The 60,948-nt window shown below is 41.6% G+C and overlaps 1 protein-coding gene and 2 non-coding genes across 3 annotated transcripts; 1 reads left to right on the top strand and 2 right to left on the bottom strand.

Moving 5' to 3' along the window:
* Nucleotides 1-7,788: 7,788 nt before the first annotated feature.
* On the bottom strand, nt 7,789-43,217 carry SPART (spartin). The gene is made up of 9 exons (XM_056109899.1): nt 43,091-43,217; nt 30,639-31,450; nt 26,080-26,277; nt 23,602-23,766; nt 20,507-20,630; nt 17,667-17,861; nt 16,290-16,448; nt 16,120-16,210; nt 7,789-9,367 (listed from the first exon to the last, which is right to left on the bottom strand). Exons 2-9 carry the CDS (start codon nt 31,446-31,448, stop codon nt 9,097-9,099), a joined length of 2,013 nt encoding a protein of 670 aa, XP_055965874.1. The 5' UTR covers nt 31,449-31,450; nt 43,091-43,217; the 3' UTR covers nt 7,789-9,096.
* LOC130019430 (U6 spliceosomal RNA) lies at nt 10,909-11,015 on the bottom strand. The gene has a single exon (XR_008791760.1). It is a non-coding gene; the product is annotated as a U6 spliceosomal RNA (small nuclear RNA).
* LOC130019499 (U7 small nuclear RNA) lies at nt 17,031-17,092 on the top strand. Its single transcript, XR_008791824.1, has one exon. It is a non-coding gene; the product is annotated as a U7 small nuclear RNA (small nuclear RNA).
* Nucleotides 43,218-60,948: the final 17,731 nt, after the last annotated feature.

The following is a 60,948-nucleotide window of genomic DNA, read 5'->3' as shown; positions in this document are numbered from 1 at the left end:
TGGGCTGCACCGTCTGCAGCTGAGAGTAAGGGCGTCGAGATGCTGCTGGCCTTGGTTTTCTTCAACAGACCCATTCGCAAAGTGCACTCTATTAGCACTTTTTTGTTAGGGACATGCTAATATCAAAATGAACTCTTTTGGCTTCACCAAAATTCCGTTAGAAGGCAAAAGCCCCAACACCGAGTTTCCAGTACTGATTACTCCCAATTTAGGCTGTCCTTGAACAAGGCTCAAAACTACCCACCCACGATAACTTTTTCTTTGGGGGGAGATGGGGTTATACACCATACACCTGGCCGCGAGCAGGGATTTCCGCAAAGCAAGCTCCACACTTGTGGTGCTATCGCTCATGATTTGTGATAGTCAGACCTGCATTCTGCGCCTGACAGAATCCCTGCTTAGAACCATCCTGAGCCAGGCCGCCTCCACCTCTGACTAGAAAGAGCCTCTCCTCTGGGACATACTCCACACCCTAAACCAGTTTGAGAAGTGTGAGGATTGGGCCATGTTGCTCTGGCAGAAATGGGCACAGACCACCAGTCTAGTAAAGAACTACTGTGTTCTGTTTAGTGCTTCAATCTCACTGACGAAGCAGACTTGGTTGTGGTGGTGCACTGTTAACAGTATTCTTACAGAAGGAAACTTGAAGATTTTTTTTTAACTTATAAATCATACTGATGCATATTTCATTTGGCTACTGCCCACCAACATATTTTTAAAAAACTGATCATCTAAGGGTATAAAAACTTGCAGCAAAACTTTGGGAGACATGATGGCTATATAAATATTTCATAAAAAAATAAACCATACAAGGGGTTGCAACACAGATTCTGGGAAAGAAACGTTTTTAGTTAGAAAGTATGTTTTGAAGAGAGGGTGGAGAATTAGAAATTCAGAGCATGCATTGGAGAGGTTTTAAACATGGGAAGAGTTTGGAACTGAGCAGACTGGAGCATAGTCTGATAATGTGGTAGTGCCCCAATGTAGCATGGAGATTTTTTGACAAAAGAAAATCCAAAGCATTTTTAGGAATCAGTTTAATTGCAAGGGTTCTATGAGTTGTGAACAATGCATGAGAGATGTGAAAAATGTTAATGTTATCTGCTTTCAAAGAACCTAGATTAATTGAAAATTCATTTCATTTCATTTCATCATCCTGTTATTCATTGATTGCCTCGAGCAGGCCCCAGTAACGTCTCTTTCATCCTAACCCTGAGATTATATTCAAGGCTCTTTAGGAGAATGAGACCCATCATTGTTACTGGTATTTGGCATATTTGGTACGACACGGGGAGTTTGCCAGACTCTGCCCTGTGGGCAGGCTACTTTCGATAGCCTGCAAGTTTGTCCAAAGTAGGAATGAGATAATAAGATGTCATAAAAAGATGTCCTGATAAGATGTTGCGCGGCCGCAAATGCGGCCGCGCGGTTCCGGGAGCTGAATTTTATAGTCTCTGAGTCTTGGCCGTTGATGAGATTACATGGCGCCAGGGGGCCAGGTGGTGGGTGTGACCCCCGCCTACTGGAATTTGGAGGATCTGGGTGGAGGATGCTCGACTCCAATCCGAGTAGCTGGGAGATCTCGGCCCCGGAACCCGCGTGGATTTGTCCCTCTGCCAGTACCTTCATGTGTGTGGAGAGTGGTCTCAGCATGGTGGTGGCTGGTCCTGGAGGTCTTCGGCTGCCGGAGCCCTGGTCGGGGCGGGGAGGAGAGCTTAACCCACTCCCCTCCAACGGGCCCCAGCGAGGAACAGCCAGGTGTGGGGGCAGAAGACTGCACTGTTTTCGTCCGGGAGCTGGATTTTATAGTCTCTGAGTCTTGGCCGTTGATGGGATTACACGGCGCCAGGGGGCCAGGTGGTGGGTGTGACCAAGACTCAGAGACTATAAAATCCAGCTCCCGGACGAGAACAGTGCAGTCTTCTGCCCCCGCACCTGGGTGTTCCTCGTCGGGGCCCGTTGGAGGGGAGCAGGTTGAGCTCTCCTCCCCGCCCCAACCAGGGCTCCGGCAGCCGAAGACCTCCAGGACCAGCCACCACCATACTGAGATCACTCTCCGCACACATGAAGGTACTGGCAGAGGGACAAATCCACGCGGGTTCCGGGGCCGAGATCTCCCAGCCTACTCGGATTGGAGTCGAGCATCCTCCACCCAGATCCTCCAAATTCCAGTAGGCGGGGGTCACACCCACCACCTGGCCCCCTGGCGCCGTGTAATCCCATCAATTGAAAATAGTGTACTACAAAAGAGTTCTTGACAGTGTGTAAGTCATATGGTACAGCAAACCCTATCCTCTCATTTGTGTTAGTCTGAGATCAGTTGATGGCCTTTTCTGTGTCCATTCTCTGCTCTCATGCATCCTTTTTTTTTTCTTTTTGGGTCACATCCAGCAATGCTCAGGGGTCACTCCTGGCTCTGCACTCAGGAATTACTCCTGGCGGTGCTCAGGGGAACACATGGGATGCTGGGAATTGAACCAGGTCGGCTGTGTGCAAGCCCTACTCGCTGTACTATCGCTCCAGCTCCTTCCTTCTTTCTTATCCAGTTGGACTTCTTGGATTCGACAGACTGAGCTGGGTAGTAAACTGGGCATAAACTCCCTCCTCCCCTTCTCAGCCCAAAAAGTAGGCATAAAAATGGAGTTGAAAGAGGGAGGAGCATGGTGGAGAAAAGACCTTTACCTACCACTCACTTTATCTCAGGAACAGTATATCCAGAGTGATCAAAGTATTTCCTCATGTACAACAACTTTGTGCTTAGTGTATCTTTTAAGGACATAATTATTTGGGGTGTTTTTTTCATCTTATTTAAGTTTTTATAAAATTATCTTAGAGCCCAAGAGAAGGACCACATGGAGGGCGGGAACCACAGATCCCGGAGGAAAAAAAAAAAACAGGTTCCAAAAAGAGCCGAGATCACCGGGAAGTCCCAGATGGGGTAGGTACCGCATCCCGCCTCCCCCAGATGGAACCCCGGTGACCAGAAGCCTCTACAAGCACAGCTCGTGTATGCGGGAACTGGGACTTTTTCTCAAATCTGCCGGGACTACAGCTCCCAGGTAACCTCTGATTCCGGAAGTCACGCCCACAGCCCACCCCCCAGCGCCATCTTTGCAACATACAGCCCAAGAGAAGGACCACATGGAGGGCGGGAACCACAGATCCTGGAGGAAAAAAAAAACAGGTTCCAAAAAGAGCCGAGATCACCGGGAAGTCCCAGATGGGGTAGGTACCTCATCCCGCCTCCCCCAGATGGAACCCCGGTGACTAGAAGCCTCTACAAGCACAGCTTGAGTATGCAGGAACTGGGACTTTTTCTCAAAACCGCGCGGCCGCTTCAGCCGCGCGACATCTCTCTATATACAAAGTGATCAATGGGAAGTAAACCACCCAACCTTTCTCCCTGAAAATCAGAGTTAAGTTTGGAGCACGGCCACAGCCCCAGAAACACAAGGACTTAATGCAGAACCCAGCAGCTTGGAGCAGAAAAGTGAACGGACTATGCGTTAATCCAGGCCATCATGTCTGCCCAGAGGGGAAAGGGTGTTGTCCCATTCGCCCTCTCTTCTCTGGAAAGAAAGATGGCGGCCGCATGGGAGCCTTGTGGACAACAGGTATGAGCTGGGGGTGTGGGGGCGACTAAAACCTCATGGGAAGGGGGGCGTTCCGGTCCGTCCTTCACGCCCTACTGAGGCCACCAGTTGCCCCCCACGAGCGGCTCTCCAGCACGGCCACAACTCCAGAACACAGAAACCAATTTCTTAACTATCTGACTTTCAGTAGAAATACTTCCAGGGTCAATAGGTAAAATAGCAGAAATCCAAAACCAACATTTAATTCTTGAACCCAGCTGTAGAAAGCAAATCACTTCATAATACTTTTTCAGCATGTCTGATTTGGGGGGGGGTAAACTCTAAATAATAGTGGTGAATCTTTTATTGAAACAGTGAATCTAATCAAAGCAGATAGAGTGTTAACTAGAATTCATCTGCCTCACAGGGACTGGGAGGGGTGGGGGGTGGGGTTTTATTGAGGTTCTTCATGGTAAAAAATAAGTATTGGTAAAGGGAAATGTGTTTGATATTTGCATGACTGAGACCTAAACCTGAAAGCTTTGTAACCTTTCCCACAGTGATTCAATAAATAAATAAAAAAATTATCTTAATGGATTTTTAATAAGTGAATAGAAAAAATCAAGAAAAACACACTATTCAAGAAATTGATATTTTCTATTTGTTATAGCAATAATACAAAATAGAAAAAATGATTAGGAAGTGTTTAAAAACAGTATTGAGTCTGACAAGAATAGAACAGAGAGCAATGGCAGTAACAGTTGGAAATGATCACTTTGGACAAGAACTGAGTGTTGAAATCAGGAAAAGGGATATTGTAAACCGTATTGCTCAAAGAGGGGGTGGGGGAGAGAGAGACAGAGACAGAGACAGAGAAGTGCCTGCCATAGAGGTGGGGGGCGCATTGATGGTGGGCAGTGTATACTGGTGTTGGACATTGTATGACAAATCCAACCACGAAAAACTTTGTGTCTGCATATCTCACTGATTCAATTAAAAAATAAATAAAAATTGAAAATAAGACCTGGAAAGTAGATTATAAAGTAATTTCTTGGCTAATAAGTCCTAAGTCTGGATTTTCTTAGTTTACCATAAAATACCTATGAAGATAAAAGAGTTCACACTAATACAGAAATCTTGGATTGATGATACACTGACAAGTACCTTGGGAAATTTTCTACCATCAAATGGCACAATAATAAAAAAAAATCTATATATTGTGTTACACAGCCAGAATCAGAGAAAATCTCTAAAAATCTACCTGTATTTCCTTTCCTTTAGGAAAAAAGATCTGGCCTAGCCAATATCTGTGCGTAGATTCCTCTCTTTTTGAGTAGCATAGAGCCTTTCTTTTGTTTTGTTCTTTTTAGTCTTGGGAAAGTTAATTACATTCTCTTTATAAGTGTATTTCAACACATGCACGGAGCAAGACTGAAATAAGAAAAAAAAAAGTCCCGTGGATGTGATTCTATAAAGAAATGCTGCTTGCCACAAACTGCCCCAAGTTTGTACACATGCTTTGATCATTTCCACTAGCGTGACAGGATATGAAACATCTTCCCCTGTTGGGAAAGACTGCTCTACACCTCAGTCATCTCATCTGTAAAATGGGAGTTGTCACATACACGTCATAGAAAAGTTGTGTTTAAAATTTGTTAATATGATCAAAAGACTGTAGAATGTTACTAGTTCATCGAGTAAGCACTGTATAAAAATTAGCTGTTATTATTTCTATGGCCAATTTTTCCTTAGGGGGGTTCCTAGAAAATGATCCATTACATTATGGACAGGATCTGGAGTGTTCTCCAAGGGGCAATCCTACTCCCAGGGAAAGTTGTGTTTGTTGTTATAAAGAAAATAAATATATAGGGAGTTGTTAAGTGAACTTTCTTCTCTGAATAGGGGTAGTAGGTCAAGTTGCTAAGTGAACCTTTTTTCCCTGAAAAGAGGATGGTAGGCCGAATAAATGTGGGAACCTCTACTGGAGAGGCAGTAGCTACTACTATGGAGGAAAAAACCCTCTAGGAGCAGTAAATATTAAGAACTGTTGTTTTTCATATATTCTGTTGAGTCTCAAGAGGTAGTGAAGGCCCTCAAATCAGTTTTTTAAAATTTTTTTCCCTTAAAGACAATTTTTTAGTTGAACCACGAGTTACAAAATTGTTCATGATTGGGTTTCAGTTACAATGTCCCAATACCCATCCCTTCCAGTGTCTATTTCCCACCACCCATGTCCCCAGTTTCCCTCCAGCAGACACTGCCTCCCACCTCCCCGCACCAGCAGACCCTTACCTTCACTTTTTCAGGCTATCACTTTACCCCCTTTTACAACTCAGTTCTTGTCCAGAACAATCATTTCCAACTATCACTTAATAGTGGTCCTTTGTCTAGCCTAACTGCATGCACTCCCTCACCTCACCACACACACTTGTGGCAAACTTCCTACCGTGGAAGCTTACTTTTTCTTTTAATTTTACTGAGATTAACAATACTTAACAATACTATTAATGTTTCTCATGCACATAATTCCAACACGACAACTATCACAGGTATACCTCCTCTCTCTCCTAGGGATCCCAAAATCCCTCCCCACAACTCAATAGTGTGTATGTTCTCCTGTTACGTTGCCTTTGGATCCTTGTCGCAATCTTACTGTGCATCTTTAAGTCTCACAATTGAGAGATCATTCAGTATCAATCTTTTCACTCAGCATAATCCCTCTAGTTTTATCCTTGTTGCTAGAAATTGCATGATTTTGTTCTTCCTTAGCATAGCACTCCATTGTGATTATATACCACGACTTCTTGATCCATTTGTCTGTAGTGGGTCATTTTTGGATTCTTTCCACTTCTTGGCTACTGTACTAAGAGTGGCAATGAACAAAGGTGTGCACGTCTTTTCAATTTACTGTTTGTTGGGGGGGTAAATGCCAAAATGGTATCACTGGGTTACGTGAGAGTTCTATTCCTTTTTTTTTTTTTAGAAAACCTCCATATTTCTTTTATAAAGGTTGAACCAGACAACATGCCCAAGAACAGTGGATGAAGGTTCCTTTCTCACAACCCCACCAACACTTGCTGTTTACAGCAGACTTTTGAACATGCGCCATTCTCATGGGCATATCAGATGGGTGTTTTTGATTAGTGTTTTTCAAGCACTGCTTGAATATACTTCTCTAGACAACAAAAAAGGCTACTGTTGACAACTAATTCTGTCAGCTTCTAGGAGACAATGGGTAAATAGACATTTGACCAAATATTACTTTGGGTGTGTCTGTGAGGGAATTTCTAAATGAGGTCAACATTTCACTCAGTAGGATTGAGTAAAGCAGATTATTGTCCTGATGGTGAGCGAACAGACATCGTATTATGAAATGAGATATGGTAGAAGAGAGTGAGAGACATTCAGAGGTTGGGGAAGATAGCTCCAAGAGCAGCACACATGCTTGTGTATGTGAGCTGCAGGTTTGATTCCTGGCACTGCACAGTTTACCCGCGATTACCCGAGCATCAACAGGAGCCCTTTGGCACCATGGGGTCTGGGTCCAAAACAAACAGCAAAAGGGAGCTTCTTGACTTCTTTAACTAATACATATTATTTCCTGAATTTGAATGCAGGCATCTCAAAACTTATGCCATTGCTCTCCTGGCTCTTGGATGTGTATGTGTATATGTATGCATATGTGTATATACGTTTTATCAGCTCTCCTGAGTCTCCAACTCAGATCTTGGGACTTCTTAGCTTCGTAAGTGTGAGTCAATTTCTTATTATAAATCTCTCATTATAGAGTTGATACCTGAAGAACAAGTTTGCACTCTACTGCTTCACTAATACATGGATTTTCCTGTGAAGTTGATGCAAACCTGCAGTATTAATATCAGACAGTACCGAAAGTGCATTTTCCCATGAAAATACATTAAGGGGAACAAAGAGTTAGTGAGTCTGCTGCACCGTTGAAGAGTTAACCAATTTCCTCTCTGACTGGTTGTGTTCCTGAAGAGTATCAACAGAGAAGCAGTACTTAACATTTGCCTACCTGCTAGTTTGAAATGGAAAGCCCACAATCAAGTGAGCAAAGCAGAATGGAGTCAAATGATTAACTAGATACGTGCTGACAAATAGTTTTGCTAACCTCCATATAAGTTTCTTAAGTTAAAGCGTCATGATTAGTTAGTCCCTCCTTTTCTTAAACAAGTCAAAGAATAAATGAAAGCTGTTTACCAAATGACTTTTTTATTTTCATTATAATACTGGTACATTATCTTTGGATTTAGAAGGCGGCTCCACAAATTCTGTGTTCCTGAAATACAAGCTCATGAATACATTTGAGGAAAAGTAATGTAGCTTATTCACATACACATTCTTTATGTAGTTTCAGATAAAGTCTAATCAATTAAGTAGCCAGTAGAGGTTCAGAAATAAAACTGATCATAATTATGAAAACTAATTATCAATTCTTTAAAAAATCAGGAAACAAAAATAAAATGTCATGTATTTGTTTATATATTTCTAGCTTATAGGTCAGTGAATATAATCTTTTCTATCTTTTAGGCTTGCTTACAATGAATTAAACCTAAGGTCACTTTGTAGCATATAAAATCCTAATGACAGAATCCTAAAATATATTTACCATCCATAAATTCAATTGTTTTTTAGTTTTTATAAAATTTTAGCCATCTGGGGAAAAAATATAGGGATATGGTAAAATGAATCCTTATGTAAATTTTTTGGTCAATTACACAGATAATCACTTTGAACCTTAACAGAATATCCCCAAATTTCCTACTCATTTAAATAAGCCAACATCCATCTATATCCAGAAGATGAAAAAAGTATCCCTTTAAATACAAAACCAACCCCTTTCATAATAAAGGTAAATTATCAAATAATTTTAAGGAACCTAATTTTGTTTTTCATGATTAGTCAATTCCCTGCTTTGAAGAAGTCTTTTAAGTACTGAGAATTTTTATTTAGGTTTAGTGTTTGTTAGCTTATACACAATGGAAATTTTGACAGGCACTTTTTCAAACATCTACAATTAGTGCAAAAGGACAAGGTAATATTTTACATCATTCCTTTCTCATACAAATTGATCTAAGATCAATAAAAGACAAACAGTGTAAATATGTAATTTCCTACCTTACTACTTCCTGAAAAGTACTTTCCTACTTTCTGAGGGACAGAAAAGACAAAAATAATTTTAACATTAGGTTTAATGAGGTTTACAGTATATGTAGTATGAGTCTTGTTTTAAATGCAACGACATTTTAGTCACATTTAGGAAAAAAAAATGAATTTATGGAGAATATAACCACAATCTCCTAAGGTCAGTTGCAAGAATATGAATTCTTGTCCTAGTAAGTAGACTACAAGCCATGATGTTTATGAAATAGTCACTCTGTAGTAATGAATGTATTTAACAACACTGTAACAACACTCTGTGAGAAATTCCACATTTGCCTATTTAACAGAATTGCATTCATCTTTTGTAAGGCTTTGGTATAGGTAATTCAGAACACAACAATCACTTCTCTTTCTTCTTTGTCTCTTCCTCTTCTGGATTCTCTTTCTTTTCATCTTTCTCTTCTATCCTGGTGAGACCTGCTTCTGCTTGATTCCCCTTCTTCGAACTGTCAACTATCTTATAGTCCTCAAGGATTGTGTGTCCTGTCTGTTTTGCAGTTTTCTTCACCATGGCTTTGATACCAATGTTTTCAATATTATAGGCAGTCAAACCAACATTGATGGCAGAATCTACAGCATCGTGTGTAGCTTCTCCTGCAGTATGTCCGTATCTTTAAAAGAGAAAGTACCACAGAATTACAAATATAAGTAACTGTGAATTAATAGTAAGTCATAGCACTAGTATGTTGTCACTTAAAGAAAAATCAAAGATTAGGTCTCAAATCAATCAACACAGTAATCAATAAAATCACACTCCACCAAGGCTGGATTTTTCTCTGATAGCCAAAAAAAGTGGGTAAAATAAACAGGCTATTATAATAACCATGCGGAAGAATAAAAGGTAAGTAATAAAGGTTATACATTATCAGCTACTTCTTTTATTCACCCTTATGGAACTAAGATTTTTCTTTGAAGTTACTATAAAGTTTAGAGTCTCTATAAATGGTTTTGATGTTTACCTTAACAAGACTGTTAATTCTTATAAACTACCAGGTTTTTTGGTTTGTATTAGAGCCTCACCTGGCCATGCTCAGGGCTTTGTGCTCAGAGCTCACTCCTGGCAGGCTCAGAGAACCAAAGCGATGCTAGAGACTGCATATGGGTTGGCTAGAAGGCTAGACCTCTACCCACTATATCATCTCTCTGGCCCCAGATCTTTTTCATTGAACAGAGATTCTACCTTCTCTTACTCCCTCACTCCATTCCCTATCACAACACATGATGCTGTGTTCTGTTCCTTTTTACTTATGTTTTGGTTTTTGGGACATGCCCAGCTGTGCTCAGGCTTCCGGGACCATAGGGGTGCCGGGGAAAGAACCTGGGTTGGATGCACGTAAGGCAAACCCCCGACCTACTGTACTATCGCTCTGGCCCCCTGGGTCATACACTTCTTAACAAAAGGAATTTTCATAGGTTTCTTTAAGATGGCACCAATTTTCATTCCCCAAAACAAGAGTACCAGAATTACTTTTTCTGCACATCCTGACATTTGTGATTTCCAAACTTTTAGATATAGAAAATTTTCAAAGGGTGAGGTGACAGTTCATTTTGATTCACTTTTATTTCCTTTATAATGTGATAATAAACACTTGTTTCTCTGAGCTATCTGTGTATCTGATTTGGGGAGGGGACCTATTTAGGTCCTCTGCCCATGTTTTACTGTTTATTATGTTATTGTGTTATTTTGCTAGGTGTGAGTTCTTTGCATGTTTTGGGTATTAATTACATGACAGATGTCTGATGGGCAGATATCCTCTCACAATTCATAAGTTGCCTTTTGCTTTTGTTAGTTTCTTTTTCTATGTAAAAGTCTTTTAATTTGATAATGTCCCCCTTGTTAGTTCTCAAATTTGTTTCCAGTGCTACTACAATTGAGTAGCATTTCTACAAATCTAAATACATTTCTGAAGCTGAGGTGCAGAAGTGCATTTTTGATTATGGGTCTAATAGGTCTATAACCCAGTTTGAGTTCTTTGCTGTGATATTACTGATACAGAGTGTGCCTTTCTCTTTGTTTTCTTAGATTTTTTGGTGGGGGAGGGTCCAGTTTTCTCAGCAATATGGGTTTATGAGGGTCTCATTTTTCCATTATATACTCCACTCTTTCATCCCAAGATATTCACATGCATGAATGTATGGGGTTCATTTTTTTTTAAATATGGAATGCTTCACAAATTTGCGTGTCATCCTTGTGCAGGGGCCATGCTAATCTTCTCTGTATTGTTCCAATTTTAGTATATGTGCTGCTGAAGCAAGCACTGGGGTTCATTTTTTGAACTCTACCCTACTGGTCTTTATGCTTTTATTTGTCCCAATGCTATCAAGACAATCACTATTTCTTTGTAATACAATTTGAAGGCAGAAAGCCTTCAAATTATATTTTTCTCCTTTTATTTCAGAATTGCTTTGGCTATTTGGGTATAGAGTTCCATATTAAATACAGAATCCTCAAAAAATGCCAATTATTTTACTAGGGACTGTATTGAATCTATAGGTTGCTTTTATTTAGATTAACGTTTATAATAAAGTTTATTCTGCCAGTTTATGACATGGGATAACATTTATGACATTTGTTTTACTTCTTTTAGTAATGCAGTAACTTTCAGTATATAGGTCTTTCATCTCCTTTATTAGGTTATTCCAAGTTATTTTCAGTTTTTTTGGATGTAGTTTTAAATGGGACTGATTTCTCAATATTCCTTTCCTCTAGTTCATTAACTGTACACAGAAATGCCAAAGACAATCAGGGTGTTTTGATCTTATATTCCGCCACTCACTACATTCCTATTTCTAGTAGCGTTGGTATGGAATGTTTAGAAATTTTTGTTTGTTTCTGGGTCACAAACAGTGGTGCTCAGGGGACCATATGGGGTGCTGGGGATCAAACCCAGGTCAACTATATGCAAGGTAAACACCCTACCAGTACTCTCTCTCTGGCTTGTTTAATTATTATCATAAAAATAATGTAACTCATAAACAGTGACAGTTTTATTTTCAAAATTGTATTTTTCGCTAAATTGCTTGAGCTAGAGCTTCCAAAACTGTTGAAAAGTGGTGACTGAAACGCAAATTCTATTTTCTCACAGATCTTGAGAAAAGATTTTTACCAGTTTTCAGTACATTCACAAAATTTGTGCAACCACCATCATTATCTAAATCCATACACTATCAAATTAAAAGAAATCCTACAGCTTTTATATACTTCCCCTTTTCCAGGGATAAGCAACTGCTAATATACATTCTATCTCTATTTATTCTATCTCTATTTTTCTACTCTGAATGTTGCATATTAATACAACTACAGTCTGTGGCCACTGGTAGCTTTTTTCTCTACTTTTTCAAGTTTCATTCAAATTATGAATAAGTATTCACATAAAAATATTTTTACCAAGTTTTTCCACAAACATGTTTTGAACTAAAAATAACAGAGAAAGAAAAATAACCAAATTTTCTGAAGCTCTATTAGTTTCAACTAAACAAGTTAAAGTGGAAAAAGGGAGCTCAGAGGTGAATTTTAGAATCTATGTAAAAGAATAATGAATTACTTAATAGAGACAACACTACAGTTAAGTTTAGCAAGTTTAAGTTATTTATTTTTATTATTCCTATAAATTCCTATTAACGATTCTAAATCTAAAATGGAAGTTTTAGTGAAACTGATAAAAACAACCAGGTGAGAATGTGAACTGGTGGGAATGTGAACTGGGTTATTCTTTTTGGGAAAAACTTATAGACACTTTTCAAAATACCAAGAATTAATCTTCTGTATGATCCAGCAAGTTCATTTCTTAGTATCTACAACAACTCAAAAAATTACTCAGAAAGGACAGCCGTGCTACTTTGCCATCGCAGGTGGAGCAGGTGGCTCCGTGGCGCAATGGATAGCGCACTGGACTTCTAGAGGCTGAAGGCCATCGCAGCACAAGAACCAAAATCTGGAAACAATTTAAGTGTCCAAGAACAGACGACTAGATAAACTAGACATAATGGGATACAGCTTGGCTACAAGAAAAGATAAAACCACACAACTTGATGCTGCATAAATATATCTGGAACGTATCATGCTAGTAAAGTCAATCACGAGAAGTAACAGACACAGTATGAGTTCCTCATGTGGGTTATAAAGACAGCAAGAAAATGATAAATGTCCAAAGGGTATAGAACCTGAATTCTATTCTGAATGTTGCATATTACTACAACTACAGTCTGTGGTCTGCAGCACTGACAGGAGTAGGTTGGGGTTAGGGGTGGGGTGGGTGGAAGTACTGGTGGAGAGTATGGTTAGGAACAGTATGCATAGAGCCCTGTTATTAACAGTATTATAAATCATGTGCCTAAAATAAAAATATAAAAATAAAGTCTCATGAACAGCTTCTACACATTATCTAAAAAGAAATTTTAAGTCTTTAAGTCATAAAGATTTTAAAGTAAACCATAATCAAAGTCAAGATTAATCAACACAATCAAAGATACAAAAAGGATTATGGGTATGACTCAGTGATAGGGCACATACTTTAAGGTATGCATATTCCAGACTGAGATGATGAAATCAAATTAGGCCACACAAAGTCAGGTTCATTTCAGAAAGTTAGTATTTCCTAAGTCAAAGATAATTTATTGTGGTGGGAAGGACTAGAAACACATATTAGAGGGTGGAAGAAAATAAACTTGCTCAGATATTCCTGAAAGAGATAAGAATTTTCTATAATGCATAACAGAAAGGGATATTACTTACATCCCAACTTTACTACTTATGACATTAAGAGACCTTTAACAAGGTCTTTTTTTAAAAAATTTTTATTAGTGAGACACCATGAGATACAGTTGTAGACTTATAAATTTTTGTGCTTGGGTTTCAATTATACAATGATCAAATACCCGTCCCTCCACCAGTGCCCATTTCCCACCACCACGGATCCCAGTATCCCTCCCACCCCCTATCCCGCCCATCCCACCCTGCCTCTGTGGCAGGGCATTCCCTTTTGTTCTCTCTCTCTTATTGGGTGTTGTGGTTTGCAAAAGAGGCAATGAGTGGCGATCATGTTCGGTCTATAGTCTACTTTCAGCATGCTTCTCCCATCCTGGGAGGATCCTGCCAATACCCTTTATTTGGTGCTCCCTTCTCTATCTGAGCTCCCTTTCCCCCTAGCATGAGTGGCTGGCCAGCCCATTCAAATTTAATGTGAACAGAGATGTTTTGGTTTATGCTCCTTGAAGCTTTTAACAAGATCTTTAATGTTCTATACTTTTGCCTCTTCACCTGTAAAGTGGATATAACAGACTTAAAGACTAACACATAAGAAAGGCAGCTTTAAACATAAAGTATGAGCTTGAATGTTGTTAGTGGAAAATACAAATACAACCAGTTGAGAATACCATTAGGAGAATCTTCTTCTTTTTAAATACTTAAGATCTAAATGAACCCAAAACCAAAAAAGCAATTCAGCCTTTATACTAGATTTAGTTCAACATAAGATCCTCCAGAACTGTAAAGACAAAAGAACTAAAACCAGATGATTCTATTTTAAGACGTAATCTTTAATACCACCTTTTTCTCTATCAGGCAAATCATTTCTCTGTCCATTTCTTAAAACGTGAAATAGAAGATATATTAAAGAACCAGTTTAGTATAAATATTCACTGGTAACTAAAGTTGTGACAATATAACATTCTTTGTATATAAAACGGGTTAAGAGTAATATAATGTATACAGAATGGGTTCATATTAACATGGTACAATATTTTAATATCAACTCACATTTTTACATCAAAACTTTAGGCAACTTTTCTCATTATAGCCATAACACAAAATCTTCAGGCATAAAAAAAAATCTAGTCTTTGAAAATAATAATAAATTTAATAATAATGTACAATAAACTTAGTCACTGTACTAATCTGATTAAAACATTTTCCTGGCTTAAGAAAAATAGTAGCTTAAAAACTTTGTTTTCCAAGAGATAGAAATGGGACTATCATAAACTAAGAAGCCTCTCTGCACCTCCAAAGAAACAGTGACCAAAATACAAAGACAGTCTACAGAATGGGAAAGGATATTCGCCCAATACACATCGACAAGGGGTTGATATCAAGGATATTCAACGTACTGGTTGAACTACACAAGACGAAAACATCCAACCCAATCAAAAATGGGGCGACGAAATGAACAGAAACTTTCTCAAAGAAGAAATCCGAATGGCTAAAAGGCACATGAGAAAATGCTCTACATCATTAATCATCAGGGAGATGCAGATCAAAACCACAATGAGATACCATCTCACACCTAGGAGACTGGGCCACATCCACAAGAACAAAAGCAACCGTGCTGGCACCGATGTGGCAAGAAAGGGACCCTCCTTCGCTGCTGGTGGGAATGCCGACTGGTTCAGCCCTTTTGGAAAACAGTACGGATGATTCTCAAAAAATTAGAAATTGAGCCCCCATTTAACCCAGCAATACCACTCCTGGGAATATATCCCGGAGAGGCGAAAAAGCATAGTCGAAGTGACATCTGCACTTTGTTTGTTCATTGCAGCACTGTTTACAATAGCCAGAATCTGGAAAAAACCTGAGTGCCCGAGAACAGATGACTGGTTAAATCAACTTTGGAACATCTACACAATGGAGTACTATGTAGCTGTTAGAAAAATCTTGAAGTCATGAAATTTACATACAAGTGGTACTACATGGAAAGTATCATGCTAAGCGAAATGAGTCAGAAAGAGAGGGGTAGACATAGAAATACTGCATTCATCTGGGGAACATAAAGTAACAAAATAGGAGACTAACACCCAAGAGTGGCCAACATTAGTACCAGGAGGTTTACTCCATGGCTTGGAGGCCAGCCACATATGCTAGAGGAAAAGTCAGCTCAGATAGAGAAGGGAGCACCAAATAAAGGGTGTTGGCAGGATCCTCCCAGGATGGGAGAAGCATGCTGAAAGTAGACTATAAACCAAACATGACTGTCACTCAATGCCTCTTTTGCAAACCACAGCACCCAAAAGGAGAGAGAGAACAAAAGGGAATGCCCTGCCACAGAGGCAGGGTGGGATGGGGGGATGGGGGGGTGGGATGGCTACTGAAATCTTGGTGGTGGAAGATGGGCACTGGTAGAGGGACGGGTATTTGATCACTGTATAATTGAAATCCAAGCACAAAAATTTTTTAAGTCTACAACTCTACCTCATGGTGTTTCACTAATAAAAATTTTAAAAAATCAATAAATAAAAAATAAAAAAATAATAAAAATAAAATAACTGATCTAAATAAAAAAAATTGTTTTCCAGATAGATAAGAGTAACTGCATAATCATTTACTTGACCTAGATTTTTACCGGCTATAAAGTGGTAAGACTAAACTTACTTGTATCTGACAGTTTGTACAGTTTCTGCTGAAACATTGTTCACAATGCATTTAGCTGCACATTCCAATCCTTGCCAGACAGTTGAAAATCCTGCAAATATATTAAAAATGATTAAAAGTGCACACTAAATTAAAACCTTACTAGTTAGCTTTCTGGATATTTCTATTACCTTGAACACTACTTGCAGCCACAACCATAGCGCCATCCAGAGCAGACTTCCCAGTTTTGTCTTTTTTAAGAGATTCTGGAACAAGCTTGCTTCCGTGCTTCTTGACATGTGGGGCTAATTCCTTTCCAACACAATTTGCTACAGAGCAAACTCCATCAACTAATATCACCAAAGGGGGGGGGGGGAATAAGGAAAAAGTTTATTCTTTACTTGATCTTTAGAAATATTTCTTACTAAAATTCTTAGATGAGCATATTAATTTGTTTTATTGCATGATGTTGCCATTCCTATATAAGGGTGGTTTCAAGATTTGTTTTATTTAAATAAAATCCATTTTGAAAAAAATATATAACTCAGGTACATACGGAAGTCTGCACAGAAAAAAACGAAAACAAAAAGTATTGTTTGGTTTAAAGACAAGTTTGCTGATGTTATGGATATTTATAGCCCTGCCTCTTAGATACATTGTTTTTCCTTGTAATTTTGCTTAAGAAAGAAAACATTCACCTTTCCTAGCTGCTTGCTACAATGGAATATGAGTAGGTTGAAGTTTCAGCAAAAGTATTTGTATTTTTTCTCTTTGTCAGCAAATAATTCACTAAAACAGCGTTAAGGAATTTAAACCTAGGTTTTAAAAAAATGGAGAGGTTGGGACATTATTTTAGTTTTTAGAAAAACCTTGCTATGCCTTACTTCTTGCTAGAAGGGACACTGCCTGATTCAATAAAAGTAATCAAAGGCTAGTGTTACAGCTCTTTTGGAATTTGTCAAGCTGGTTTTCTGGCTGCTACAAGGAAGCCACCCTTCCCCCACCCTGCTCCCAAGTAATCACTTATTCCAAAGAATACTAGATTCCTTAAAATAAGATTAGTAATCCATGAATGAGCTAACCTCTATACCTGTGGTCTCCAGAGAGTTGAGAACAATCAATATATCATCTCTATTAAAAGAGTGATCCAGCCATCTGCCTTCAATTTCTATGCAGTGAGCTGTCCTTACAACAGTCACAGGCCAGGATAGCAAATACATTCTGAACCACTCCTTTTTAAAGGCATAAACAATAGTTCTGTCTTCAGAACCAAAACACAACTCTTTAACCAGGCTTACTGAATGTTAATAAGTAAGTGAGAACTATCCAGAGATTTTGGAGAAAATGCAGATTCTGATCAGGCGTGACAAATCCTTGAAATTCTCATCAGAGGGCACTTAACAGGCTGTTGCAGCTGGCCTGCAGATCCCACAACTGAGTTATGAGAGTGAATTTTTTTCCCTAATTCTTTACTGAAGCTAAACCATTTAAATGGGCACTTGGATTCATTTCGATTAAGAGATCTTTTAAATTTAACGAAAAAGTGAAGTCATCAAAAATCACTTTACCCAGGAACTGACTGACTTTCGCTGCGCCTCCCGTAGCCTGCTTAGCTATGTGAAGTCCCTTGGTCACAGCTGGACTAACTTCCACAGGTTTTTCTTCTGGTTGAATCCGTTCTCGGAGTTTAGAAGCACCTTTCTGGATTGCTTTGCCAGTAAACTCAGCGCCTTTGACTAAACCCCAACTTACCCAGGAAGCACCTTTTTCAAAGAAAAATTTAAAATTGCACATATTCAGTTTTTCATTCCTTTAAACATAACAAGAAAACAAGAAAAGCAGAAAGTTCAATATATTGTAAAACTTTCAAATATAACAAATCAAACAGCCTTTTAATGGAATGTATTGCCTCTTCTATATAAATTCACTTTATAATACTTATTAACAAAGTTCTGTTAGCACTTTAAGTTGTCATTACAATTGTAGGTGACTGTGCACTACTTACTATTGTGAGATTCTAATTCTAAGTATTAGAATTAGAGTCTCATATGGTACTTAGCTATAAGCATGAAGTATTCTTATTCTTTTTATCTTAGTCCACATATTTTTTTCTCAACTAGAATTCAATGAAAGTGTCTCAAACATCAAGGCAGAACTTGGTCTCCAGAGGTCCCCAAACTACCACTTGCTTTTCAGAAAAAAAAAATTATTCATTGCCCCCATGGTGACCTACTTTTTAGAATGAACAAACAGAAAACATTCCCTAATTCCACCAAACTCTATTACTGAACCCACCCCCACTCCCAAATCACTCCAGGGGACTTCGGGGTCTGTATCATACACTCTGGGAAACACTGGTTTAGGGTAATGTGTATTAGGGGTTCCTATTCCTCATCAATACCAAATCCAAACCCTCTGATCTCAGCACCTGTTTTAGCTCGGATATAAACCTAAATGACAGAGGCATAAGACTATCCAAAGACTATGCAGGAAGAAATAATCTGAGATGAAGATTCAGAAATTTAGATGGTGTAGCCATTTCTTAGGAATAAGCCCTAGGCCTTTGACTTTCCTCATGGCTTCCTGACACGTGAATGAAAGGCAGGATCATCAAACAGTAGACAGGATGGCAGGGACTTCTTCAGTGAAAAAGCTCTGAGCTAGGAAGAATGTGGGTAAGAGTGGGAAGACTGAAAAGATACATAAAGGACGATGGTTTCCCTAAGGAAAGGAGATACCAAAACTTCCTAGAAAGAGCTTACAATTTACAGTACTTCCTTTTTCTCAACACTAAGGAATGCTCTTAAGGTAAGGTAAAGGCCCTCCCGTTGATCGTCGATTTGCTCGAGCGGGCCCAGTAACGTCTCCATTGGAGACTTTGTTGTTACTGTGTCTTAAAGCTGGACAAACAAAATACTCATTTTCATTTAAAAAAATTTTTTTTTGGTTTGGGCACCACGCCCGGCAATGTGCAGGGCTTACTCTTGGCTCTGTGCTCAATCATCATTATGTCGTGCTGCGGATCAAACCCGGGTCAGCCACAAGCAAGGCAAGCACTCTACCTTCTGTACTATCACTCCAGCCCCCAGACATAGAAAATCTTAAGCACGGGGTCTTCTCCAAGGTCTGTGGCATGATTTTTACACCATTATTTCAAGTCCTAAGTGAGCCTGAATCCAGAAAAAAAGTCTACATATGTCAAGTCAATGTTTTAGACATTTAGACTTTTTACCTTCATAAAACGTTTAGCGTTTATTGACATTTACCCATTCTTTGAGAGCGAACAGGAATGAGTCATTGCTAAAGCTAACGAGTGTGATTTAGATACCTGGTTACTCATCTTTATAAAAAGTCTGTATGAGTCAGATAGAAACAGTGCTCCGTGACAGAAAGGTTAGATCATTTTCTCTGTAGTAAATCTTACATAATTCCTGTGCCTTTGTTATTTGTACTTTATTTATTGAACTACTTGTTTCTCACAGCACCCACTTAGAAAAGCACGTAAGGAGAAAAACTCTCACTGTCAGTTAAGTGGCTTTAACGTTACCAGTCTGTTGTGGCTATTACTAGACCTGTAAGCTTGAAGAAACATAATGAAGTGGAAAAGGTACCAGCATGAAGACACTGAAGACTTAGGGAGTAGATTGGGCCCTTAAAGAGTCACCAGTATATGGCTCAGGCACACTTTAAAATGATATACCCCAGAGAATTTGTTCTTTGGAAATCTTGAGGCTATGTACCTAGGAGGTCTAAGACTTTGAGGTGGTTGGTATTTTCAAAATGGCCAGAACAGGTTTACTACATGTTAGTCACTCAATATATACTTGGTGTTCCTTCCTTAATAGGGTCTTTTTCTTATTGCCTTGCATCTGGGAAGCACCGTTTATCTGTTCATCATAAAGGATGCTGGAAATTTCCAGGTATATGCTAGAAAGAACTATGCAGCTTTTGCCTGTTTGCGAGGCTGTCATTCTTGAACCCAGAGCCACCATATTAAGAGTTAGACTAGCTTATGGCTTGTCAGTTTAACATAAATAAAACAGAATAAAGATAAAGAAAAACCGGGGGCCGGAGCAATAGCACAGCAGGTAGGGCGTTTGCCTTGCACACGGCCGACCTGGGTTTGATCCTCGGCATCCCATTTGGTCCTCCAAGCACCCAGGAGTAATTCCTGAGTGCAGAGCCAGGAATAACTCCTGAGCATTGCTGGGTGTGACCCCCAAAAAAAGCAAAAAAAAAAAGATAAAGAAAAACCTACTATATGGCATTATGTGATAAGAAACTATGAAACTACACAATTTTAAGTACTTATAAAATCATTATTTAAAAATATATATTTTTATGCATTCCTTATGGAATCCAAAGGTTTCATATTGTAATAGGAAGTTAATACAATTGATAGGATTACCTGACAAAATGTTTTGAGCCACTTTTTCACTCCATTCAGGCAATTCTTTTGCTCTTTCTTCTGAAACGGGTTCATAGGGTACAATGTGGCTTAGATTAATTTCTTCATTTGAAGTACCTTTAGTCTATATTATAAAAGTGTTCCAAAGTATGAATTAGTGAAGGGTGAGGAACATAAACATTATATGATACCAAGTAACAAATACAATACTGTCAACAAGTACTAGATATAGTTGATGAAAATACTGAATACACCATAGAGATGCCTCCAGAACCCAAACCAGGTTGTCTCATCGGGGGAATCTGGAGGCGGCTGGGTGAGTTGCCCTCCCTGCCCCAACGGAGCCCCGGCAGCTGAAAACCTCCAGAACTTGGTCATCGCTGCCATGGTCACAGTCACTCTCCACACGCTCAGATGAGCCTCACCCATGAGTGAATCTACTGTATAACCATATTTTAAATCTTAGAATTGCTGGCGTGCGTGGTCGCAATTGCAGCTGCGTGACATCCCATACTTTATACCACTGATACACAAAGCACAGCACACCACGTTTGATAGGATTTAAAGTAGAAGGCAGCCAATCTAAGGGGGAAATATGCATATATGTATATGTTTATATGTATATATTTACACCTACATATGTATACACACACATATATACATACACACAGATAAATGTAACACCCAAGGCTCAACTTTTAACAACATGTTAGCAATCTCTTACTGAAGGTCTTAATGCTTAATGATTCTTGGGTGAAATACAAAAATCTTCACACACTTTCCTAAGAAAACTTTTCTTGAATCATTTTTAGCAGATTATTCATAAGAAGCAATACAAAATAAACTACTTCGGTTTTGCTTTGGGGACAGGGTTTGGGATGAAAACATTTGAAATATGATGGTGGGATTGGTGTTCAAAAATTAAATGTAATTAATTATTGTGAACAACTTTATAAAAGCACTGTAGTACTGTCTTCCCAGTGTTCATCGATTTGCTCGAGCGGGCACCAGTAACGTCTCCGTTGTGAGACTAGTTGTTACTGTTTTTGGCATATGGAATACGCTACAGGGAGCTTGTCAGTCTCTGCTGTGCAGTCGGGATACTCTCGGTAGCTTGCCGGGCTTTCCAAGAGGGACAGAGGAATCAAACCCATGCAAGGCAAACACGCTACCTGCTATGCTATCGCTCCAGCCCAACTATAAAAATCAAATAAAATTCAAAAGTAAAAAATATATATATCAGAAAGGTTAAAAGATTTCCATTAAATGATTCAACTGAAAGGCTTTATCTAAATAAACTGATTTTCATAGAAATTAAGTAAAAAATATAAACACAAACAATTTACCTTTTCAATGGAATGACAATTTGGAACATAGAAATAACTGTGCTTTGAAAATTAAATATGAAAAACAGGCTCAACACTCAAAATCTTAAAAGCTAAACTTAATATTTAAAGCAGACTATCATCTTAATATTTGAAAGAATAAAAACTGAGAAAACCAAAGTTTCTAGCAGACCATAAAACAAAACTTCTACATGGAGTGAAAGTCACTCATAAGACAAACCAAAACATTTGCAATCATATCTTGGACAATGATGGCTAATGATACTAATATACAGTTCTGAGAAATTAAGAAGTAGGGCTAGACATTTAGTAATAAAAATTAAAGTGATACACCGAAAACAAAATCCAAGGAACCCTTAAGTACATGCTCAACATTGTTCTACTGACAGTGCAAGTTAAGATATCTAATATACTATCGAATATATATCACATACTGCCAAATTACAGAAGGGCTAACCATCATTCTGCTTACCAGGCCCTGAGGAAACTCTCTTCACATACTGCTGAGACAGCTGAATAGTAAAACCCTTGGAGAGGATAATACAGAATACTATCAAGTGATAAACACATTTATCATTTAATTTAGTAATCTAACTTCTAAGAATTTACCTCATAAATTACCTATAAAATTATTCATTGAAGCACTGTGCATAACTATGATTTAGAATCTTAACACCTACTATAAAAAAAATCACAAAAATTTATTCAAGAAGCTCTGATAGACTCACACAATAAAAACAATAATAATTGTAAAAAATTCAGTTTTTATAGAATTTTTGAATTTGGTTTATCTTATCTTGCACTTAAAAAATACATTTTTGGAACTATTTTATACTAACAACATCCTTATAAAACTAATCTAAGAGGTTCAATATAAACCACAGTAACACTTATATAAGTAAATATGAATATTCACATGATATTTATAAATTCCAAAGAAAAGTGAGCACTCACCACATAGGATACAACAATAACCAAAGCCAAATTGTGTGATTTGATATACAATGGTATTTTCTTTCTTCAAGCATTTGCTATTACCACACAGTATTATATTTGCTTATAGTACTACTACTTCTGCTTAGAATCCCCCTCCACTCTCTTTATCCTTTGGATTTATTTTAGCCAAAATGCCTTTTTAAAAAAGTGTCCTTAACAATTTCCCACTCATACACACTTAATTGTCAAGATAGGTTTTTAGGAGGGCATACAATCTATTTACCTTCATCTCATGATCACACCAGAAAAATTTTATCCTACCCATTGAACAATAAATTCATTCAGATAAGAAATTTTAACTTTCTATGTAGATATAGTAGCACTCACACATATTTACCAGTTCTAATCCAAATTTACCATTTACAACTTATCTAATCAAAATCCAAGAAAATTACAAAAGTTACTAAAAATAATTTTACGAACTCTTTTCTTTGGACCAATGAAGAAATAAGAAACTGAATTTTTTAAAACAGTGTAGTAAGAGATAGTAGCATATATAACCCCAAGGTCTTGGTGTAGAATATAAAATGCACACCAAAAAAAAATTGAACTCTTCAAATAGTATCCTTTAAATAGATTTATGTAACAAATATTTAGAAAGAGAAATATTAAAGCTAATGTTTACCAATGAATACTGTGTGACTCTGAAAGTTACTTTGTTTTAGTAAATAAGTGCAAGATCTTATAAATAACTTAAACTGGTGAAACTGATCTTTAGAACAGAATGACTTATTGCCCTTTTACTTTACTTACCTTTTTTCCACGTTTCCCTTTACGTGCATCCTTATTGCTTTGATCTGACGCAGGACCCAACTGTCTCACATCAGTGTCACTGGGTTCCTTCACTTGGTTAGTGGAACGTGTTGATCTTCCAGGTATTTGGAATTCATTTTCTCCTTCTGCCCAATTCCAGTTGGTCTAGGGCAGTACAGGACTTAGCTTAACTCAAAACCACATTTCCTCATATCATTTTTATCCAAGCTATGGCATATCATATTTTAATAATATCCATGCTCAAATATGCCTGACAGTCTATAAAACTATTTCTGCTTGACTTTCCCCTATACTTTCATTTTTTTCATCAAACCACAAACCTTCAAGTTCATTGGTTCAGAGCACATGGCCTAGCACTAATTTCAAACAACAAAGTCTAAAAGATAAATTCAAGGCAATTATTGGTATAAGAGTTTGCTAGGTCAAATACCTATATATCTGAATTTAACTAAATGAGTTTTAAGACACACAAGACTAAATGTGTTTAAGAGAAACATGTCCAGTTTTACTACTGAACACTACTGGAAGAGTAAATTTTGTTTTTAGGTTGTTCTGTACTTAATATTAAAGTTAATGTGCTAGTATATTTTACTGAATGAATAAGAGCAAAGACAAGGAAAAATTATAGCCTGTGACTTTACAGAGTTCTATGACTAAAAGCAAAGAAAATATTTAATAAAAATAAAAACAGAGCAAAGAATGCACAACCTAAAATTCTAATTTATTTTTTCTCTTCATTCAGTCTTTCTTTCCTAAATCCCAGTGATCCAGGTCTGATGATGTGAAGAACGAAGAAAAAGACAACTACAGAATATGTCTGGAATACTTAAAACATCACTTTATCTAGTAAGCTACAAAGCTACCTTGGAATCCATATCCACTGGACTATGTTTCTGCCTTTTTAACCTCTTTTTCATGAGCACACTGAGTCTAGATTTATTTCTGCATGGAGTTTGTGTATATGGTTACTGTTAAGTTTTAGCATCAACTGTGCCTAAGTATCTATTAATCATCAGATCATTCCCATAAACAGTGTTTATACAACTAATGTTGCGCTATCTCTCTGACCCACAACATGGCAGGTAACCTGATCCATCATGAGCTTTTTTACAAAGGAATAAAATGAAAATCCATATTATTTCCTGAGAAAACAGAAACAAATCTCTCAAAACTTAAGTCAAAGAAAAGTATTATGTTAAATACTGGCCTCCTCTTCCTGCATTCTGAATGTACTTTTTTTATCATCTACAATACTGTTTCTGTGCTATACAAACTTTAAGAATATATAGTGACAATTCTGAGGATAACAGTTACACATAATCTCCAGTCTCGTGTCTCACTTTCCACCCCACCATTTAATATAGTGCCTGAAGTGCAATAATAGATGGCAAATATTTGCTACGTGAAGGAGATAAAAGATAATCGTGCTATCAATCTCCTTCAAATGCAGAAAACTCTCAATATTCACAATCGAAGTTATCTTCCCCTCTTGGCACACATCAGGATGAGCAAGAACACCTAAAGAGGCATCTTTGTAAAGCTCAATTCCAACTCTCTAGAACATTTATGTACGTGGATGGAGGAAACGGGCTATGAAAGTTCACAGCAGGGGTCAGAGCACAGTACAGCAGGTAGGGCATTTGCCTTGCACACGGCTGACCTGGGGGTCCCATATGGTCCCCTGAGCACTGCCAGGAGTAGATCCTGATTGCAAAGCCATCTCAGTGCATCACTGGGTGTGACCCAAAAAGTCCGACCTCACCCCAAAAAAGTTCACAGCATAACCAATGTATGTTAAAATCACACTCTTGAGGCCAGAATGATCAGTGGGGAGGGTGCTTGTCTTGCACACAGCTAACCATGGTTTGATACGCGGCACCCAATATGGTCCCCTTAAGTCCCATCAAGAGTGGATTAGAGTGCAGAGTCAGGAGTAAACCTGTGGTCCAAAAACAAAAAATAAAAATTACACTATGGTGTTTTTACTTGTCTTCCATGTACCCGGATAATGAAGATACTTCCTGCATACAAAAATCAGTTCTTTCCACAAAATGCCAATCATATCCATAACTTAAAATGCCTAGCGTAACATCTGATAATGCTAAAACTATCCTGACCTCACCATTTAGTCCTTGGGAGTTCACTTCACCAACTGACAAAGAACTAAGCTATTAGCGATACAACATTTTCATCACAATGGAATAAAGCAGATGTACTGTCCCCGTTTATAAGAAAATTAAAATAGAGATGATCAAAACTTCAAGAGCTTGAATAAAAATTTAAGCAATCTGATTCCAAACCCCACAATCTGAGTATTTAGTTACCTCACAATCTGTATTTGTAAACGTACAACTTATTCGTTTTTAATCATTTAATGTCTCCTAATTTTGATTACATTACAGTTTAGAATTTAAGAGCTTATGTCAAGCCATTTTCATTCATAATCACACAAATTACCTGGAGTCGAAGGTCAGACATTTGTCGTAAAAGATCCTCGAAGAGTTCTCGTTCATCTTCAGGTAATTCAGAAGACAATACAACCCCCACAAAACAGCCCGCTGCTTGTAACATTGTGTCAGGAAACATGTAGGCGCCTACAGTACATTTAAGAACTGGAGATCTATCAGGAACGAGGGGGTACAGCCAGTCACAAACCTGAAAGGGTAAGTTTGTTTCTTTTAGAAAAATGAAGGTCTCCACACAAGCTTCACGTCTTGACAGAACTCATTTTATACATAGAACAACCAGCTTTAACAAATATCCCATGATATATGAGCCACTTGCAAGTCTGATCTTACAAACCACAAAAGCCATTCTAAAAAACCATTAGGGGCCAGAGTACAGTGAGTAGGGCACTTGTCCTGCATGCAGCCAACCCGGGTTTGATCCTTGGCACCACATATGGTCCGTCCCCTGATCAATGCCAGGAGTGATTCAGGAGCTCAGAGTCAAGGGTAAGTTCTGCACACTACCAGGATGTATGGCCCCCCAAACAAAAGAGTTAGTCTACTATTACAACTCCCCCTTCCCTCGTCCACTAATAAAATCTTAAAGCCAGGCTTTATATATGTACAATAATGAGTCTAGCAAATATATAACGGCCATAATAAATAACATTCGATTATTCAAGTTGGACATCATTTTGTGGAGATAATTTTTAAGTACTCTACGTGTATTTATTGATATGCTCCTCACAACATTCCCATGAGGCTATTTAGTTAATTATTATTTTGTATACAAGAAAAATACAATAGAAGTCGTACTGGCGCTGGAGAGAGAGAACCGCATGTAGGGCACTTGATTTGCACGGGGCTCGATCCCTGCCCTCCCATATGGTCCCCCAGCACTGACAAAGTGTGGTTCCTGAGTACAGAGCCAAAAGTAACCCCAAGTATCGCAGGGTGTACACCCAAACAAACAAGACATTGCACTGAGTCAGTGTAACTAAAGAGTGGAGGGAGGATTTTGGCACAAGTCGTCTTGTGGCAGAGAAATGCAATAATTTGGGGTGGAAGGGGTGAGGGGAGAGGCCACATCATGGTGCTGAGGAGTGACCCCTTGTGGTACTCAAGGGACTAAGCGGTGCTGAAGATAAAACTGAGGTAGGCAGACTATTTCCCTGGCCCCAAAGTCCAACAATTTTTTTTTTTTTATCACAAACACATTACTTAGAACACTGAATAATTTTTTGTATTAAATCTGAGAGAACTGAAATGACAGAGTTAAAATTGAATATTATGTTTACGGACATATGAAGTTAAATAAAAATGACAAAGCTGTCCTGAAACAAATCTGGGGAATGAACAATAGTACATTAGGACTTACACTATCATAGAGAGTTAACATGAAAGGCTCCAAGTATAAATCAATATTCAACTACATTCTTTCCACTGAGATACATACTTCGAGAGATCAGAATTTCATAGAGTCCCTCTCGCAGGATACCTATCTTCCCCATATAAAAAAAAACTTGAATGGCCAATTTCATCTCCATCTTTCATTAAAAACTTACAAAGCATGAGTTGTAACTGTGGTCTATGAAACAGCTATACAAATTATTTAAACTGGTAGTTATGTTATTACTTGTTGCTATTTTTTTTTTGATCACACCCAGGGCTGACTCCTGGTTTTGTGCTCAAGGGCCACTCAAAGGGCCATTTGCAGCACAGGCTCCTTTACTATAGACTCTGTAGTACTAAACTAAAATGTTTGGTATTAAAATTTATGTTTAATACTAAAAATATTAAAGAATGAAACGTCTTTCTCTCAATTTCATTTGTAAATTATTTAGGATGAAATTCACAAAACATTCAAATAAAAACATTAAATCGGGTATAGATTTTTGAAAAAAATCTTAAAGATTATGCTTTGATAACCAGTTTATGGAAGGTTTCTTTTTTCGTATTTTTTTAATTTGTTTATTTTGCTTTGAGGTCACACCTGTGTGAACAGGGCTTACTTCCTGGCTCTGCAGAGGGATGACTCCTGTCAGGCTGAGGGTGGCGGGGTCGGGTGTCTGGTGTACAGGAACTGAACCTTATCAGTCCCATACAATGCAGCACCTTGCCTGCTGTATCTCTCCAGCCCCTAAGAAAGGCCTCTTACACAATGCCATGAATTCAATACAATTAATTACATCGTCAAAATGACCAACACCTCGACAGACAGAGCTGGTGCATCTCAAATGTTCGCCAACAAAACTCTGTAGACCCAGGACGAGAGTGACAATTGGACAGTGTGGGTGCTAGCCTTCCCCAGCATCCCACAGATTCCATTCCCAGAGCCTGTCAGGAGTGATTCCTGAGTGCAAAACCAGGACTAAACCCTGAGCACTGCTGGGTGTGGCCCCAAAACAAAAACAGAATACAAAATGCCGCAAACAAACTTTGCAGACCCGTTCTTACACACTGGAGAGTTCATTTACCACGTAAAGTCATCCGAGGACTGTATAAGCCGTTACAGATTGATGCAATTTAAAGTAATATTCTTTAACATTTATAATAAAGTAAAAGAGAGAGTATAGGGATGAAAGCATATGCCTTGCAAGTGACCGATGCTGGATCAATTACTGGTACCACATGGTTCCCTGAACCCTTCTGGATGTCTCCAAGCAGGGCTGAAGCCCAAGCAGCACTGCACAGCCTCAGGCCCTTGTGCTGAACTGTAGTAGACCCAATTAGCTCAGAATCAACAGAGAGAGGGCCCTCCCCCACCCTTAAATTACTGCAAAAAAAAATAGTTCTTGGAAGCTCCCTGTCTACTTAATACCATGCGATCTTACTCTAATTTCCTAAGAAGACCAATAGTCATTTTAATAACATAAGAAATTATGGGCCAAAGAGATTATAGTCTGGGTGTTAAGGCACTTGCATTGCAAGTAGTGGATCCTCGTTCACTATCTTGCACTGCCAGGACTAACCCTGAGCATGGAGCCAGGAGCTGCGCTGCCAGGTGTGGCCCAAACACCAAAGCCACCACCAATAACCACTGCAAAACAAATTCTAATTTCTAGCAGAGGACAGAAAATAAGGCACTTGTCTTGCATGCTGCAGGCTCAAGTTTGATCCCCCACACCACAAAAGGTGCCCTGAGCACTCTCAGGAATCACATCAGAAAGTAGAACCGGGAATAGTTCCTGAGCATTGAGGGATGTAGCCCAATATCCTACTTTAAAATAAATGGAAATGGAAATGGCACCGAATCTCAGTATTCAGTTATCTTTGCACTTTGGAATAAAAACATTCCGTAAGTGGGGACATTTTCGTTTTGTTTTTGGGAGGCACACCAGGTGGTTCTCGGGGTTTATGGCTCTGCACTCAACTCGTGGTGGGCTTCGGGCAACCCTGCGTGGTGCTGGGGATATAATGTGGGTCAGTTGCGCAAACACAAGGCAAGCACCCAACCTGCTACACTGTTGCTCTGGCCCCTGACAGTCTAGTATTTTAAAAACAGGCGGCCATTAGTTGTGACAACTAGGCACTGGGAGCATCCAGGTCAGTTTTTCAGGGACAATTACAATTATACATCCACAGAGCTGTTACATATTGTAACTCACACACTTGGGACATGTTTTGTGAGTTACAAAAATACCTTCTGAAATTAAAGGTGTTAGGAGTTTTTAGAAAAATGATTTAAAAATTAAGAATACTCCATACCCTTAGGTCCTATCATCTCAAACTTAGTAATACAAAGATCCTATATATATATATATATATATTTTTTTTTACACACACACACACACACACACACACACACGTACGTAGCACTGTAGCACTGTCCTCCCACTGTTCATCGATTGGCTCAAGTGAGCACCAGTAACGTCTCTATTGTGAGAGTTGTTGTTACTGTTTTTGGCATATTGAATACATCACGGGTAGCTTGCCAGGCTCTGCTGTGCGGGCGCCATACTCTCAGTAGCTTGGCGGGCTCTCAGAGAGGGGCGGAGGAATTGAACTGGGATCAGCCTGTGTCAGCCTCTTGCAAGGCAAACGCCCTGCCTGCTGTGCTATCACTTATATGTATACATATATTTTTTGTTTGTCTGTTTTGAATAGGGGCCTACTTCCAGCAAGCTAGAAACTCGGGGGTCCAGTCAGTGGTAGTTTAACTCTCAGTGATGCTTATGCCAGTAGTGTGGTCTGACAAGATTTTATCTTAAAAAAAGAAAAAGAGGGGCTGGAGAGATAGCACAGCGGGTAGGGCATTTGCCTTGCACGGGACCGACCCAGGTTCGATTCCCAGCATCCCATATGGCCCCTGAGCACTGCCAGGAGTAATTCCTGTGTACAGAGCCAGGAGTAACCCCTGTGCATCGCCGGGTGTGACCCAAAAAGCAGAAAAAAAAAAAAAAAGAAAGAAAGGTTATCAAAGGCAGATTTTCAAGGACCATCAATATCATGGGATATATTTTATAAGAAACTCAAATTTATGATAATTCTATATTTAAATCATACACATCATAAAGAAACAAAAATCAATTCGATATAGATTTCAAGTTGTATTTTTCTTTAACTTACCTGAAGAAATCCAGGAGGACGATTCAGAACCGTATCAAGAGAATTATCCAAGAACCTGACAATTCGAAGGTATCCAGGATATGACGGTGCACTAACTTCTCCTGCAGGATTTACAAAAAATATCTGTACTCCATTTGGTATCAAAATCAACTCATCTGCATCTAGCCCCAGGGACTCGAGAGGTGGGGGCTGAGAATGATTCCTATAAAAGTCTTCTCCAACTGAAGAAACTTCCCCAGACTCCGTTCCATAGGATACTGTGTAGTGACCCTCGGCAGCCTGCGGAGTATAGGCAGGAGGTGCCTCTGCTGGATGACCTTGATTCTGAGACGGCAAGGGCAGGGAACTGGGTGCAAGAACTGGCCCTGGATTTGAAGTGCCTCCATTTACCCCTGTGTGTTGTGAAGATGAAGTAAAGGACTCCGGATCTGGCGACTTTTCTGGTACGTCTTTCGGTGGAAACTCTGGATATAACTTGGGCACCTCCTGAAGATCGTTCCGCAGAGAAGTGGCAAGACCCTTCTCTAGAATTTCCAACCTGGCACGTACGTTCTGGAGTGTTTCTTTCATTTTCTGCTGCATCTGTCTAGCAGACTCCCACTCAGGGCCTGTGTGTTCGGGCTCTGCCGAGGAAACACTGATTCCTCTGAGCAGGTGTCCTATTCCTTGCTTGTAGTAGTTTTTTGCTTCTTCCTTCTGGCCTAATTCATCTGTATTCAGTCCTTTATTAACAAATACGAAGGCCTTCTTGTATGCTTCCTTGATGGTTTTAATTTCAGCAGGCTCCTCATTTTGTGGCTCTTGCTCCATTTCTGCAAAACAGGAAATATTACACTTATTATCTCATTGAGTTAATTGCTTACTTATTATGAATTTCTCCTACCTGAATATATTTTAAGAGGGCAAACTTTTGTCAGTTTGTTCATTATTCTCTAAAGCCTACTAAAATACATCTAATAGAGGCAAAGTACTCAATATATAGTTATTGAATGGATACATAATGCTCTTGGTTCAAATTTCTTTTTAACTGAAAATAGGAAAGAATAAATCAGAATAGATCTACTGAATAATTTTCTTGTCCCATTAAAAAAAAAATTCTTATGTACTTGTGTTTGAAGATAACCAGAGTCTCAACCTAAAATTCATTGTATTTATATTCATCCAGATCATCTCCAGTTTAGAAAGAAAAAAACCCCCAAAACCTGAAGCACACATTACAGAGAACACAAGTGTGAAAAAGAATAAAACTTTAAAGCTGACTCACATATAAAGATTACTCGCACGCGGTGAGTGCCATTCTGTGCACAAGTACCATTAAAATGGTTAACAAGATTAAATAAAATTAAAGAAAAATGAAACTAAAAAGTTTCATTAAAAAAAACTAAAATCTAGAATAATGCAATTATATACCAATGGGTAGCTCAAACTGAAAAGACTGATGAGCATCAGAAAAGCCAGATACTCGAACTATCTTACTCTGCTGACAGAAGTAAAAATGGTAGTCACTTAAAAAAAAAAACTGACAATTTCTACTAAATCTAAACATTCACATGCTCTATGACTCAGCAATTCCACTTGAGGATATGAATGAACAGACACACCATAACACGATGAAGAGAGTTTATAGCAGTTGATTCAAAAAGCAAAAAACCCAAAACTTAAATATCCACCCGCAGGATAAGGGACAGAGTGTATATACATATCACAGTACTATACAGTATTTTTTAAAAAATGTTCCGTATAGCCACTGGGTATATGAAAAAGTGCTCACCATCATTTATGATTAGGGAAATGCAAATCCAAATAACAATGAAATATCACATGCCAGAGAGAATGGCCCACACATCCAAAAGTCTGGAAATAGCCAATGTCTGTGGAGTCATGTGAGAAAGGAACCCTCATCCGGTGTTGGTGCAAATGTTGACCAGTTCAGCCTTAATAGAAAGGAATACAGAGATTGCTCCAAAACATAGGAATAGATCTCCTACATGAACTGGTGGTACCACTTCTTGGCATTTATCTTCAAAACAAAACCATTAATTTGAAAGAATATATGCACACCCAGAGACTATAAAACCCAGCTCTAGGAAGCACGGAAAGGCACGACATCTTATTATCTAGTTCTTCCTCTGGAGGACCTGGCAGGCTACCAAAAGTATCCTGGCCACACAGCAGCGTCTGGCAAACTCCCCATGGCGTATTCAATATGCCAAAAACCAGTAACAATGATGAGTTACCGGTTATCATTCACACTTGGATATGATTCTCCTGACCCTGAAAGAGCCTCGAACGTAGCACTTTCTAAAATCCCAGGGCTTGGACGAAGGAGACGTTACTGGTGCCTGCTCGAGGAAATCAATGAACAGCAGGATGACAGTGATACAGTGATATGCACACCCATATTCATCACTGTACTTAGTACAACAGCTAAGACATGGGAACAACTCAAATGCCCAACTATGGATGAATGGGATAAGTATATATACACAACAGGACCCTGCAGCTCTAAGAACAAAACCATGCGATTTGCGATAATGCGGATGGAACTAGAGGGTATCATGCTGAGTGAAGTCAGAGAGAAAGGAATACAAAATAATCTCATATGTGGGACCTTAAGACACACAGTGAGGCAGCAATAAAGGGCCTTTAAGGCAATACAAAAGTAGTGATTTACCAACTGAGTTGGTGGAAGAGTGCAAAGAGTGTCAGGGTCCTTGGGAGAGGGAGGTGGACACACTGAAAGGCCATCAGACACAGATGTTCATGACAGGTAGGGTGCATTGGAAGTATGTACATGGGAAGTCACCAGTAACAGTATTGTAAATCACACACACACACAAATTTAATAAAGAAGAATGATTCTGTAACTAATGAATCTCACCAATTCTTTAAAAGTTGATATCGGCAAATATCATTCACACTTGGATATGATTTAACACAAACCGCAGTATCAGCATCAAAAAGATAAGCAAAAGTCAGAAAAGACTTTGAGGCTGCACTGTATAGTTCTATGTAAGCAAGGATGAAGAACTGATAAGACTTGATGGTGATAAAATAGTGCTTACCACTTGGGACATAGACTTAGGAGGGACAGATGGAGACCTCATGGCATATGGAAATTTCTCTTAAGATCTGACTCATAAAAAAAAAGTCTGACTCATAATTAATGGGCCTGTAACTAACAATCTCTTCCCGTTGTTCATCGATTTGCTCGAGTGGGCACCAGTAATGTCTCCACTGTGAGACCTGTTACTGTTTCTGGCACATCGAACACGCCACGGGGAGCTTGCCAGGCTCTGCCTTGCAGGCGAAATATTCTCGGTAGCTTGCTGGGCTCTAGGAGAGGGACGGAGGAACTGAAACCGGGTCAGCTGCATGCAAGGCAAATGCCCTACGCCATCGCTCTTAATGGGCCTACCTACATAAAAAAATAAAGTTGTAAGTTTCATGTTAGTACAATATATGTACATTCTGTTATCCTTTAATAAATGTGACATAATAACTCACAAGTCTAAAAGGTAGAGAATTAAGAGTTAATAGTACTGGGGCTGGAGCAATAGCAAAGCGGGTAGGGCGTTTGCCTTGCGTGCAGCCAACCCGGGTTCCATTCCCAGCATCCCATAACGTCCTCCAAGCACCACCAGGAGTAATTCCTGAGTGCATGAGCCAGGAGTAAGCCCTGTGCATTGCTAGGTGTGACCCAAAAAGCAAAAAAAGAGTTAATAGTGCTTTGTTTCTGGGTTAACTCACAAAGCAACACATACAAGAAAGCTGGAACCTAGGTCAAGATAGTGTGTGTATGGGGGGGGGGGTGAGGAGGTGAGGGGAATTGGGGGAGGGGAGTTGTTAGAGATCCGCTCCATTTACAGCATTATCAGAGAAACTCCACATTAGGAGGAAAGATGAAGTTCAATAGTCCTTCGAAAATGCAAAAAGGGGTAGAAAAGGGACTTAATATAAGGCTACTTACAAATTAAAAACCTTGAAAGGAGTAAATTTGGAGTTTCTGGGACCTCAATTTTCACTTCAACCTTATAAAAATTCGCATCTTAATACTAGGTGCATGATGGAAAAAATACTAGTTAAAATAATAAATGGAGCAGCAATAACAAAGTACGATCCACATATAGTTTAAATTTTTCTTATAATCACATTAAAAACAGGTGAAATTAATTTCAGTTATATTATTTCAACATGTATTCAATATGAAAATTGAGATATTTTATTTACCTTAAAGGGGATTGTCTCAAAACCGAGTAATTTATTCTTGCAACATATACCAAGTCCAACTAGCTCTACATTAAATACTCAACACACACATGTGTTGACCAATACTTAACACAACTTCAGTTTTAAAGATTTTTTCCCCCTTGTTATTGCAATCCTATTCAGGATGACTCGAGTGAACAACTAGAACACTAGATGAAGGACAACCATGTGAGCAAGCAGGGTTCCGCAAAGGATTCAGCACCATCGACCATATCCACACGATAACCAAGCTCATTGAGGTTTCTCGGGAGTTCAAGATGCCGCTCTGCTTAACGTTCATTGATTTAAAGAAGGCCTTTGATTCTGTTGAGACGGAAGCGGTCATTGAAGCCCTAGCCAATCAGGGCATTCAAGCCCAATACATCAGGATCCTCCGTGAGCTGTATTGCGGATTCACTACCAGGATCTCACCATTCTACAAAGAAGTGATCGTTGATGTCAAGAGAGGGGTGCGGCAGGGTGATACCATTTCACCAAAACTCTTCAGTGCCACCCTCGAGAACATCATGCGACGACTGGAATGGGAAGGAATGGGAGTGAAGATAGATGGTCGGCAACTACACCACCTCCGCTTTGCTGATGACATTGTTTTAATAACACCAAACATCAGCCAAGCGGCACAAATGCTGGCCGACTTTGACCGTGAGTGTGGAAAGGTAGGACTACAGCTGAATCTTACGAAGACAATGTTTATGAGAAACAGCCTTGTTCCTGACGCCTCATTCGCTCTCAATGGAACGACCATCTCCGAATGCAACAGCTATGTGTACCTAGGTCGAGAGGTCAACATGAGAAATGACCTGGCACCCGAGCTGCGCAGGAGGAAGAGAGCGGCTTGGAATGCCTTCAAGAAGGTCGAAGAAATAGCTAAGAGGACGAAGAACCTCCGGCTCCGGGCACATCTCTTTGATTCCACTGTTCTTCCTGCATTAACATATGCCTCAGAGACCTGGGCCCTACGCAAACAGGATGAGAACGCTATTCAGGTCTCCCAAAGAAGAATAGAAAGAGCTATGCTTGGAATATCACGTTTCACTCAAATGAGAAAACGAATCCGGAGTTCTGACATCCGTCGAGGATCAAGGATCAGGGACGCTGTCTTATTTGCCAAGGTGTCGAAAATCAGATGGGCTGGTCACGTAATGAGATTTAAAGACGACCGTTGGACTAGAGCTGTTACTGATTGGATTCCACGGGATGTCAAGAGACCGCGTGGCCGCCCACCTACCAGATGGTCAGACTTCTTTGTCAAGATCATGAACGATCGGTTTGAGGCCCTCCATGTTCCCGGAGCGAAGAGATGCCATTGGGCTACACTAGCACACGACAGGGACAAATGGAGACGTTACTGGCGCCTGCTCGAGCAAATCGACGACTAACGGGAAGTTAAGTGATTAAGTGATTAAGTTATTGCAATAAAATTTACAACTGGTTAATTTAATAATTTCTAACCTAAAAGGTAGACCAACCATTGGTCAGCTTTACCATATAGCCAAGTTTCATGAGAATATATTTAATACTCCATTTAAAAAAAAACTATTTGCAAATGATCAAATACAGACCTACCTTACTCATCCTATCTGCAATTCTATCAACAGTGAAAATCTTTCTCTGGAATCCTATATTGTTGTGTCATTAAAATACCTAAGCATTCCACAGCCCTCATCCATTTCTCTCAGAAAAAACAACACAGGAATTCTGTTCTCCGCCTTCCCCGGACACAGGAAGGTTCCGAGTTCGGAAAACAAGAAGTCACTAGACAGCAGAAAGGGCCAGAAGGACTGTCCATGGCTGAAAGCTTACCAACTGGGAAGGGCAGTTACGACCGAGAAAGGACAGCTAAGACAACGACAGCTGGAGATGATCACTCTGGACGAGACTTGTGTGCTGAAAGGCGGTCAAGTGATGCAACCTCTCAGTACCCAAATTGCAAAGCATAATGTCTAAGAAGAGAGGGGGAGGCGGAGATGGCTGGCATAGAGGAAGGCTGGGGAGGGATGGGGGGAGAAGAAAACTGGGGACTCTGGTGGTGGGACATGTACCCTTGGGAAGGTAAGGGCATTGTAACACTGTATGACTGAAGCCCAATCAAGAACAACTCTAACTGTGTGTTTCATGGTGAGAGGAAAAAAAAGTAGTCATTAGAGAGGCTTTTGTGAAAACATTAAACTTGTCACCGACTTGAATAAGATCTTGAACAACACTGATTTAGCACGTACTTGTTTCATTTCATTACCTATAGGACTATTATAAGACACTATCATTTGCAGAGCTGAAAGTGTGCTATATACACGTTTATCTCATGTATACTTACTTAGAAACGTTTTTTCAAAAAAAATTTTTTTTTTTTTTTTGCTTTTTGGGCCATACCCAGCAACGCTCAGGGGTTCCTCCTGGCTCTGCACTCAGGAATTACTCCTGGTGGTGCTTGGGGGACCATAAGGGATGCTGGGACTCGAACCCGGGTCGGCCACGTGCAAGGCAAACGCCCTACCCGCTGTGCTATTGCTCCAGCCCCCATTTTCAATTTATTTTTGAAATTTATTTACTTTATTGAATCGCCATGAGATACACAGTTACAAAGCTGTTCATGATTGGGTTTCAGTCATATAATGGGCCAACACCCATCCCTCCACCAGTGCACATTTCCCACAGTCAATGTCCCGAGTATCACCCTCGCAACAACCCCCTCCCCACCCCGAAATGCCTCTAGGGCAGGTGCTTGCTCTGCTCTCCCACGCTCACCCTCTCACTTTCATGCGCCCCCTCTCTCCCCCTCCCTTTTGGGCATTATGCTTTGCAACAGAGATACAAGAAAACACATTTGGTCCTTTACCCACTTTCAGCATGCAGCTCCCATCCAGAGCAATCCACTTCCAAGCGTCACTGTCACAGTGGTGGCTTCTCTATCCCAGCGGTCCTCTTGACCCCAGCACCCGAGTAGCCTTCCAATCATGTACTAATCCTCCTGGCCCTTGCGTCTACAACAAGGTATAACAGCATTAAGGAATTACTAATGCTATTACTACTTTTCAGAGGGAAAATAACTGACACCTGAAGGTGTTAACTGACAACATCTCATTTTGAAAGACAGGAAGGTAGATTTTTTTAGTTCGGCAGGGGCACAGGCTGGGCTCAAATCACACAATCACACAGCGCTTCACAGACGTCAAGCATGGTACCACTGAGCTCCACCCGTGGGCCGAATGTTTACGATCTTTTCTAATGCAGGAGCCATTCCCGGTAATGCTTGGGCACTAGCAGCACTATCTTCAGAAAGGCCTGGGGGACCAGGGGTGCCTGAAACCAGGGGCCTCACATAACTCAAGTTCTACCACTTGAGTTATGCGCCCAGAACCAAGCTTCTTACATGTTAAGAGAGTAAGTTTAAAAAAGAAAGATACATAGCAAATCACACAGGGCCACAAAGGCGCACACACACACAATCTGGCACACCACACAAAAAAATCTTTACTGACCCACTCCCCTAGATTACAGCATTAAATAAAAAAAAGACTCCAACACAAATCCTCTAAATCAGGGTTTCTTTACCTTAGTATGCTTGACATCTTAAAATACATAACAGGAGATTTGGAAAGGCTGTTTAATGCTTACTGGCATTTCTGATCTCTACACCTGCCAGTATCAACACTCCAACTCCAGCCCCACAATAACTACAAATGTCTCCAAACACTAAGTACCCTAAGCAGTGTAAATTGTAACCTCATTATTAATCAGTGGTCTAAATCGACTTTAAACTGGGGACTACAGACCCTGGGGCAAAGAAGACTTCTCAAGAAAACAAGTTTCAATAATAAACCTTTTTTTTTTAAGCTTCCAGATCCCCCAGCTTCAATTTAGTCCCCCTAAAACTCCTCCAACTGATGACAGACCCTGTCTGCAATGTAGTTCTCCTCCTGGTGTTTGGTTCTATTGTTTATTTCTTCCCTGCTCTTCCCCAAACTCCCTTGTCAATTTTGCCCCTTTATAAAGTCATAACTCACCCACCCATTCTTACTACAGTGCATCTATTTTTTTGTTTGTTTTGTTTTGGAGTCCACCTGGCAGTGCTCAGTGCTCACGCTAGGCTCTGGGTACCAGGGACAGACCCTGGGTCAATCCCTACCCCTTGCAAGGTGAACACCCTACCCATAGTACAACTGCTCTGGTATTTACTTAGGGCCATAAAACCTCATTAGAATTAAAGATTCCCCACCTCCTGGGTCAACTGAGTTCATTTTGGTGGCACAACTGCAAGAATTCATCTCATTAGGGATTTAATTACAACCAAACTATTTTATTTATTAAACCAATTAGGTATTATGTTGTTTGCACAACTATTACAAGTGGTGAAAACTGAATGGGGGGGGGAGAAAAAAAACTCATAAGAGAAAAAAATTTAATCTTAAGTTTCCATTTGCACCAATATTTTGGGGGTTTGTTTGCTTGTTTTTTGGTTGCATCCAGCGGCTGATTTTGCACTCAGGGATCAGGGAACCACATGGAATGCTGAGGATTAGACCCAGGTTTGCTGCATGCAAGGCAAGTGCTTTACCGCTGTACTCTCTCTCTGACCCTTGCATTTATAGCAATATTCTGATGATGTGTATAACAGAATAAAAGCTTCCAAACATAAATTATATTAACAAAAGCAGAATAAATATTTTAAGCATAAATAAATATACTCTGGAGGTGAGAGGAAGACAATCAATACAGAGTTTCAAAAAGGAGGAGCTGTGAAAAATACTACCTTTTTGGTTTGGTGCAAGGGATAGAATCCAGGGTTCCAAACATCAAAGGCAAGAGCTTTCTTTACTGCTGAACCACATCCCCAGATCTTTCCTATACTTTAAAACTTGGTGATTTTAAAATGTAGTATTATACTCCTTTGAAAACAGGTAAGGATGAATGCCAACTTTAGATTCAAATGCTGGCATATACACAGTGTGAAAAACGCATTCTGTGTAACTACCTTGGATTATGCGACAGTGTTATACATTAACTTAAAGGGGCACAATTCTACAAAAACTACTTTGAAAGTTCACAAGCAAATCGGCACTATTAAACCACTTCCTACAGACGTACTTGTAAACATAAAATGCACGTAATCTATAAATCCTTAGAAGCACCATAATTTACTGTTTATTAAGTTCCTGAGAGATGCTTGGCATTGTTTTAAATTCCATTTAATCCCTATATCCTCTGACGATTATTATCTGATTTCAAAAACACTTTACAAATACTGAACAGGCTGCCAAGGACACGGCCAGTAAATGGAAGAAAGAGGCAGGCCGAGACTTAAACCTGAAAGCTTTGTAACTTTTCCCACAGTGATTCAATAAATAAATATAAGAAAATAAATAAAATTATGAAAATAAAAAGGTGGAGTTCATGCCCAATTCAATCAGCTAATCAGTGGCTGAATAATTAGCAGTACTACATAAAAAAAAAAATAACAAGTATTTTTCAAAGAAATGAAATGTCTGACTCCAAAGCTAAGGCTCCTACTATGCTTACAAATTAACAGACCGAGGGAGAAATGAAGGTACTTGGAGGGTTCCAAAGCACAAAAGCATTTGGATTAAATCTTGATTAAGGAACTCTCAATAGAAGGAATATGATCTTAAATTCACCTTTCTTTCAAAGCTCATTTTACAATATTTGTTAAAGATTTATGATTAATGTGCAAAGGATTTAAAAAAAAAATTTGGGCCGGTCACAAAACCGTCCATAACACTGAAGCTAAAGGTATCTTCAAGGACAAAACACCATTGATCAGACAAGTGGAAACAGATAAACAAATGGGACTACTTTAAGCTAAGAAGTTTCTGTACCTCCAAAGAAACAGTAACCAGAATACAAAGACAGTCTACAGGATGGGAAAGGATATTCACCCAACACCGCTCGGACAAATGGTCAATATCAAGGATATATAAGGCACTGGTTGAACTCTGCAAGAAGAAAACATCCAATCTCATGAGAAACTGGGGTAATAAAACGAACAGAAACTTTCTCAGAGAAGAAACCCAAATGGCCAAAAAACATGAAGAAATGCTCTTCATTGCTAATCATCAAGGAGATGCAGATCAAAACAACTATGAGATATCATCTCCCACCACTGAGACTGGCACACATCCAAAAGACCAAAAAAAACAGGTGTTGGCGTGGGTGTGGGGAGAAAGGGACTCTCCTTCACTCCTTGTGAGAATGCCGACTGGTTTTGGAAAACAATATGGACGTTTCTCAAAAAACTAGAAATCGAGCTCCCATTTGACCCAGCAATACCATTTCTGGGAATATATCCTGGAGATACAAAAAAGTATAGTAGAAATGACATCTGCACTTGTATGTATGTTTATTGCAGCACTGTTTACACTGGTTACAATAGCTAGAATCTGGGGAAAAACCTGAGAACAGACAACTGGTTAAAGAAACTTTGGTACGAACAGACAATTGATTACAGAAACTTTGGTATAATTCTGGGAATATATCCCAGAGATGCAAAAAAGTGTAACAGAAATGACATCTGCACTTATATGTTCAATGCAACAGTATTTACAATAGCCAAAATCTGAAAAAAACCTGGGTGCCCGAGAACAGATGACTGGTTAAAGAAACCCTGGTACATCTACACAATGGAGTACTATGCAGCTGAATTTAGAAAAAAATTCTAAAAAATTTTGGGCCTGTGGCTTACAATATTGTCAATGATACGGTTCCATGCACACTGAATTTAAAAATATAGACCCCATTCTGCATGCCTGGAAGCCTGGGCCATTTCCTGCACTTGGTAGTTCACAGGACTGCAAGGGCCACACCCCATGGTTTTCAGGAGGCCATGGAGTGCTGGGATTCTAAAGCTGGCAATGGAAAATCTTGAGGATGTGCATTTGAAGCTGGTAAAAAAACAGAACCTACACCAGTTTAAAGTCCTACACTATAAAGCTTGGTTCCAGTTACCAACAAAGCATTTCTTCTTAAATGTAATTAAAACAAAATGCACTTCAAATATAACTCTGCGTGTGTTTACACGCACGCCCGTGCTCGCAGAGACATGTGATTTAAAAGATGCTCAAATGCAGATAAAAGGCAGACTTCTGGCCCAAATCCTCGGTTATTCGGTACAATCCCTTAAGGCCCTGAAAGCACACACCACCGAGCTAATGGGCAACATCCCAAGCAGTCTTTAATAAAACAGCATTTTTATCTCCCCGAGAGCAGCGTTTCTCAACCCTTTTCTGACCGTGGCCTTGTTTACTTCTGATCCTATTTCCCTCCAGTAGCCCTCCCGGTAAGTGAAATATAATAGACATTTTAAAACCCTAAATAGAATGGCCCTAGCGACTCACTCCCGTAGACTCCCACGACTTCGGACTCTAGACTGTTAGAGGAACTGCACGGGGACTGTCCCGGGTGAGAGAAGACGAAGGAACCCTTCCCTTCAGAGAGACACCCAACCACGCGAATGACGACCAAATAGTGACAATCAAAATATATATATACACATATCTATATTTAACATGGGCCACAGTGGTCGATGATCTGGTTTGCTGCAGGGGAATACTGCTATGGGAAAGAGGAAAAGCTTCGCTCTCCTACATCACGCATTGTACAGTTCCCACTCGGAGAGGCAACTGCAATCCCGCACGCCGCACCCAAGGACCACGCGGCGGAGCAAAGCTGGAGGCTCCCGCGGAGAGCGGCGGAAAACAGTTCCCAAAAACGGGGGCGGGGGCGGGGGCGGGGTGGGGCACTGCGCCGCGGACGGGGGAGGGGGCCGGGCACGGCTCGGGCCCCAAGGCTAACGGGCGTGGGAGGGGAGGGACACCGCACAGGTGCGAGGGGCGCTGAAACCGCGCCCCTCCCCCAGCCCCACGCACTTTCGCGCGAGGACCCCTCCACGTCCCGCTCCTCGGAAAACACGGGGTGGGCGGCGTCCGGCCAAGAGGCACCGGCGAAGCCCGCGACCCCCGAGCCCCGCCGCCAGGGTTGGTCAGAGCGCCGGGATCGCCCACTCCCACTTGGCCAACTCCGCCCGGTCGAACTCGCACCCGTTCCACCAAGCTTCACCCCGGGCCTTAGAAGAGCCCCCTCCCACCCTCCCGCCCAGGTAAGTCGGCGCGGGGTCCGGGCCGCGGGAGGACCCGCACCGGGACGCGCCCCCGCCGCCGCCGCCGCCCCACCTGCGTGCTCCAGGGCGCCGGCGCGCTGCGGCCCCTGCCGCGAGCTCCCGCTCCGCCCGCGGACGCCCCCGGCCCGCTCCGTCGGCTCGCGGCGCCCGATCCCGAAGTCCCCAGCGCCCCGCGCTGCGCACGCGCGCCACGTCTCGCGGCCCCAGCCCCGCGGCCGCCGCGGAGAGGCTCCCACGTGACGCCCACGGGGGCGTGGCCCGCGCACCCGCGCTCGGCGCACGCGCCGCCCGGCTCCGGCGGGGCCTCCTGCGCTCCGCCCCGCGGCGCTCCGCTTGGGCTCCCCCCCCCGCCCCGTCTCTGGTAGATTCCAGGGGGAGGAGGGGGAGAGCCCCTGAGCCGCCGGCGCAGCCCGGGTCCGGCTCGGGCCTCCTGCGGCCACGCTGGCGCGGGCCCGTCGCCTGGGGCTGGGAGCAGCAGCTGGACGAACCCGAGGAGCCCGCGGGACAGCTGCAGGGAGCGCTGGGCGCGGGGCCAGCGGGAGGACAAAGGCGAGTTCAGCTTGCCCTGGAATCCGTGTGACTCAGCTGTCCTGGGAAGGCCGGGTACCGTCAGCAAAGCGACGGAGTGGCCGGCGCGGGGCTCCGGAAGGCCGAGGCGGGGAGAGCGGCGTGCGTACGCGCGCTTGCAAGGACTCCTCTGGCGAAGTGGGGTTTAAACCGTTCCAGACCCCTAGGCACCGCTAGTGTTTGTGAGTAGCGCTGTAGCCCTGCCCTCCCTGCTGCTGGTCCTTGATTTGCTGGAGCAGGCACCAGTGACGTCTCCATTGTGAGACTTGTTATTGCTTTGGGCATAGCAATACGCCCCCCCTCCCACACACACACATGTTGCCAGGCTCTGCCATGCGGGTGCGATACCCTGATTATGCAGGCTAAAAGGAAGTAATCAACGTTATCGATTTTCCCTCTCTTCAAAGTTAGTAAGCTATTACGTGTGGAAGACGGGAAAGATCAGTTTTGTTTGTTTGGGGGGGTTATCTGTTCATTTATTGAATCACTGTGAGATTGACTCTCACAAAGCTCTTCATGATTAGGTTTCATTCAGTGTTCCAACACCCATCCCGCCACCAGTGTCTATTTCTCAGCACCAGTGACCCCAGCTTCTCCCTCTCTCCCCTCTCCCCGCTCTCCTCTTTCTTCAAGCAAAATCATATTTGAGACCGAGAGTAAGGGCCCTTGCCTTGGAGACCAGAGAGTGAAGGCCCTTGCCCTGGATGTAGCTGAACAGTGTGTTAGGACCAAAGACCACCCGTCAGTATTCAGAGAGACAGAGTCCAGGGGAAATGCAAGCTGCACATCCAGATTTTATTTTACCAGCTAGCTGGGGTCAAAGGGTCCTGACTTCGCTGTCAGGTCAGAGCTTGAAAAAAAACGAAGGTAACTTACAAAGAGGCCAAAGCGAACAAAGGCATACAAAAGCAAATTATCAAGAAAACAAACATTCCCAATTAAGAAGACATTCCCAGTTCCCATATATGAAGAAAGCATCTTATCAGGTAGACATGAAAGTACACATTTCAAGATGGGAGCCGTGGGCAACACATGTGCTTGGGCACTTGTGCTCGGCCACGTGGCCACAAGCAGCACCTGGGCTCAGGCAGCATATTCGTGCCCTTCCTTTGTTCAAGGTGGCCTTTATAGGGCTCCTCCACCTGACCCCAGGTGGGCTTCTATCTAGATAAAAGTCCCCTTGCTAAGGCGGTTACCAGGGGGGGTTGGGGATGGTGATGGTATTCTTTGAAATGACTTTCCTGGCCTTCTGTTACTGCAGGAGCTTCTCTGGGTCTGTTGCTGTAAACCAGTTAACTCAGTTAAATCATTTATCCCTCTTGGCCAGAGCTGCCCCCTACAACTTTTACAACCAGGGTGAGAAGAGGGGAGTGAGCTGCTTCTCACGGTCCCCTTTTCCTAGCATCTCTCTAGGAATCTTCTGCTTCTCACACAGTGTTCGTCCAGAAACTTTAAGACTGTGTGACTTGGTGAAGGCTGGCAATAACTTAATTCTAGGTGAACTCTTACCAATCAAGATTAAAGATGAGAACTGTTGTGTGACTACTGAGGGAGGCTTTCCCCCCCACACACAAATGGTAGGTTCCGTAGCTCAAGTCTTGAATTACAGGGTCTTCAAGTTATTTATTTATTTATTTTTATATAATGTAGGAGTGCTGCTATTTAATTCAAGTTATTTTTGCTTCTAAAACCTTGAAAATTCTGAAAGGAGCGCGAGTCTATTTTCATAGGCATTTTTAGATTAAACGTTAAATTTTTCATCTAATAAAGGATGAGGTTTTTATTTATTTATTTATTTTTGCTTTTTCGGTCACACCCAGTGATGCACAGGGGTTATTCCTGGTTCATGCACTCAGGAATTACTCCTGGCGGTGATCAGGGGACCATATGGGATGCTGGGAATCGAACCTGGGTCAGGCTGTGTGCAAGGCAAATGCCCTACCCGCTGTGCTATCACTCCAGCCCCTGTTTTATTTTAAACTGTTTTAAAATAAAAATTATGGGGCAGGAGAAATAGCCCGAGGGCTGTAACAAGCCCTTGTCTTGCTGGCTATCCGAGACCCTGCTTCGTTCTTTAGACCACAAACGTTGTTTGGACAGCCCTGGCAGTAGATATTGTATTAGAACATTTTATGCCTAAAACTATTGTTATTAGCATTATAAACAACTATATAAATAAAAATTGGGGAAGAAATTAAGTTGGAGCTGGAGTGACACTACAAGGCACTTTCATTACACACAACTACCTGAGTTTCAAACCATCACATGAAATATGGCACCCGGACCTTAACTAGGAATGGTCCCTGAGCACAGAAGCAAGAGCAAACCCTGAGCACAGCTGAGTGTGGTCTCAAAACCAAAAGAATAGTAAAATTGATTATCAGTGACATTAGTAATGATATCTGATAGTCTTTGCGTTAAATTACTTAATGATAAGCAAAGAGTCACAGTCACGGTCTTCCCATTATTCATTGATTCGCTTGAGAGGGCCCAGTAACGTCTCCATCGTGAGACTTGTTGTTACTGTGTTTGGCATATCGAATACGTCATGGGGAGCTTGCCAGGCTTTGCCATGCAGGTGAGATACTCTTCAGTAGCTTGCGGGCTCTCTGAGAGGGGCGGAGGAATCGAACCTGGCTCAGCCGGGCTGGCTGCGCGCAAGGCAAACGCCCTACCTCTCTGCTATTGTTCCAGCCCAAGCAAATAGTAGTTCTAAAAAATTTGGACAAATTTTTAACCTAATTATCTACAGTGATGCATTTTCATTTAATAAAAAATTGCTTCACAGTACAAAAAAGCAAATGTGATTACTATTTTAATCGTGTCATAATAACTTTATAAAATACCAATATTACATATTGCATTTTTGATAACACAAGTATTCTTAGAAAATCTTATTAAAGGACATTAGGATAATTATGCCTATTTAGGCAAGCAATCTTCATTATAATAATTTTTCAATTTCTGGGTGATAGTGTTAACTTTTGTGTAAGAACCTGGATTTTAATCAGATGACTGTTAAGAGTTTTATCAGAGAAGATGTTAGATTCAATTTCATCCATGATGTGCGGTGTGTTTGATTCTGCTGGACAATAAAAAGAAGACGGGATCTTTAGTGCTGCTTAAGTAGGATAACAGTTACACACTAGCCATTTTCTTGAAAATGTTTCCTGGAAGGATAAGAAGAAAAGTGGAGGGAGGGAGGAGAGGGAGGGAGAGGGAGAGAGAGACAGAGAGACAGAGAGAGAGAGAGTCCAAGGGCATGTGCCCAACCTGGGTTCAATCCTTGGCACCACATGGCCTCTCCAACATCACAAACATCCTTGGACCCTACTGCTTAACTCCTGGCTTGAGCACTGCTTGGGAGAAAGAGTTAAAATAAGAAAATAGAAAAAAAGGAAAGGGAAGAGAAGGAGGAAATATAAGAGAGAAGGAAGGAAAAGATGTATGAGTACTTGTAGGATAACATTGGTTTGTCCTTTCAGCCTTGCCACAGAGAACTTATGTTTATTGGGTTATACCCATCACAGTGCTCCCGAGTCAAGAGTCACTCCCATTCCTTTGTTTATCTGTAAACTCTTCTCTGTGCTCTCTTCCCCAAACAGTTAATCACCTTTTCCCCTAATCAGATTCTGTTAGCCTGTAAAATAAGATCTTTCTAAGGACTTGTATTGTAATTTATGTCTTTTGCATAGTTTACCTTAAAGCAATGTCCTTTCTGTATGGACACAGGAAGACAGTTAATATTATGCTTTCGTAACTTGGGAGTTAATTGACTCTGAATAATATTCACTCTTGGGCATCTACTTTCTCGACTCAGTTGCCCTTAGTTCCTAGCACCCCAAAAACAGGGTCTCGACGAGGAACTGAATGGACCCAGGGCAACTGTGAGCTACCCTGGTATTAAAATGGGCCAGGCCAAGCGCCATAATACTTAACTATAAGTTAAGAGCACGTTCATGGACAAACTCTGTCATGACCCAAAAGAGATAACTGGAGAAGGACCCTGCTGGGGTCCTAACTAACCTGGCCTGAGGACTGTGGAATATATAGTGAATATATAGTGAGATGTCTTCAGGAAGAACCAAACTTTAAGTTTGACACATCTCTTACTGTGCTCACAAAGAATGACATTGCTAGAAATATTAGAAGTAGATTTACTACAACTATTTAAGTGGATTGCTAGGTGAGGAAAGAAGAAAGCGACACACCCTGGATGGGATCCCACCCTTAAGTGAATCTCCTAGTAATCTGGAGTAATCTCCTTAGATGAGATTTTGTCCTTGAATTATTCTCCTGGAGGAGTGGCCTTACCTCTCTTTGTTGAGTTGTTAATGTTCAATCCCTCCTTTGTATCACCACCCTACTTGATTGCTATCTAAACAAAGATGGAGGGGAGAAGCAGGAAGGAATCCAGGAATGAAGGGTGAGGAAAATCTAGGAACGAGGAAAGTGTGATATGGGACAGGCAGAGATTGAAGAAACGGAAACTAATCAGCAACCAGCTTGGTCCTTCACCTGTCCATCACCAACAGCTGTCTCCATCTGGTCCATACACAGCAGCTGGAGAGCACGAACACGGACAGGGGAGAGAGCTGCCCGGAGGACCTGTGAACATCCTTTTGCGTACATATTTTTTTAGATAATATATTTTTATTTATTTATTTTTTTTATTAGTGAAGCACCATGAGGTACAGTTGTAGATTTACAAATCTTTGTGCTTGAGTTTCGGTCATACAATGATCAAATACCCATCCCTCCACCAGTGCCCATTTCCCCCCACCCCCCCTCCCACCCTGCCTCTGTGGCAGGGCATTCCCCTTTGTTCTCTCTCTCCTTTTGGGTGTTGTGGTCTGCAAAAGAGGCATTGAGTGGCAATCATGTTCAGTCCATAGTCTACTTTCAACATGCATTTCCCCTCCTGGGAGGATCCTCCAAACACCTTTCATTTGGTGTTCCCTTTTTATAAATTCTGGTCAAATGCTCTGAATACCAGGAACTCATTATTGAGTACCCTAAATTGTCTTGTGTTGTTAGAGTGGGAATTCCAATTCCACAACTGTTAACACTTTCATGGTAATATGCGTGCAATTAGTGGAAAGATTTGGATCCAGAAATTTTTTCAGCATTCTCACTCCTTGGCACTGATTCATCCCAACCTGATTGCTTAAAGAAACTGCATTATAGTGTATGATCAATACTCAATATCACATAAATGCATGTTCACTGATAAAAGAAATGCTGCTCATGAAACAAACTAGGAAAATAAAAGTTTGCTGAGACTGTGTAAAAATACAATAAGAATTACATTTGTGCAGTTCAAATTTTCTAGTAATTCCAGAAATTCTTTCTTTGTTTTTTTTTTTTTTTACATTTCCCAAACAGTCCATTTCATTTTGTTCTAGATTTGACCTCTGATACTGTTTCTTTAAAATATATTTTTTTCCTTAAAGTAATACAAACTTAATTATCTCCCAAACATGCTGGAAAGATTTGGTCCTATTATAATTCATACAGAAATATAAAAAGTTAATCGTGTTTCCTTAGAGACCCAGTTTATTTTGGACAATTGTCACTGTTATTAACAGCAACAACAAAAAAAGTTCTTAGCTATTAAAATAATCACATTCAGGATAGTGTAGATATTGAGAATAACTCTTTGTTTTAAAAGAGCCAGTTCCACCATCCCCAAAGTTACCTTAATTTACATATAGACAAGCAGACAAGTGTCTGTGGTGTCAGATCCCAGCTTAACTCGGTTTTAGTTACAAAACCTGATTATAACAATGGGATGTTTGTATACAGTTCTGAGATGAGAGAAATGAAATCGTTAACAAAAATCCAGATCTAAACAGCCCACACAACCTGTATTACAAAGCCTCCTTCTGCATTTGTAAATGACTCCATCAGAATAAAATAAAGGTATTTGGAATTTGAATATATATATATATATAGTCTTGAGTCAGCACCAGCCAACCAGCACTGTAGCTCTGTAGCACTGTCCTCCCATTGTTCATGGATTTGCTTGAGCAGGCCCAGTAACGTCTCCATTGTGAGACTTGTTACTGTGTCTGGCATATCGAATACATCATGGGGAGCTTCCCAGGCTTTGCCGTGCGGGCGAGATACTCTCGGTAGCTTGCCGGGCTATTCAAGAGGGGTGGAGGAATCGAACCCGGGTTGGCCAAGCCAGCTGCGTGCAAGGCAAACGCCCTGCCACTGTGCTATCACTTCAGATATATATATAATATTTATATATAATAGAGAAAAATAAAATTATATATATATTTATTCACCCCCATGGTCTGCATATGTCCTTTCATTTTTTAACTTTTTAATCACCCTGAGATACACAGTGAGAAAATTGTTCTTGATTGGGGTTCAGCCATATAATGTTCCGACATCTGTCCCTTCACCAGTGTACATTTAAAAGTTTTCACTAAATTTTATTAAAAAATAACTAGGGAAATAACAAAATATCATTTTTAATGCTATGGCTGGAGCGATAGCACAGCGGGTAGGGTGTTTGCCTTACACTTGACCGACCTGGCAGACCCAGGTTCTATTCCTCCGCCCCTTTCGGGGAGCCCGGCAAGCTACCGAGAGTATCTCACCCGCACGGCAAAGCCTGGCAAGCTGCCCGTGACGTATTGGATATGCCAGACACAGTAACAACAAGCCTCACGACGGAGCTGTTACTGGGCCCGCTCGAGCTAGTGCATAAGCAATGGGAGGACATTGCTACAGTGCTGATGCTCTGTCAAAGATCCTCGACTGGCCATTTTGCACCCCTTTATTCCATTCCCCCACAATTAACCAAAGAGCAAACTATTATACCTAGAGACTGTTTTCAGAGTTGTTTTGTTGAAACTGACAGTTTTTGATGATTATTGTACGCTTAGTAAGAGTACTCTTCATATGCTGTTTTCTAATTCTCCCCAAAACATGGAATGGGGTTTATTAAGTAACATGACGGAGTCTCATTGGTAGTAACTATTTAAATTGTCTAGCTATTATTTAAATGACTCTCTTTGACTTTAAATCCGTAGCATTTTCTACTATAATACACTGTCTTCTTGTTGATTATCCTGTTTTCAAGAGGTAATGTGCTTTGGAATAATCTAAATATCCTTCTAAGGAGAAATTTTTGCAGACTAAAACTTTGGTATTTTGTTACCTCTAGAAATACTAGAATCTTGGGTTATACCAAAACTTGAATCCCAATAGTTTCACAGCTGCCTTCCTTCCAAATCATATGGATAATTTGCCCTCAAATCATTTGGGGGAATGGCCACACCTGGTTAGTGCTCAGGGCTTACTCCCCAGTCTGCACTCAGGGATCACTTCTGGAGGGGGTTAGAGACTGTGCCACGGATGAAACCAGGTAGGCCGTTTGCAAGGCTACTGCCTTCGCCTCCAATCTGTCACTTTAGCTACACCCCTGAATATTTAGTTCTCAATTTTGTACAATTGGGATAACAGAAACTGTTTCTTCGGAGTCTGCTTATTATTGAATAAGATAAAGTAAGCGTCATTCTGAAAAGACAACAGAATGGATAGCACAGAACCCAAAATCAACTGCTTCAGTTCATATTAGAGTACTAAATTCAGTTCATATTAGATTACTAAGATTGTGGGTAAAATACACTTTTTTGGGGGGTCTGTGCGTTTCCCTCACCAATAATACTTTATAATGATAGTAACTAGTTCAGAGTCAGTATGTTTAAAGAATTTAGGTTGCAGTGATTTTCATTTAATGTGTCTGGCACATCGCAGGTACTGTTTAAAAAGCTATTAAATTTTAAAAATACACTGAACACAGTAATAGCTAAATAAATGGAAGCTCTTACACTGCAGTGCCTTGGGTGAGTTTTAAATTATATACATATATATTTTCTGCAATTAAAATCTTTGCTCTTGGGAGAAAATTCCTTCATCATCACTAAAGAAACACGTAAAATTAAATTAGGAGCTATGGAGTTATTATGACTTCTCCAGTCAGTTCTTTGGAGCTGTGGAGGGGGAAGGTCAAGAGTGTTACTTTCAAGATTTGGGAGTTCAACAACTGGATGTGGCTTCGGGCATTTTTTCTGAGATGGGATTCTGGGTAAGAATCTATAGAGAGGATAAGGGCGAGGAAGAGCTAGCAGTTGTTTAGGATCTTCTTGGTACCAAGGCATTTTAGATACGTATTTGTTTCACTTTCAGAACAATCCTCTGGGTATTGTTTCACTCCTGTGATTTACAGATCTGTGAAAATCTTTGAAAAAATTGTATGAGCCTTATATGCAAGAAATCAGCTTCTCAAATAAAAGGTGTTTGTTTTTTTCCCCCAGTAGATGTAAATGGTATAATTCCACCCCTCCAAATAACAGTAGTGATTCAGCCCAAATTTTCCCTTTTATAGTTCTTTAAGTATCCCATAGACAAAAACTTTTTGAGATGTCATGCATGTTCTAAAGGTTCAGAAATAACTTGGAAATTTTGTAATAATTAAATTCTTCTCAGAAATGCTATTTGTATTTCACTAACACAGTAGCCTGAGGCATGCAACTAAAATTCATGAGGTAACAATATTGCACTTTAGCCCAGTGCTATGCAACTCTGTCAATTTTGACAATAGTAGTGTAATTGTTTCCAACTAGAAGCAAATCAAGGTATTTATGTTTCAAATTAAATCTCATGAATAATGTATGAGACTTGCGTTAATGTAAACTTTGGAGAGCAAAGTATATTAAGCAGAATCTTAATGGTGAAAATAATTTGTTTTTGTAAGGGTGCTATTTCTGAATTGCTTACCAAAAATAACAGTCCAGCAGTCCTAAATCACAGATTCAAAATGCTTTCAAACAAAAGCCTCACCTGAGGATATTCAGCTTTTCAAATTTCCTGCATTGCAAAATTAGGCCATGCCATATGAAAATATTGGTAATGCGTACGTTTATATGGTTCCACTTACTAACTCATAAAGATTGAGCTTGTAAATCTTAAGGAATGTTAACCATGATTGTTTAGGGAATGTTACCATAATTGTTTTTGAAAACGTTTGCATCTTTCAAAAGCCTTTTTATTCTGAGGACAACTCATGCAGAAAACTTTCTAAATTTCACTAAGCATTTATTGCTACTGTTTGCTTTTAAAACGTTACAACTTATAATAAAGCTATATTGTCATTGTCACTGTCACTGTCATCCAGTTGTTCATCAGTTTACTCTAGTGGGCGTCAGTACATCTCCATTTGTCACTGCCCTGAGATTTTAGCAGCCTCTCCTAACTCTTCTCTCCCAATGCTGCAGTATTGGAGGCTCTTTCAGGGTCTGGGGAATGAGACCCGTTATTGTCACTGTTTTTGGCATATTGAGTATGCCACGGAGAGCTTGTCAGGCTCTGCCGTGCAGGCAGGATACTCTTGGTAGCTTGCCGGGCTCTCCGACATATATATATAGATATATATGTATATGTATATGTATATATATATATGTATTTCCCTCTGATTTGTTGCCTACTGTCTGAACCCCATCAGATATGGAGTGGTAATTACAACAGATGATATACAGTTTATATTTTTGCTCTTTGTTTTAAGAGCAATTCTTAATGTGACTATCAGTTTAATTATAATTTATACTGGGGCTGGAGAGAGTGCAATGAGAAAGATGCTGACCTTGCCTTCAGCCAACCTGGGCTCCATCCCCAGCACTCTATATAGCCCCTGACCCCCAGCAGCAGTGGTCTCTGAGATCAGGGGCAGGAGTAAGTCCTGAGCGTTGCTGGATGTGTCCCTAAAACAAAACATAAACGTAGTTTATTCTTATGTGTTGCCTTACAGTTGTCAGCATCCTTATGCAAATTTTACCTTGTACTATCTCTTTGACCATTTATTTTATTTATTTATTTTGCTTTTTGGGTCACACATGGCGATTCACAGGGGTTACTCCTGGCTCTGCACTCAGGAGTCACTTCTGGCGGTGCTCAAGGGACCAGATGGGATGCTGGGAATCGAACCCGGGTCGGCCGTATGCAAGGCAAATGCCTTACCCGCTATGCAATCTCTCTTACCCCTAACCATTTTTTAAAATTTTATTTGATTGTACTGGCTTTTGTAGCACACCAGGCAGAGCTCAGTGATTACTCATGACTGTGCTCAAGGATGACTCCAGGCAGTGCTCAGTGAACAATTTTTGCTACCTTAACCTCTTAATCCGTGTACTCTCTCCTCAGCTATAAGATCCTTCCTTTTAGGCAGGCTTTGTATTTTATTTTTTAAAATCATTTCAGCACTTGCACTAGACTTGTAGCAAATATTAATTTTATTTTGGAAGAGGAAAAAAATAGTCAGGTGACCACAGCCATGAAGGTGATAGATCTCAAGAATCATAAATGTAATGGACTATGTGTTAATCCACGGCTCCATGCCTGCCTGGAGGAAAAGGGTGTTGCTCCCTTCCACCTTTTTCCCCCTGGACAGCAAGATGGCGGCCGCCACAGAGCCCTTTGGAAAGCCAGGTATGAGCTGGTGGTGATGGAGCAACTGAAACCTCATAGGAAGGGGGACGTTCCCAGCTCATCCTTCACGCCCTACCAAGGTCGAGGGTTGCCCCCGCCCCCCCCGCCCCAGCGGCTCTCTGGCATGGCCATGGCTTCAGAAGCACAAGGACTTAATGCAGAGCCTAGCAGCTTGCGGCAGAAAAGTGAATGGACTATGTGTTAATCCATGCCACCATGCCTCCAGAGCCACAGAAACCAATCTCATAATTATCTTGCTCTCGGCAGAAATACTTCCAGGCTTAATAAATAAAATATCAGAAATCCAAAATCGCATGGCTGCTATTGCGGCCGTGCGACATCATTTGGTTCTTGTAACCAGCTGTAGAAAACAAATTATTTTGCAATGCCTTTTCAGCAGGTCTGATTTTGGGGTGTAAACTCTAAACAATAATGGTGCATCTTTTGTCGAAACAATCTAATCAAAGTAGATAGAGTGCTAATTAGAATTCATCTGCCTCACAGGCATTGGGAGGGGTAGGAGGGGGGTATATTGGGGTTCTTGGTGGTGAAAAATAAGTACTGGTGAAGGGAAATGTGTTTGATCATTGCATGACCGAGACTTAAACCTGAAAGCTTTGTAACTTTTCCCATAGTGATCCAATAAATAAATAAATAATTTTTGTAAAAAAGTCATAAATGAGTACAATGCATTCTCTGTATCTCTCTTAGACAACTGTTATACAACTAAGGTATTAGGAAAAAGAACTGCATTCCAATATCACATGCTAGAGACATCTGTCAGGAGTGGGGAGGGGGGGTGAAGAGGTTTGGAGCATCTCAAGCTGCCTTCTACCTCTCTTCCCTATGGGTTCTCACTCCTGTCCAGGGTTCTCCACACAACAGTAGAGGCCAACCCTAACCTGAGAGGAAGATTTAGCGGCTACCCTCCCCAACCACCAAGTTGACTCCATGGGTCTCTTGGTGCCTGTGAAACCCCATTGTCTGCTGCCTCTCAGCAGTTAGCCCCAAACCAGCAGCAAGAAAACTGCCTAGAACTTGGAAGGAAACCACTAAGTGGTGACATTTTATTCCATGATGACGATTATTCCATCATTTTTTTTATTACATGAGGTTATTCTCAAGTGCTGGCAGTTACTACCTTCTTTATTAATTTTCTATTGGTGACTGGGAATGCAGTGGAAAGGGGTGTGTGTGTGTGTGTGTGTGTGTGAATTTAGATTCAGTAGATCTGTGGTGGGTCTGGGAGTCTGTATTTTGCTGAATTCTCAGGCATGCCAGTGTTGCTACCATCCAGAGACTATGTTTTTAGTAGCATGTCACTGTCACTGTCACTGTCCCTGTCCTCCTGTTGTTCATCAATTTGCTCGAGCGGGCCCAGTAACATTCTCAGGCTTGTTGTTACTGTGTTTGGCATATCAATACATCATGGATAGCTTGCCAGGCTTTGCCGTGCGGGCGAGATGCTCTCGGTAGCTTGCTAGGTTCTCTGAGAGGGCAGAGGAATCGAACTTGGGTCAACCAGGTCAGCCGCGTGCAAGGCAAACGCCCTACCTGCTGTGCTATCGCTCCAGCTCCATGTATATAAAATATTTCAGAAACTCCTTATACCCCCCAAGAATATGTAAGAGTAGGACAAATAAGGACTATGGATGATTTCTAAGTTTTCTGAAAGTAACAATAACACAATGAGCTTGGTTATCATGTGGATATGGTCGATGGTGCTGAATCCTTTGCAGAACCCGGCTTGCTCGCATGGTTGTGTTTCATCTAGTGTTCTGCCAATCCTATTTAGGATGACTCGAATGAACAACTTGTAGATGACAGACAATAGGCAGATCGGGCCATAGTTGCCAATATCATGGATGTCTCCCTTCTTGAACAGTAGTACGGTCCTGCTGGTTTTCCATTGGGACGGAACCTTGCATTCAGACAGGTAGCGAGTGAAGAGCCGAGCCAGTGTATTGATGAGTACTGATGGAAGGTTCTTCAGGTGTTCAGGTCTGACCTTGTCTGGGCCGGGTGCTGTTTGTTTCTTTACCGACGAAATGGCGTGTCGGATTTCGGAAGGGAGAACGTTGGGAACGACATATCCATCCTTTGGAATTTGGTATGTTGGCAAGTGGACATGGCTATCGAAGAGATTTGAGTAGAAGTCATGGATAATCTTCTCCATTGCCATTCTGGAGGATGTGATGGATCCATCAGGACATCGGAGGGCAGTCATCTTGGTCTTGTAGTTGGCGAAGGACAGGTGGGCGTTACGAATACTTTTCCCGGCTTCTGCCGCATCTACCAGTACTTCTGCTCTTCTCTCTTTGAGGTCTTCCTTGATCGCATCTCTGCACTGCTTTGTGAGCTCGGACGTTAGCTTGCGGTTGCCTGAGGCATGCGCCAAACCACGCTGGCGAATTAGCTAAAGAGTTTTCGGGGCTGGAGCGATAGCACAGTGGGTCGGGCGTTTGCCTTGCACGCAGCCAACATGGCCGACCCTGGTTCGATTCCCAGCATCCCATATGGTCCGCCAAACACCGCCGGGAGTAATTCCTGAGTGCATGAGTCAGGAGTAACCCCTGTGCATCGCCGGGTGTGACCCAAAAAGCAAAAAATAAATAAAAATTAAAAAAAAAAAAGAATTTTCGAAGACAGGCATTTTTTTGTGGCTATCTCTCTCTTGGTGTTCCTCGCACAATCATGGAGGTGCTGAACCAATCGATCGTATTCCTCATCAATGTTGTCAACAATGGCATCTTCCCATGTTGCCACAATAGTGCCAAAGAGCTCCCAGTTGGTGGTCGTTCTGGGAGTTCTCTTTTTGAACTTTGCAGCCCTTTCTCCCCGCTCTGTGAAGTAGAATTTTGCACGAAGGAGACGGTGGTCGGATCCTGTTCGGAATTTTGGGACAACAGCGACATTGAGGTTTCTCGGGAGTTCAAGATGCCGCTCTGTCTAATGTTCATTGATTTAAAGAAGGCCTTTGATTCTGTTGAGACGGAAGCGGTCATTGAAGCCCTAGCCAATCAGGGCATTCAAGCCCAATACATCAGGATCCTCTGTGAGCTGTATTGCGGATTCACTACCAGGATCTCACCATTCTACAAAGAAGTGATCGTTGATGTCAAGAGAGGGGTGCGGCAGGGTGATACCATTTCACCAAAACTCTTCAGTGCCACCCTCGAGAACATCATGCGACGACTGGAATGGGAAGGAATGGGAGTGAAGATAGATGGTCGGCAACTGCACCACCTCCGCTTTGCTGATGACATTGTTTTAATAACACCAAACATCAGCCAAGCGGCACAAATACTGGCTGACTTTGACCGTGAGTGTGGAAAGGTAGGACTACAGCTGAATCTTACAAAGACAATGTTTATGAGAAACAGCCTTGTTCCTGACGCCCCATTCGCTCTCAATGGAACGACCATCTCTGAATGCAACAGCTATGTGTACCTAGGTCGAGAGGTCAACATGACAAATGACCTGGCACCCGAGCTGCGCAGGAGGAAGAGAGCGGCTTGGAACGCCTTCAAGAGCATCAAAGAAATAAATAGCTAAGAGGACGAAGAACCTCCGGCTCCAGGCACATCTCTTTGATTCCACTGTTCTTCCTGCATTAACATATGCCTCAGAGACCTGGGCCCTACGCAAATAGGATAAGAACACTATTCAGGTCTCCCAAAGAAGAATTGAAAGAGCTATGCTTGGAATATCACGTTTCACTCAAATGAGAGAAAGAATCCAGAGTTTCGACATCCGTCCACGATCAAGAATCAGGGACGTTGTCTCATTTGCCAAGGTGTCAAAAATCAGATGGGCTGGTCACATAATGAGATTTAAAGACGACCGCTGGACTAGAGCTGTTACCGACTGGATTCCATGGGATGTCAAAAGACCATGTGGCCGCCCACCTACCAGATGGTCAGACTTCTTCATCAAGATCATGAATGATCGGTTTGAGGCTCTTCATGTTCCTAGAGCGAACAGACACCATTGGGCTACACTAGCATGCGACAGGGACAAATGGAGACGTTACTGACGCCCACTTGAGGAAATCGACGATTAACGAGAAGTTAAGTGATTAAGTGAACAATAACCCAAAAGAAATCTGGCTTAGATGCTAGTAGTAGTAGGGATAGCAGAGCGGATAAAGTGCATAGAGGACAAGTTCAGCTTAATGGCATTTATCTGAGATACTGAACAGTATAACTTCTCAGAGGGTAAGATGGTGATTACCAGGGCCAGCAGGAGAGGGAAGTGGAAAGTTGCTGATCAATATTACATGTGACAACTTTGCAAATAATCTGTGTTATCAAACAGTGAACCTCTTGTTGAGGATACTGTATTATGCATGGCAGAATTTTTTTAGAATTTAATGGGATCTTGTATTAAGTGAGCACAAGCAAATGAATTTTTTTTCTTTTTTTTTATTTATTTATTGAATCACTGTGGGAAAGGTTACAAAGCTTTCAGGTTTATGTCTCAGTCATGCAAATATCAAACACATTTCCCTTTACCAATACTTATTTTTTACCATGAAGAACCCCAATAAAACCCCACCCCCCACCCCTCCCCGTCCCTGTGAGGCAGATGAATTCTAGTTAACACTCTATCTGCTTTGATTAGATTCATTGTTTCAATAAAAGATTCACCGCTATTATTTAGAGTTTACCCCCCCCCCCCAAATCAGACATTCTGAAAAAGCATTGTGAAGTGATTTGCTTTCTACAGCTGGGTTCAAGAATTAAATGTTGGTTTTGGATTTCTGCTATTTTACCTATTGACCCTGGAAGTATTTCTACTGAAAGTCAGATAGTTAAGAAATTGGTGTCTGTGTTCTGGAGTCGTGGCCGTGCTGGAGAGCCGCTCGCGGGGGGACTTGTGGCCTCGGTAGGGCGTGAAGGGCGGAGCGAAATGCCCCCCTTCCCATGAGGTTTTAGTCGCCCCCACACTCCCGGCTCATACCTGCTGTCAACAAGGCTCCCATGTGGCCGCCATCTTTCTTTCCAGAGAGGAGAGGGCGAATGGGGCAACACCCTTTCCCCTCCGGCAGACTTGATGGCCTGGATCAACACATAGTCCATTCACTTTTCTGCTCCAAGCTGCTGGGTTCTGCATTAAGTCCTTGTGCTTCTGGGGCCATGGCCGTGCTGGAGAGCCGCTCGCGGAGGGGCGACTGGTGACCTCGGTAGGGCGTGAAGGACTGACCGGAACGCCCCCCGAACCATGAGGTTTTAGTCGCCCCCACTCCCCCGGCTCATACCTGCTGTCCACAAGGCTCCCATGTGGCCGCCATCTTTCTTTCCAGAGGGAGGAGGGTGGAAGGGAGCAACACCCTTTCCCCTCTGGGCAGAAATGATTGCCTGGATTAACGCATAGTCCTTTCACTTTTCTGCTCCAAGCTGCTGGGTTCTGCATCAGGTCATTGTGCTTCTGGGGCTGTGGCCGTGCTGGAGAGCCGCTCGTGGAGGCAACTGGTGGCCTCGGTAGGGCGTGAAGGGCGGACCGAAATGCCCCCCTTCCCATGAGGTTTTAGTCGCCCCCACATTCCCGGCTCATACCTGCTGTCCACAAGGCTCCCATGTGGCCGCCATCTTTCTTTCCAGAGAGGAGAGGGCGAATGGGGCAACACCCTTTCCCCTCCGGCAGACTTGATGGCCTGGTCCGTTCACTTTTCTGCTCCAAGCTGCTGGGTTCTGCATTAAGTCCTTGTGCTTCTGGGGCCGTGGCTGTACTGGGAGCCGCTCGTGGGGGGCGACTGGTGACCTTGGTAGGGCGTGAAGGACGGACCGGAACGCCCCCCTTCCCATGAGGTTTTAGTCGCCCCCACACTCCCGGCTCATACCTGCTGTCCACAAGGCTCCCATGTGGCCGCCATCTTTCTTTCCAGAGAGGAGAGGGCGAATGGGGCAACACCCTTTCCCCTCCGGCAGACTTGATGGCCTGGATCAACGCATAGTCCATTCACTTTTCTGCTCCAAGCTGCTGGGTTCTGCATAAAGTCCTTGTGCTTCTGGGGCCATGGCCGTGCTGGAGAGCCGCTCGCGGGGGGCGACTGGTGACCTCGGTAGGGCGTGAAGGACGGACCGGAACGCCCCCCGACCCATGAGGTTTTAGTCGCCCCCACTCCCCCGGCTCATACCTGCTGTCCACAAGGCTCCCATGTGGCCGCCATCTTTCTTTCCAGAGGGAGGAGGGCGGAAGGGAGCAACACCCTTTCCCCTCTGGGCAGAAATGATTGCCTGGATTAACGCATAGTCCTTTCACTTTTCTGCTCCAAGCTGCTGGGTTCTGCATCAGGTCATTGTGCTTCTGGGGCTGTGGCCGTGCTGGAGAGCCGCTCGTGGGGGCAACTGGTGGCCTCGGTAGGGCGTGAAGGGCGGACCGAAATGCCCCCCTTCCCATGAGGTTTTAGTCGCCCCCACATTCCCGGCTCATACCTGCTGTCCACAAGGCTCCCATGTGGCCGCCATCTTTCTTTCCAGAGAGGAGAGGGCGAATGGGGCAACACCCTTTCCCCTCCGGCAGACTTGATGGCCTGGTCCGTTCACTTTTCTGCTCCAAGCTGCTGGGTTCTGCATTAAGTCCTTGTGCTTCTGGGGCCGTGGCTGTACTGGGAGCCGCTCGTGGGGGGCGACTGGTGACCTTGGTAGGGCGTGAAGGACGGACCGGAACGCCCCCCTTCCCATGAGGTTTTAGTCGCCCCAACACCCCCGGCTCATACCTGCTGTCCACAAGGCTCCCATGTGGCCGCCATCTTTCTTTCCAGAGGGAGGAGGGCGGAAGGGAGCAACACCCTTTCCCCTCCGGGCAGACATGATGGCCTGGATTAATGCATAGTCC

Source organism: Sorex fumeus, unplaced genomic scaffold (assembly GCF_029834395.1).
Source record: "Sorex fumeus unplaced genomic scaffold, SorFum_2.1 ptg000008l, whole genome shotgun sequence".
Taxonomy (NCBI): Eukaryota; Metazoa; Chordata; class Mammalia; order Eulipotyphla; family Soricidae; genus Sorex; species Sorex fumeus.
This window is presented reverse-complemented; position numbering and strand designations above follow the sequence as displayed.

What these genes read in the sequence shown, in the direction of transcription:
- SPART (XM_056109899.1), bottom strand. Translation starts at nt 31,448, where the DNA reads ATGGAGCAAGAGCCACAAAATGAGGAGCCTGCTGAAATTAAAACCATC. An exon ending in TGTCTGACCTTCGACTCCAG is followed by an intron (nt 23,767 to 26,079) that starts GTAATTTGTGTG and finishes GTACTGCCCTAG; the next exon opens with ACCAACTGGAATTGGGCAGA. An exon ending in AAGGGAAACGTGGAAAAAAG is followed by an intron (nt 20,631 to 23,601) that starts GTAAGTAAAGTA and finishes TTTATAATATAG; the next exon opens with ACTAAAGGTACTTCAAATGA.